The sequence below is a fragment of the Trichoplusia ni genome, chromosome 2, assembly GCF_003590095.1.
Source record: "Trichoplusia ni isolate ovarian cell line Hi5 chromosome 2, tn1, whole genome shotgun sequence".
NCBI classification, from domain to species: Eukaryota; Metazoa; Arthropoda; class Insecta; order Lepidoptera; family Noctuidae; genus Trichoplusia; species Trichoplusia ni.
The window spans coordinates 16753550-16825638 of NC_039479.1; the positions used below are offsets into that span (position 1 = coordinate 16753550).

The window sequence follows — 72089 nt, forward strand, 5'->3', positions numbered from 1 at the left end:
CTAGACATGATGTATTGAGATCTTTCGGAAACACGATATGTATGTACATTGTATAAGTATAAGTAAACTAATTTAGTGAAGAAGAAATTATTGATCATTTACTCACAAAATAATCATCCACAGTTCATCGATCTTGGGTCTTTTGAAATACCTACTATACCTTTAAGATATGTTGAAGTAAAGTGAAATTGTACGAGTAAACATCTGTTTTCTCGTTCAATGAAACGCGTATAAAAGTAGCTAAAAACTTGAATATCGGATGATTTATAAAAAAAGAGTAGAGATATGAAACAATGCGAGGGAGCGTGTTGACAGTGGGACGCGATTGCGGACGCGCCTGTTCACGCAGAAGCCACCCGGTGCCGCGCAAATACCAATCCGGCCTATTCATGGATTCTATTCGATTTTATTCGCGCTAGTGATGTTTTGTTGTGCTCTTAAATTGTATCGATATTTATTAGCTACATTGATGTCACGATATTAGTTATCATGGGGCTTTAAAATATCGATGAATTTATTCGACTTACGTTCTATTTTCAGTTGCGCTCATCAATGAAGCTTCGATCGTTTTGAATTAAGAGGGTTGTACTCAGCGATTTTTAGTTAAGAAAATAATGTAGAGCTAAAATAACCTAAAAAATGTTTATTATAAAAATATTTGTATTGTTATAAACTAGTCGATATGTAGTTTAAAAATAAATCGTCCCTATCGGCGACCGCGAGGCACGCGTGATATCACATCGCGGTGCGTTTCGCATATAGAGCGAGATATTTTTTTCACAAAGCCCTATCAAATCGACACCTCTACGTGGAGTTTTCGCCTATTTCTAACGCTGCATGAATTTTAAAAAGAATATAATACTCTACAGATGACATTTTGTACTGTATTGAGATCTAAGTATCCAATAATATCATACATATGTTAGGAAACTCAAATAGCTATGCTACATTTTTAAAGCTTGTAAAACAGTGTGACTATCTGACTACTCTTAAGATATAGGAGAGCTATGGAGATACAATTCAAGAATAATGAAACTAAGGATACTGTATCAATGTGTAACAGTTTTGGCTTATTAAACGTTCTTTTTAAATAATGTAGGTAAAACTCTATCACCTCTCCTTTTTATGAATTTCTACAGCATCTGCATTGACAGAAAAACATCATATATTATTTTACTTAACCTTACTCGAAGGTGCGTAGGATATAAAACTTATACTTTAAAATAAAACGTAATAATTAACTTCCGCTGGAAAGTAAATCAACGAATTTAACTACATGGAACGTAATATTTAACACAGATATCTTTATATTAGGTAAAGGAGTCGTGAAAATCCACTGGCTTTATCTTCTCCCTTTAATTGTTGGCAGGAGTACTATCTGGAGGTTTACTGGTGCCGATTGCACGCAATAAAATGTAATAGCCCTTTTGTTGCGGGCTGTTCACATTGTGCCTTCGTCGTTTGTGAACACGCTTTGTAGATTAAGAAAGCATACATTTTGGTTATAGTCGTCGGTGCTCTTTCGTCGCGCTTTTGTCTTTGAGGTCGTTACTTGCGTTGTTGTTGCTGCTGAAAATTACGCTTCAATTTCCGTGTTTTTATGACTGTTTTTGATGTTTTTTTTTGTGTGAATAGGAGGACATAATTTAGTTCGACTTAATACAATTAAAGCCAAGTAGAACCTCGTTTTTTCTGTTCCTATTGATAGAAGCATATCTTGAGATCGAAGGAGATCTACTAATCAATAGGTAGTTTGAGAGGACTTTTCTACAGCAAATAGTAGTTACAGAGATTAGTACATTTAACGACACAATTTTCTCAGCTTTGAGCTTTTATGTAAGACTAATTTTATCCTACAATCTAACAATCACAGTCCATTTTGACCCACAAATATGTTTATTTCCTAAAATCAGAAAAAAGTGCGACAATCGTGGTATCGTAAACACGTACGCGTATTTTGAATAATTTAGTTCGGTGTAAATTTTCACGCGTTCCCTCTTCAGATATCGCTCGGAGCCCTAGTTTGATATGTGATTGAAACGTGACTCACCGACGGAAAGGGTAACAAATATCATGGTGTAGAATATTAGGAATATATATGGCACTGTGATACTTGGAATACCAGTAATAAAGAAAGACTTTCATGGTATTTGGTTTAGTTGAAAAACATTTTGCACGAATTGGCTTTGTAAAGAATTAACTGTTGTTATGTGACTCAAACGTATTACTATTCAAACAGCAACATCAAATATTTAAGGGAATATATGCAGGTATAAATAATATCTATATCTATACTAATATATAAAGCTGAAGAGTTTGTTTGGTTGTTTGAACGCGCTAATCTCAGAACCTACTGGTCCAAATTGAAAAATTCTTTGTGTTGAATAGACCATTCCGCTGCGACTAATAGGTGCGAAGATACAATGGAAAATATGAAAAAAAAACAGGGCAGGTATAAATCATACCTCATATCTTCTACCCACGGGGACGAAGTCGTGGGCAAAAGCTAGTAATAATATATATATAGGTAGCTTAAAAACTGAGATGACTGAGATCAGCAAATAGGCTGACAAGCTAAAATGGGACGCCGCTGCCGTGGTCGGCCTAGGAATTGGTGTAAGTAACCTTAACACCTATCGCGTAGACTGGCGCAGAATAGGGAATCGTGGAAGGACTCACTGCTCGGGGGACGCCTTCCTCAAAGCCATTTGACCGACAGTAGACTCACGAGGAATTCACACATTTTTTTATTGAATGCTTAACCTCACAGCATACACACAGAGTTCCATTTCTAAACAACTTTAAAGCGAAACTTTTCAATGATCCATAAAAACGTGGTTATTTTATTCATAACAGCCTATTGAGCCAATAGATACCGACAGCACAAGAAAATCGGACGTAGAAAATACCGAGGCATTCCATAGACAGGTCTCGACGCTGCCTTTTGAAACAGCCTGGTGTCTTGGCTTCAGTATGCATTGTCCGGAATCTCACTGAAAACTGAGTTAAATAAAGTGAGCAACTATCACGGTTTTTAGATTATTTTTTTAAGGGACTTAGCGTAACGTTTCAGTTCCTACAGTAATTATTTTATTCAGATTCTATATATTTTGAAAAAAAAAAAACAAACGGTGCTACACCTTATTAAAAGAGATCATTGCTTATTTCATAGCATGACAGATGTACATTTGTTAGAACATATAGAAACAGATCTTCGCAACTTCTATAATTAATTAAAAGTCAAAGGCATCAAGTTTGCTTCAAGTCTTTTAAGATCATATCCAAACGTTCAACATTATTTTTAGCCTGCAGTGTTAAGAAGCGCAATATTTGAATTGTATATAATTAACTACGCCGTTTAACTGTAACTTGTAAAGTTTCACGGCACGTCACTCGCAAGTAGTGTTGCCTACCGCGATTATTCATGATTGCCATAATTATAAGTCGGCCTGCAACACTTAAATATGTTTGAACAACAACGAAATTATATTTACAGTTGCAATTTTTTGTAAAATTATTTGATGTTGTGAGTTTTCCTTAGTTTAGTGTACGAAAATAAATACTACTTACAGTTTTTAAGTAACGTTTAATCATAAAACATTACAAAATTGTTTTTAAATTAAAACAAGCGCCCGGTTTTTAACTTGTAACATGACAAACCGCCGAAAACACTAATAACACATTTAGCGGTTAATATTAATATTTAATAGGATAATTAATTATCGACCCAGTTATAACGACGCTTGTGAAATTATTTTCCAATACCCGATAAATTTTGCAAACAATTTATTACAACACATCGTTAATTAACGATACCTAGAATTATATCTATACATATAATAAAATCGTAGAAAAGTGAAACGTGGTGACATTTTGATATTATTATTTTTTATTCCGAAGCCTCAAATATGTATTATTAAAACCATTTTTGTCTACAATACCTTACTCGAATCAGAGGTTTGATGTATTGGACTAAACATCACTTAACATTAAGTGTATGTTCCATGTCAATCGGGTCATAAAATAAAAAGCTATGCCAATTAAGACAAATACGCAGAGAATTTGTTCAAAGGTATATCCAAAAAATAATGCCAAAAGTAACTGTTTTACATGAACGAAGTCGCTGGCATAGCTAGTATAATTATATGTATAGCCTGTGGCTGAATCAAAATGTGTCCGTCCATTAGTCTCGAACAAAGAAGCCTATTAAATCAATTACCTACCGTATATTTCTATAGCACAGGCAATTTGCATGAGCATTGTTCAATAACGTTAATATCGTTTTGAACCTGTAATAAAATCGCATTAAATTTAGCAATGACGATTTATCTTTGATTTTAACATTTTAAGGATTCAAGGAATTCATTTGTGTTAGGCGAAAAGGAATCGGTAATGAATTTTTGAGGCTAAATTTTTTACCACAAAACCTTATTTTATGTAGGTATGTAAAAGTTGATGAATATTATTATTACTATTTTATTTTATTTGGTTAATCTTTTGTAAATGCAATTGCAATGTAAATAAAGCATTCATGTATTTTAATAATCTATTCCGGCATGTAACCTTGATACAGCTTTGCTGAAGGATCTTTAAGAATAGGAAAGTCAAAACTTAAATGTCTATTAGTAAAATGTTTATAAGTGAGACAGTCGTTCAGACAAACACTTAGACCGTTATACATGTATACGTGCATACCAAGGGAAACTCTACAAACAATAAACTTCATGGGAAACACGCACCAACGTTCTAAAATAAACAGATCGATTCTATTCTTTCATGTTCAATGAAGTTATCGTATTTGCAGCCAGTCCTGGGTTCCGTGGCTTTGTCGTCCTGTCACCGTGAAAATTACTCATTAGGAAAACCCACAGGAAAACGTCAGTTTGGAGGGGAACCCGCTCCATATCTCCCGTTAATTGTGAATTTGTAACACATTTTTCGATTCAGTAAACTCTGTTTTTGGTAAATTGAAATTATTTTGACAGCAATTTGGGTATACTTTCGTGGTAAGAATGGGTACAGGATGAATCAATTCTAGATGGATGATACGGTATTTGTTAAATTGTTTACGGTCAGAATTGAATTTGTTCCTCGAATTTTTTTTATTGCTCTGTGATTTGTTAAAATTGTTTTTTTTTTATGCTTGTTGGTGTTAAAATACGAAATAAAGAGATTTACACTCATTTTTAAACAGACAGATAATTGAACCAAACGAATCCCTTTCTAAACAACGCTCGTGTTTAAAGAAATTCAATAAAACCACGTTTTTATTCAGTACGGTTAAGGCTCGATTTTCATTAACATAAAGGGTACAATGTAGACATATTTATTTGACAATGGGGTGACCGAAGTGCACCCTAAAAGAGTGGAACGCTTTATGCTACGTGAAAAAAAACTTTATCAAAATTTAATAGCATTCCCCACTAGTCGGCAGAACGCCAATGACTTTGATATTTTCGACGGCATTAATTAAAAAATTATAAAGCTTCCCGGGCACCCCGCAGCCATTGTTCGCCCCACAAAGCATTTATATCGTGGAAAAAGATAAATATGCGAGACGCAGGTAATTGCGTACGCTTTTATTGAGCTGTTGTTTGATTTCAGAGGGTTTTTATTGTGTACAACATTTATTGCTCGTATGTATTGAATTAACAATCCAACTCTTTAATGAATGAGGTTTATTGGAATTTCGCAATGTTATTTAAATACGATAGCTATTATTGGAGCGTGGAGATTTACTGTACGAAAGCGTTTGCTTCATTTAATTGGGATCGGAAAATAGCACGTAATAAGTTTAAACTAGAATCCTGTGGAATAAAAAGTTAGTGCTTGTTAAAAAGTATTCCTATGAGTTGTAAAATTACAGGTAAGAAAAATTATAAATTTTGCAACCAAATTTCTAAGAGGATGCCATAAATTCAAAACGCGTACCTATTTCTAAGTAAATCTCGAAGGTAAATATTTTTCCTCATCACAATAAAACAGCTGGTTGGTTTGGCGATGATTTTCCGCAACAATGTTTCCCATAGGAAGTCTCAGGTAATTATGATTGAGCACAAAATGGGTAAAAATAAGGCGGAGTATTGTTTCAGACATAATTAGGGTTTGTGGTCCCTGCGGGTGGCGGGTACTGCAAGTCATAGGAGCGAGAAAAGGTTTTTTTTTTGCAGCATTTTTTTTCTTTTTACTATAGTATTTTAAGAGCGTGCTAAATAATTTAGGTGTTTACCTTTAAAAGTAATTGTTTCAAATTTTTATGTTCTTTATTTAGTTCTATTTATACAAGTAGTATAAGTACTTATTATATATTTTTTTTGTTTTGTGTTTGTGTCAGTTTTGATTAAATTTTATTTTCGTTTGATTTGTTTCTAGTCGATCTTTTTAGTAATCATTTTAGTCAGGGTCTGATTTTATTTTACCACCATATGTAACAAAAATACCTCTGTTTTTTTGTAAACCCGTGTGTACCCGTGTTTTTACAAAATAAATTATCTTTTATCATTTTTATTTTATAAACCTAAACTGTAATAAAAACTAATAGGGGCTTGAAAATAGTGCTTTCAGTATATAACTAAACCTAAATGAAGATTGACACACTTGAACTGACTTACTTACCAAATCCTGACACGAAGTCCTGAATCCTAACAATAAACTCATGACATACAAACTCATCGAAGTCCAAACTAATTCATACGAACACGTATATTAATACACGCATTAATTTCACTCAAGAAAGTCGTATTAGATTAACATATCCAGCTTCACGTTTGAGCGTAACGGCAAGGAGCGACGATTATGAATATTAATATGTCGGCGACACTCCGAGTTAGCGGTTTAACGCTAATTCGCATAGACAAACCTCTCGGCAGACAGTCTATACTCTATGGTATGTACTGGTAACTTATATTCTATATATGAAGAAGTTTGAGACTTTGGCTTCTTTTAAAAGAAGAAAAACATAATACTGGCTGTTTATAATCGGTTAATAATCCAATTTATTTAGTCAATAGTAGCACAACAGAAGCACAGTATTAAAAAAAGGGGTATTCTGAATAAAAATCACATTTGCTATTTCTAAATGAGTGTAGAACTGTCTACACTTTGCCAATTCAAGTCAATAGAGATCCGTCGGCTTCGATCCTCATCGCTGCTAAGATAAAGCCATAATTAAGGGCCTTCGCGATCGATTAAGTTAAGCCGAGTTTAAATAGACGTTAACTTCAAGAGAAAGGTTTACTCCGGCGTGAAATGGCATTAGGTTTTCGCGCGTTTTATGCTCAGTCGAGACGAGTCGCTAAGAAAGGGGGATTTAATGGAAGATTGACTTAATTAGGTACCCTCGTAAATTAGCGGAAGTATTTTTGATTGATACGACTTAAATGGATTTGTAAGTTCACAGTAGATTAGACCGGTTACCTACTAAAGTTTAAAGCCTTTAGGAAGTTTTTGTTCACAGTTTAGATACGGTTACTTAGTCTTTAGGAATCGGTAATCCTTGATTAATTTACAATATTTTGCGGTAACTTCTAGGAATATACAACGGATACAACCACATCTTTAAATAATATCATTGACATGTGGAGGAGAGATTTTTTTAAGATGGGGTGCTAGAACATTTCGTCATTTCACAAATGTGTGTATAACTTAAATAAATGGCAGCCCCAATTATTTTTAGTTAAGAACCTATCCATCTAATTAGGCTTAACAAAGCCTAACAATATTGTACACCGTAGCAACAGCACCTAATTATGCGGTCAATATTACCCTTATACACGATTTAAGTAAAAGCATTAGTAAAATTAACACAATAATATATGTAGGTACCAAGCTGACCTGTAAACCAACCTCTTTACAACCAAAAAACTTTAATACACCTATTAAAAATGAGTAATAACTGGAACATAAATATGACGCAGACATTCATAATAGAAATTATTGTAAAATATAATGCTAGCCTTACAAAACGCAATAGTTAGCACGTCCTTAAGCGTTTCATGTTGAACAGCAGTTAGAAATTACATTTGTAATTAAATCAGGCATTCTTTGAAAGTTACGTATTAATAATTTAGTAAAGGCTTTGACAGGGCTATTCCGTCTCGAGTGCGCTACCCTTCTGTTTATGCTAAGGTGGGTGGATAGGGCTGTGCGAGTGCTTATCGATAAAGTAGATGATAATAGAGCGACTTACTGCTCAGTTTCATATTCTGATTGTTACTATTTGTCTCCAATGTTCTTGTAAATATTTTTAATCAATTTAATTAGTTATTCACGTTTATTCTTCGGACTCTGACTTAATGACTGGTTCTCAGCGAATGTAGAAAGGAAGAAGGAAGGAAGGAAGTAGATCGTCAAATACTTTAATACCGAATGTAATCCAATCTTGATAAGATAATAAGATAAGATTGCACTAAGATACCCATCATACACCAATTCATCTGAAAAAAATCTTTTCATTTTAAGATTTCTGTTTAGATATTCGATACAAACTTTTCAAGATGATCATTACTAGAATGTTCCTATAACCTGCATTACCTGGAACCTTTAAGCATCATTAGCCTGTCTGCCTTATGAAACGTATAAATAATTCAGCGACTCTGCCCATCACTAAAATTGGTCTTGCGTGACGTATATTTCCTTACGGCATTATGAATTGCCGTCAGCGTAAATGTTGTTTCAAATGTCAGTTTGACCTTATGCTAAGCGGTAGCCGCCCCTGAATTATTTGACAAGTGCCTGTTTGATCTTTAGAAGGCCTTTAATATGATTGCTGTCAATTTATCGTGTGAATTTTTGATACGTTCCTGTTTTCGAAATTAGCTTGAGTATTACTTGAACTGTTTTCGGACGGTCGATAGGGTGCTAAGCAAGATGAGTCCAACTCTAAGTACTTATTTTTAAGAATTGACTTCTAGTTTAATTGTTAAGGTTACCACTATTTGTAAACCTGATTGACGGCGTGGATTGTTTAACGAAGGCTTTCTATAATTATGAAATTAATTGTATATTACGAGTATATTATCAAAAACCCATTGTTATTTCAGAACTCAATTTAAAAGTAAATTTCACATAACATTTTAATCTAACATCCATTAAAGAAAGCTTCAACTTTATTAATAATGTTTTTCATAGCCTATCCCAGTGCATTTCCATTTTTATGCAGATAAGTTATTCCAACGAACGGAATCATTACACCAGGTGTTCTTAATGTACTCGTTACTTTTACATTCTTTGTATAAAATTATGGGTTTTTAAATGATGTCATGAAATTGTCATTATGGGTTATACGAGTTTATGTGGCTAAGAATAATAAGTACCAAAAAGAACGACTGGTGGCCTCCTTAGTAATATTGACATTTGTCAAATGTTAATGACTTTTTTTTATTATTTGTATCAAGTGCGATTTATTTTCTTTTTTAACCTAGATAGAGTATAACATGCTTCTAGTGCTAAGTCCTATACTACAACACCGTCAGTTCTTCGTGGCTGAGTACTGGTTCAATAAAAATATAAATTTCTTAAGTCTTTGATCGATACGCTTTGCAGATCTCAACAACAGTGAATTCAAATGAAAATTGATCTGTATTTAATCATCAAAATTCAAAAAAAATAAAACAGCAAATATGAAAAATCACTCACAGTAAAATAATCTCCAGTAACAAAGCAATAAAAACAAATGCGTGTCGAAACTAGAACATAATTAAATTACGTGTCAACTACACTGCATTATTACCAGTACTTGTTAGACATCACGTGAGTAAGGCATGTAACTCAAGCTAAAATTCTTAGGGAACTCGTTAAGAGCCGTATTCGTCGTCCGATACGGACGGGTCGGAAACGGCGCCACTATCGCGACCGACGCGACAGTTTCTATTCAAATTAGGTGCCATTCGACCGCACAACGAATGAAGTGACATTATTTCACCCGCTCTTGTTTTGTTTTCATTGCCGGTTATGAATGATCGGTAATGCTAGCTTTTCGTTGTTATGTTTCAATGTACAACGTCTTTGACTATTTAGTCTGTATTTTGCATTTTGCAGTACTGATGTGGGATGTCTAAGCAGTGTCGTCTACGTCACTGTTTCCGGTCGTCGCTGTTGAAAGTGCGTGCTGATCAAAGTTAGTTGTATGCGTTGTAGCATTTTGTACTCTCTGCGTGATTCTAAAAGTTAAATATCAGAACGTCAGTTAGTTTGTTTTAATACTCGGTTCAATTTGATTTAATTCTTTTTCAATCACTTTCATGAAATTCAAACATTCTTAAGTGCAAGTCATTCGTCCTATTGTATGTACAATTATTTTTTAGTATCGAAGTGGAGGAAGAGAGCGGGTTGTGTAAGACTCTTATTAAGTTATCCTTAACCGCCGTGCAGCGTATCCTTGCTAAGGAATTACAATTTAGTGTACAACCTGCTTTCCTTTTAAAACAAATTCATTTACGCCAAACTTCGTAAATATAATAGTAAAAAAAGAGTTTTGTTTTAACGTCCAAAAATCGTTTTCTTTGCATTTGTTTTTATACAAAGGTCACATAAATTACAATAACATTGATAATTTCTCTCTTATTGATAGCTAAATTATCTGTCTCTTATCAACGTATGTTACACAACTTTACCTGTGTGATACAGTTTATTCGTAGAGTTAACAAAATATTTTGTTTTCAGTTAATCATACACTGTTCTGTTATCAGATTCATGCCTCCGAGCGGTTAGCATTAAAACCAATAAGTGCAAATACATGAGTACAGTAATATTTGGTAAATAACAGGTATCAAAACCAAATTACTTAGTAGTCCAAGAATAACAACAAAAGTATTATCACAATATTTTCATGAGGCCATTTCGAAGTGATAAAGAATTTCGGCATATCTTGCAACCCTTCGATAGCTCAGTTGGTAGAGCGGTGGACTGTAGAGTAAGTACAATTGATATCCATAGGTCGCTGGTTCAAATCCGGCTCGAAGGACGTATTTTTGTTAGCACATTATCTAAAAAGATTTGTATGCATCTAAGTTACTGCGTTATTTGCAATGTCACACATCCCTTTAACTGTTAACTAGAATAACTAGTGTTAAGCATGCATTGCATTCGGACTGTAAAACAATTTACTTCGACTGTCAGTTTCCGTTCAGTTTTTTTACCAACATAGAAAAGGAACAGGTTCCTAATTAGTTGACTTGATTCAACTGCTCAGAAGGTGAGAGTTTAAAAAGTTAACTGTTATTCTTATTGTTCTAAAATAAATCCCTTAAACAAAAATAAGGCAAGTTAGTAAAATTTAGACAATTAGTAACATAACAACAGCAACTTTGTCTCTATTAGAACCAGGCCACCTATGATAGGGGCAATATATTCTTCTAGAGTCCCGCTCTTTTCCCGCTGATCTATAGAACGTAAGAAGGATTTCTTTGACAGAATAAATCTGTAGAAATTGAGATTTTACAACAAAATAAAAAGACTCCTTCGAGCCGGATTTGAACCAGCGACCTATGGATATCAATGGTTTTTAACTCTACAGTCCACCGCTCTACCAACTGAGCTATCGAAGGCTTGACGATGTGTTTAAAATAACTAAATACAAAGCAACGGATTAAGTAATAGCGTATAGCGTGTCGTGAAAGGTGCTCTACATTGGAGGGGGTTTCATATGCAACACTCATTTAGACTGGTCAAATACCACGCATGGTCTTTAGCAGGCAGCTAGTTAAGAGCTTGACTTGTGTTTTTATTCAAATAACCTAAAAAGCTTATATTTCCTTAAAACATATCTTGTAAAATAAAGATAAACTATAGTGGAAGAGGCTTTTAAACTCGTTAGTAAAGCGTTTTATTACATTACAAACTAGTACTAAATCGACTTCTGTGCTGAAATGAAACTGGGTAGAAAATATAATGGTCCCTATAGATGGCAAAAGATATCGCTTAGTCGGATATACCTCTATTAGATTAACTCTTTCGAGACAAGCTGGAAGACCATAACCCTAGGCAAAGGGAGATGGAGTAGATAGAAAAACCTTTATCTAGAATTTTAGAAAGAAGCGTTTGTAATAAAGACGCGTAATAATTCTATTAAAAAAAAAGGGTCAAAAGTATCCTTCGAGCCGGATTTGAACCAGCGACCTATGGATAACAGCTATTCTACCTCTACAGTCCACCGCTCTACCAACTGAGCTATCGAAGGCTTGACATTTTTTTTATAACAAGCGCATACAACTTATTGTATTAAGTAAGAGTATTTAACGTGACGTGAAATGTGCTCTACTATGGAGGGGGTTTCGTACAGATACATACTTTTAGGTTGGTCAAATAACACGCATGGTCTTAAGTAGGCAGCTAGTTGCGAGAGTCATTTGATTTTTTCTCCTAAACAAACAATAAAATAAATATGTTATGTCAAAAGCACAAATGGAGATGATAGCATTAGCTTAACTCTTTCAACAACAGCTGGAAAACCATAATCTTGGGGCAAGGGAAGATGAAGATAGTTGGAAAGGTATTTGCTATGCATTGGAGAAAAAACGTTTAAGTACACAAAAAACAAAACCCTAGCGAAAAAGTATTAAAAAATTTCCTTCGAGCCGGATTTGAACCAGCGACCTATGGATGACAGCTATTCTACCTCTACAGTCCACCGCTCTACCAACTGAGCTATCGAAGGCTTGATATTTTTTTTTATAACAAGCGTATACAATTTAATGTATTACGAAAGAGTATTAACCGTTACGTGAAAGGTGCTCTACTATGGAGGGGGTTCGTACAAAACACTCATTGGTACTGGCCGAATGACACGTACGAACAATGAGTAAAAGATAGATAAGTAATAAATAGGTAGATAAAGCAATACAATAGTTACCAACAGAATATATTGTTCAAATATGTACTTAGATCAAGACAATAACGTCTCAATCTTTTTTCAAAGGCTAAAAGAAGGAACGCTGCTACTGAGGCGCCTTTGTCTTAGCTCATTAAGGGTGTCTTGCGAGTCCGACTCATCCGTGGCTTATTATTATACAATAATATCCTTTCCACATCCACATAGTACGGTTATCGGATCCCTGGCTGGAGGCTTGTAAAGTCTCCTCAATAAGTCCGTCGAAGCAGTCAAAGCCTTTAAAAAGCCATCAGATCCCAAACTAGGTACAGCCGTTACTATGGTAACCATACAATTAGTAAACATACATTGTACGATACATTTCGATAAATATAATAGATATACAAAGGTAAGAAAACACTCAAGCTCAACGCGCAAATGTTTGTCCAATGTAGCAACTGAACCCACTGCGACATAGATTAAGACTCTCTTTAACTATTTAATTAAACGAAAACAATTCAAGATTGACTCGGTTCTCTAAGATGTTTGCTTAAAGTTAAGAGTGAGAAACGACATCCACCCATAGTAACCATGATAATTTACTTTAAAGACGTATAAAAAGTTCAAGTCTTTTATTTTGACTTTATTATTAAACGGAAGGACGACAATTGTTCAAAATGTTAAAGAGATAGGTGTAACAAGAAAACCAATGATTTGATAGCTACTGCAGTCAACAGTTTTGCTAACGTGACTTTAAGCTAGTTGTATATTTTCCTAAACAAGAATCAATTGTGACTGGTCAAAAAGGTTTACTCATATTAAAAAGATTCCTTCGAGCCGGATTTGAACCAGCGACCTATGGATGTCAGCTCTTATACCTCTACAGTCCACCGCTCTACCAACTGAGCTATCGAAGGCTTGACGATGTATTTAAAATAACTAAATGCAAAGTGATGTATTAAGTAATAGCATTTGACGTAAAAGGTGCTCTACTTTGCAGGTAGTTTCGTAGGCGTCAGGCATTGAAACTAACAAAATGTCACGTACAATCATGCAGTGCTATACAAATACATGTACATTAGCCAAGATATCCGTTTTAAAAGAATATTTTTATAAGAAGATCGACAAAATGGGCTACATAAATCAAAGTGCGTTAAAGTAATTGCAACTCATAGGTAAGAGTTTATGCGTTCCACGGTCAGTGCGAATTGCTATGCATTGCCGCGCACCGACTAAGTGCGGGAGACGTAGTACGGCGGTGCAGGTTTAGTTGGTAAGAGTCTGACACTACCCAATTCCTTCCTGAGGAGGTGGGTGTCTTAGGTGTCTATGAGGATACCCCCGCCCAACGAAACAAAAACAGTAACAGGTTATGAAGCCAATAGCGCAAACGATCAAAACAGTGACTTTGACGTTACTTCAATCAAAATAATAACTAAATAGTAAAAAAAGTTCTACGAAAAAAAAAGATTCCTTCGAGCCGGATTTGAACCAGCGACCTATGGATGACAGCCGTTATACCTCTACAGTCCACCGCTCTACCAACTGAGCTATCGAAGGCTCGAAGTTTTGTTTATAACAAGTGTGTACAAAGCAACGCATTAAGTAATACATTAAAAATGACGTGAAAGGAGCTTTACTTTGGAGGGGGTCTCGTATACAACTTCTACTATTTTAAAAAGCCATACTTAAAACATAGAACATAGAAAACTGCAAGGAAGTGCCTTTAGATGGCGTAGAATTGGAACTACCTCGGCAATGCACACTTACGCATTTGATGTCCCATTTTTATTTACTCTTTGCTCTCTGACAATACGTGAAAAGTTAAAAAGTATGCTTGTTAGTCCATTTATAATGTATTTGTTTTGAAACATATTTCGTATAAGTATGCTAAGCTCGATTGTCACCTGATAATAACCAGAGTGCCTCTTCCGCTAGTCAATTATCTTCCGTGCGCAAAGACACAAGAGAACCTGAATTCGCTCTGTTCGAAAAGTGAATGCAGTCTAAGCAATAAATTGACTCTTTGTGATTACAAAGAGTCAATTTATTATCAATCAGTCAATTTATTAAGAGTCAATTTAATCAGACGATATTTGTATCAGGACTCGCAATTAATTAATAATTACATTTAGTCACTGACTTTAAAATTAAGGAAAGCTTGTGAATAGTTTGAAAAGGTTAATTAATACAACACCATGTAATCGGTCCCCGAAATCATTGAGTAAAAAATGATTCGGACTTGATTATTCTCAACAATAAAATTAAAGTATTACAAAAAAGGTATAGTAACGATAAAAGCATAAAAAGATTCCTTCGAGCCGGATTTGAACCAGCGACCTATGGATATCCATTGTCTTCACTCTACAGTCCACCGCTCTACCAACTGAGCTATCGAAGGCTTGATATCGTACATAAAATTCTCATGTGCAATGTATTACATTATGTAATAATGTTATCGGACGGTGAAAGGTCCGTACGTATAAGTATTCGAATGAAACAAATTGAGTCAAAATATCTATATGAAATATAATAAGAAAAGTTTTTATTTAAGTTCACATAACAACTTACCTTTGAAGGTAAAACTAACAACGTGGTATATTGCTCACCCTTTGGCGTTTCGTAAACCTGGATTGGAGCGGACAAATACCCCAGAATACCATAGTCCGGTTATAAAGTCAAAATTTAAAGTCAGGGTAATTTTATTGATTTGTTGATGGTATTCTTAGCGCCTTGCTGGTTTCTATTTTACAATTCTGCTATTACATCTCAGAGATGTAATTGCAGAATTGTACTACACTACTATACAATGTACTAGACAATTTCTTTGGTTCTCATATTATTATAAAACAAATTAATCGTATAATAATTTGGTTAACAAAACCTGCTTCGCTTAAAAAATGCGTATGCGAAAGTATGTGTGTTTGTAAGTCTGTAGGAATGTTTTATTCTCACCGTCAAACCGATGGATCGAGCTCTCGATGAAACTTGGTAGTCTGGTGATTATCCCACTTCGTTAAATGACAATAGTGTTTTTTACAGCTATACCCGACATGTAGTCGGGCGAGGCCTAGAACAATAGCTACTTTAATTATAATAACATCAGAAACTGCAAGACTACATTTCACCATTTTTTATTCATAGGTATATGATTGGTGCATTGACGACGATCTGTTGAATAATGTCACGAGTCATTTCAATCTATCTGATCAAAATATTCCGATGCTGCGATTAGCTAAACTTTGATATAAGAAGCATTACCATCAATATACTACATACGAATACTATTCAGAAAAACAAAGACTCTAAAGGGACGGTAACTAATACTTTTTCAAATAGGAGAGTAAGTAAATTTATTTAGAAGGGGGTTAAAAATAAAACGCATCATAAAAAACCTCCTTCGAGCCGGATTTGAACCAGCGACCTATGGATGACAGCTATTATACCTCTACAGTCCACCGCTCTACCAACTGAGCTATCGAAGGTTTGCAGTATTAAATAAAATAGAAGTACAAATCTGTACAAAATAGAGTACAGAACAAAAAAATAAAAAGATTCCTTCGAGCCGGATTTGAACCAGCGACCTATGGATATCCATTGTCTTTACTCTACAGTCCACCGCTCTACCAACTGAGCTATCGAAGGCTTGAGAATCAGTGCAAAATATGCAAGTATAAAGTAACATGTTATGTCATTACTGGAGGTGAAAGGTGCTCTATTTCGCCTTGTGTACGCAATCTGGCGAAAGTGTACGCACGCAGGCGACCTTGCCGCGCTACGTCACCGAGACAACGTGGTGGCCAATACTAGTTATTCTGTTAGAGAAAGATCATTTGTACTAATTCAATATGTAGAAAGGATATCTTACAAATAATTCTTATTTTTATTATATGTGTAATGTTCTCTCTTAGACAACTGTTATAATTATTAGTGAGTTGTATAGAAGAGATCAGTCTGATTTTTGTCGAGTGTTTTTTGACCATCCATATCAGAAACTAATTTTTTTCCAGTCATCTTTCATTGGGAGAAGTGTTCAAAAAACAATTTGAAACTCCAAACTTTATACTAAATTATAATGTTCTGTTCCCATACAATTCTAATATTATTCTTCGACGCTACATGAACAATCAGCTGTTTAAAGACGTGAGACACGTCGCCTCTCGAGATTCGGTCAAAGTTCGCGAGTTAATTCTTGCTAAATGAATTATTCCCGCCGAGGTGGCGCCCCCTATTGACGGAGCAAACTCGCTAAATAGTTTCGTTCCCGCTGCTATTATTGTTGAGAAACTGTCGCATAAGTTGGATGTTGAGTGTGTCTGCTGACACAATAGTTTCCCCAGTTGGTTAAATTACCCCTAAAGAGGAATCTTTGTTGGCATATTTTGTTCGGAGTTTGCGTGTAGAAGTTTGCTTTTTGGTTCCATTTAAATACAATATTGTTTATTGTATTATTAATATGTTAATCGCTTATGCACGATCGTTTTTTTGATAATTAGTTCATTATATCAGTAAAATTTAATGTTACACAAATTTATACTAAAAGATGAATTTTAAAACTAGAGTTGTTGAGACAAATAGATGCGAAATGACATTCCCTATGTAGTTTATTAATTTGCATAGCATATTATTGTTGACACACAGTTAAACGTGTATTAATAAGTTTACACCTAAATCAATAAACTTGTTAGCAAACTCTTTGATTAATACATTGTTCTTTTGATGTCGTTATAACGACGGATATATTGAAAACAATGAAAACTGAAATGTAAATAAACTTCCATGGCTCAGCTCTCCGTCCGTGTGGATATTGAAATACCCATTCCTAGGCACAAACAAGTCTGAAAGCCGAAGTAAGAAATAGCTTCTATCCGTTCTTGAAATTCGATCCCCATACAACACTTTATAAAAATCAATTGAGTAGTTTTTTCTGAAATAGACGTTGTACATTGATAACCACTATTGTTTGTTCTGCGATTTCGTTACTGTACTTTTATAATACACAGTTATGAATAGCTTCATAGTCTACTAGTTTAAATGAGGAATAGTTGCACGTAATCCAGTACATCAGTGCATTTATATGAAGGAGAATCATATCAAATCCTCACATCTCGTAGCATTTGTAAAGCGGCTTTGCTCTGGGATCCGGCGACGTTTCTATAACCTGAATACTCAATTAATATGCTAATAATATGGAGGATTTGACAAGGGAGCGGTGCAAGGTGCAGTAAAACCGAACTCCTGTTGAAATAACCGTCTTATCCGCAGACAGTTGATATAGACTAGTGTTTGTTTTAGTTACGCCATTTTAAACTTTCTTCGATTGAGATGTGGTATTTTATCAATTTATTAATATTAAAGCAGATTTTTTTTAATGAATACTGTAAATGTATTAAAATACCAGTCACCATATATGTTCGGTATTATTTGCCGACTAACAATAAATTAGCATGGTGTGCTAGTTTATTGTTAGTCGGCGGTTTAAGGGTCTTAGGAATCCAGGTTTCCTTACGAGATTAGAGGACGACTTAGAGGACAGTAAAAAATTATATAGGTACAGCAAAATAACATATATAGGCCGATGAAGAGGAGTAAAACTTCGAAAAATTCACATTGGTACCGCTTTTTTGGGTCACTTGCCTATAACTTTAATTTTAATGTATTTTACGCATTATGCATAAAGCCGTGGAAGAATGAGATAAATAGACTATTGAAGTCTCTTACCCGGTGCCGGTTGTAGTCGATTGACATGACATTCATATTTTCGTTGACTAAGAATTGGTGTAGTGGAATACATTTTTCTTATTTATTTCGTTAAGGGTTTGAAGACAGGCAATTGTTTGCCTTGGGACACAACGACCTTAAATGTTTCGTGCTTTTCGTTGATTTCATGTGGATCCTTGCTCACAGGAGTTGCAATCACGAGCATGTGTGAAGTTCGTGCCAGCAAAAAAACCTAAGTATTGGAATTGAGAAAGAAAAAAAAAAGAATAAAATAAAGTTCTAAAAATGTTATGATAGCACCGTGTTTTTGTTTAGGTAATAACAATCACCTTAATTAATTCATTTTAAGATTGACATTTTACTTAATATGATTTTGTTGTTAAAATAATGTCAGGCATTATGTCTTACGCGCTCAGTGTTCCTGTGTTCGTAATGTTGGCATCATAATCGTGTTACATGGCGAGGTGACGCCGACGAGACGGTCGGTGTGGCTTTACTGGGATCTAGGGTTGTCACGTATGAAATCTTTAAACAAGCTGGTTAGATATACCACGATAAGTTTCCCCGGAATTGAAGGTATTTGTCAAAGCATCACGTTTTGCCCTAGATAAGATAGGAGGATCGCGTTAAGATTTTATTGAAGAAAATCTCCTTCAAAATCATATTGTATTTTAGAGATTGTGCAGTACCAAACTTGAACGACGTTTTTCATCATAATTAGGATTTATTACCTATTCTAACTTGAATCAAAACATTTCACAAAAATCGTAAATTATATCTACCAAACATTTTAGAGGTTGCCTAATGTCATAAATATCATTTTATAGAGAATGGTTTGTGTGACAGCCCTATTTTAAACCCACCCTGACATTCACTTAATTACATAGATTACAAGTTGACATTTTCGTGGGCCGCGATTTAAACCTGACTGATATGGATTATCCATATCCATTGCTATGGGTTAATCTGCTGTGTTCATTGTTTAGCTTTTTTATCGTTATAAAACAGAACGATACATTTATTTAAACTCGTTGTACGTTGTATTTTGTTGAAAAACAACCTTTTTTAATATACCTTGGTTAAGTAACTCAAATATAATAAATGCGAAATTGTATATTTATTTGCTTTTGGGACATTTATAGGCTGATATTAGGTGTAAGACTGTTTTTGCACTCTGATAACCTTCTTAATTTTTATATTCGTCTCTTTTAGTAGGTATTAGAGCGATATTTTTCCCGGTGCGTGTTTTGATAATGTTCTAAAAGAACAAACCCATTCATAAATGAGTGATTATGCCGTCATACCTTGAAAGCTACCGGCCTGTCAAGTCCAATATTAATCAAAGTCGAAACAGACTAGTACGCATATGAATATGTGGGTGCTTTTTAATTATAAATGAGCGTAATGATCATTTTTCATTCTTAATTGCCGTTTTCGTACATTTTACCTAATCACCATTATCCGACTAAACATAACAGTGGGGTTTTCAGTGAGTTTAAATTAATTCATACAACATTGTTTACATATAAAAAGGTTTGAATATATTACGTAGATACGCTCGAATGTTGATAGTTTGCAAACAGCAATAAAAAGTGTTTGTTCGGGGTTAGCCGCGTTGATTTTCTGTACATGAATATTCCGAGCTGTTTGGCATTCACGCCGCAGAGGCGGTATCTAAACACCGGGAGTGCAATAAAACTAAGCACACGACAATCCGACGAGTAATAAAACTCGGCGGAGTCGTACGAACTTGTGCGGTGATTGGCTGAAGAGATGGTGACGTCACTTCGCTTTCATATCACGAGCCTAAACCCCGCTTAGTGTGGAGATGCCGACGTTGTGTCGCGACGCTTCACCGCGACGTTTCAATATTAGTGTTGTGGGGATGTTATCGATAGTCTACGTGTTTTTTATTGCTTCAAATTGAACTTCATTATCGTGTCACTAGTCCTTATGCGCTAACGAATAAATAAAAATTACGCTTTACTGAGGTGATATAGAACCAATAATTTAGGTAATACGATTGATTTACATGTACGTGTCTGTATATCCTGAAGATGATTACAGGCAATTCAACTAGTCTACCATAACTTTAACCATATAAGTTTGACGACAACACCGGTTTATGTTCACAAGTAGCTCGTTAATAATAAACACATATCTGCTTTAACAGTAAAAAAATAGGTATCTATCTTTTTGCTACGTAATACGATGGATATATCGATAGTAATTTAATCGATACTCTTGCACATCACTACGCTACCTGTACCGTGTTTGTAAAACAGAGTCCCTTCAGAACAACGCCACCTGACACCATTATACTATTATAATATTTTGCTACTTTGCCTTCTGATGTCTTCTTGACGACGCAGTGAATACAAAATTCATGTACAGAACCCCTCTGTGATACAAACGCGATTTGATTTTGTTTCGAATCAAATTTATTGGTGATTGTATTTGTATTTGATATTGGTACTCTTTAGAATTACATCGTAAAGTTTATTTTATTGCGACAGGTCTTTATATCTGACTTTGTTTGAGTTTGGCAAAGAATTTCTGGTTGGCTTAAGAATAGTTAGGGTTGTAAGAAAAAGAAACTCCATGGAAATGGTTCACCCTTGAATATTTTTTGCATAGAAGAAAATAATAATACCATTTATAAAATGATAAATGATTTATATTTGAATCACTAAGAAAACAGTAATAATTAAATAAATCATCGAAGCTGGCTAACAAAAGGGCAATATATAACGCGTGATTAAAATATAAGATTACTTTTCATTAGGAAAAATCCTGGCAATATTGTAAATAAACACAAAAGACTAGTTTTCAGATGTTGATCACAGCTCCAGGTCTAGGCATGTTTTTAGGCATTTAATTCCATAGCGGAACTTAAAAAAATATCTGGCCACACAAAAGTTTGGCGCATGTTTCTACGTTTGGCACGCATTTATTTTTTATTGTGAGGGTTCGAAACCAGCAGCTGGATTTTGGTTTAAAATTGCATTTTTATATTTGGAACGCGACCCGCGACCGTCATGGCGGGTGACAAATACGCGTTACGCCGCCATGAATGACAATTGAAGAGATGTTTTTATAAAGACGCGTCGATTTTTATTTTTATGCGAAAGAAATTGTGCTCATAAAAATGGTGTTGAAATGATGAGTGTCATTTTTCACTGTCGACGGGATGTCTCTTTATGGGGCTATTGTGTCTACATGATAAAAACCTTGTTTTTAAACGTACCTGACGTCAATAGGGGGAAATACTTTATGGCTAGCATTATACTGAGTTTGTTTTGGTGCTACTGCGTGTATATTTTCTTAGATGAGTTCAAAGACACTCGAAATAAACGAAATGTAAGAAGTGCAAAAAAAAATTCTGAAAAAATATGGATCTTTATATTATGTATTATAAGTTAGGAAAAAAGGGTAGTAAGTAAATATCTATTTTTTTCTAAGTTGTAAATACAAAATTTATCCAACCATTTAATCAGCCCTTTGTTAGTATTTTTTTTGAGGGCTTCGCAGCTCTAAAGTAAAAAGAAACCCCTTCTAAGAAATTGCGTAAGAGTAAATTAAAAAGCTCAAATAATTTTCGTTTCAATACAACCCCTAATTATTGTATTCCTCAATACATCCCTATTATTGCTAGATCAGTAGCAAACGACCTAAATCCTTCAAAATCTAAAATACCCATATATCAAGTTATTTGTTCTAAACAGATCTAATTACCTTTGTAAACACGAGTAACTCGTAGGTAACTGTGTAAAGGTAAGCCGGTGGCGTATGAAGCGTGTTCCAGTGAGCCGGCCGTAGCGCGCAGTTATGCCAGGAATGTGCGCACATGGTGCTGCATTACGCTGTGCACAGGAGGACACACAAGTGTTTGGAGGATTTATAATGTTTGGGTTATAGAAAGAAATAGTATGAAACTGAGACAAAAATTAACGCTAATTCGTTTCTGAGGAGTAAAAAACGATGCCCGTTTTTGTTTTCTTGCCAAACTAGCATTTTTTATTTCTTTTTAAAAAGAGCGACCTCCTTTCTGTAGAGTTTAATGTTTATATCTCAGGAGATTTCACTCAAATTCCAGTCATCCAGAATCAGGACAAGCATTCTCAGACCAAACCCAATGACAATAAAATAAACTATAAAAGAATAATTCTTTTTTCCAATTCATCTTTCTTCTTACTGAGATTGAAATTTATAACTAATCAAAACTTTCTAAACAGATTTTTATTCAATTTAAGATAACTAACAAAGTCATGAACTACCTTAAAAACATATCAATTTGTACCTCAACATAATATTTAATCGCGTTCTATATCTTGTGACGCAAACAATTGTGTCGCCGACGATACCTCGTGCATATCTAAGCCCCAGCGGATACATTTGATTAACCTGACTAGACAGGCTTCATTGATTTACAGTTTGGCATCTACTTTAATCCTAAGCTAATATCCAGTTGCTAACTACGAACGTGAAGCTAATTATTCCTATTAACCTGTGGTATGTTGCATTCCCTCTTGACTGAGTGAGTTTTGACGTGGTTATACCTATAAACAATGAAAAAGTTTAGATATATATATATATATATATCCTGGGACAGCTCACACACGGTTATCTGATCCCAAGCTAAGCAGAGCTTGTGTTATGGTAACCAGACAACTGATAAACTTACTTATATATTTCTGAATACATACATATAATAGATAAATTACACCCAGACACCAGAACAAATGATCATGCTCATCACACAACATTTGTCCTGGGCGGGAATCGAACCCACGACCTCCGGTATAGCAGTCAGGGTCACTAACCACTAGACCAACAGGCCCGTCAGATGTGGAAAGGTTGTGACGTCTTTCAAAACAGATGCAGAGTGTTTGAGGTTATGATGGCAGATCGGCTAAGCGCGAAATATCGCGGGATCAATCCCCGCGTAGAACAAATATTTGTGTGATCCAAGAAAGCCTGTCCTGATTCTGGATGTGTTCGTGCATGTGACATGAATATTTGTGAAAGTTCCAAGGATTAAATGAATCAATGCGGGAGTCGGAATATATTAAGACTTAATTTAATAATTTAACTACTAGAAAATTGTTAATTTACACAGAATTTAAAATTAAACAGATCGATTAGAATATTAATTAAGTTATAACATTCGTGTTGCTCAGAAAGTGGTTTACGTTTAAGATGACAGTAATGTAATGCTTCGACAGTTTAAAAAAAATGCAACGAATAGAGATAAGTAATTTTTATTATCAACAAAATATTTGTCGATTAACAAAGTATTTATTGCTGTGATCTGACCTGCTTTATCTGAACTTTACTTTGATAGTTATATTAAATTAAATAGTTTAATTAGATATAAAATATATATGATTTTATGATAGTCAACTTAATACTGGTTTGAACATGGTTAAAACTGCAGTATACAGAAAACTGCTTAAATATTGAATACTCCAATGTTCACTTAAGAAGTCTGAGAATTAATAAATATTTCATATGATAGTATATATCATCATGCATAAGAATTTCAGATCACCCTTTAAATATTAAAAAAAGAAAAACTCTGGCAATTCATTCTGTATTTAAAATACGTTTATAGATAAAATGATTGACATTTAAAGCAATAAATAATAATCTTCAGCCAGTTTATGAAGTACGAGGTGTAATGTAGTATGAAGTATGAATTATTTACGTTAGTTCAGTAATTGCCGACATTTACGCTTATATTTCGTTTAATGGAATGAAATCACGGTAAAAACGATCAGCCGATGCCGGACATTAATCGCCCGTTAGCGACGCATTATTCACGGACACGCGTTGCACCGAATCCACCACCCTGTATCACCCCTACAAAATACACGGACACATTCACCTTATCTTCTTAACCACACAATGTGAATTCAACTTTATAACCATAGTCATAAAGTCTTAATTAGCATAAACGTGTTTTGAACTTAAACTGTTTTATTGCAAATAAGATCGTTTAACTAATCCAAGCCAATATATTCTCTATTTCCCAATGAATAAAATTAATTCCTTTTTAAGTTCGTATATACGACCGTTCAAAACTGTTCGTAAACGTGTTACAGTAGACTATTGTGTTCTTGCAACGGTTACGCCATTTTGAACCTTATCGTGTGTGCTTTAAGGCGGAATTTGATTGTCGATGGTCCATATATATTTATTTATGCGAATGGAATATGGCATAGCATTTATTACGCCAATATCAACAGCCACAGTTGCATTCGACGATTAATTATTTGTAAACAATATCGGAGGTCGTGCATGCTCATAAATGCCTTGCTTTTGATGTAGATGCTTGATTCAATATTGATATTAGTCAATGATAGTGTATTATGGAGGCACATAATCGTATTAATGACGTACAACTGATCATATATTAATTGCCGTAATTAGGGCGGACAACAGACATAGACAAATGTGTATCGATGTATTATTGGGCTGTAACTTGGATAAGGAATAGAATTTCCTATAGATAGTGACAAAGAAGTTATTATTATTTCATAAAAATGAGATTTTACTAAAATATTCCCTAGAAATTTTTCAAACAAAGCGTCGCAACAATTTTCTAATAAATTTTAAATTTTTAACAAATTAAAAATGCATTAGATTATTCCATTCATTTGATCATTTAATCCGGACATTTAAAACAATCTTTATTTGAATTTTGCAATAGAGAATGAGAATTTCAAATAAATAACAAACATTTCAAAATCGAATTGCACGAAAATAAACGAGTTCCAAATTTCAACTAAAACTAAAGGGAATTATTCTAATTTTTTAAAATAAGAAGATAAAAAAGCAACAAGATACTCAAAAATAAAAATAAAGAACACAAATAGAATATAAATAGTGTAGTAGTTGGAAAGTTTGAAGTGCGTAAAGCGATCGACGCGTGTGATCGAGCAGAAGGCTTCTGCTTGGGCGAGCGTGAAGATACCGCGATAGTTCGCTCCACTACCTCACAATGGCCGACACAAGCTAATGTGCTTTACGCGGGGTATATAACCGATGCAGATTATTAGCTTACAGTTTAATGCCATAACACCAGTGTTTAGACGAGATTAGTCTAAATAACTTAATTATATAGTTTAAGAGACAAATAGCCTAAAAATATGGAATTTTTAACAATACAAATTGTAAGTCAAAGTTATGTAGTGTACGGCCTATCTTGTTACATTCTTTGAAATAGGAATTAGGTAAAAACTAGTTGTGCTTTAACATTTCAAATCTAGACTAAACAGAAACAAAATTATAAAAATAAACCCAACCATAAAATTGTTCAAAAGAAGAAATCTTTCGTTAAAAACTGAAATAAGTACACCAATTATCTCAAAGAGCTAACGAATTAAGCTGAATAAAAACAAAAAAATACGTTGTAAATCAGCTGCAAAATTGGCATAATGCTACTTACAACAAAATAATATACAAATGAAACTTCTTGCAATTCAGGATTAAACTATTCCTGGCCGAAAAGGATTTAAAAAAAACAGTATATTCGAAATTCCAGCTGCGAAGTTTTCGACAGCACATCTGTCGCACAAACAAAACGAAGTATCTAACGGCTCTCGAATTTAATACGCTCAAAATGAATATTTATAAAGGCGTCAACTGTTAATCCGGTATTGTTACGTTTTCGCGCCTCGTGACTGATGACGTCAAGATAATACGGGGCTCTTATGGTGCGTGTACACCGCCTACTGTTAATTTTGTTTACTAAGATTTAATTTAATATTTTGGTTAAGAACAAACACGTTATAGATGCGGTACCTTAAGTAAGTTTTACGTTTTGTTTCAGCATTATCTGAATGGGAAAACACGTTTATTTTTTTCTATAAGTATATACAATATAAAGATATTTCATGATTTATGAGCGATTATTTCGGATTTCTAATTAATAAATAAGAATAGCTTAAATATAAACAAAACATCCGAAAAGGAAGATCGTATCCATTTGAACCATTTCTAATTTTAACTTTACGCTTAAGACGACTCTTTCATTTTATACATACGTAGGCACCAACGTACACCAACGAAGAAAGCGCACTGTTCATCTAAGGAATTAACGAACAAAGGCTTAAGTTAGCTCCGACGCTTTGCTATTGTTTGAACAATTCGTAAAAGATCGCGGCTTAGCTGCCGACGGGCCGTCGCTTACAGATCAAATCTGCTCTTAAGGGCTTGTCTCCTCCTAATATTGTTTGCATACCTTGTAGACACTTATAAAAGCTAATACAAATAAAAATAAATAAACGTTTTAAGTTGCTATTAATAATATCTGTTTATTGAACCGTAACACATAATTATTAAAGAGTAAAAAAAAACGATTTATATTTTGGTTTCTTCAACGATTTCTTTTATTTGGAACCAGTTCTCTCGTTCTGGATCAATTTAAAGTATTTTCAACTAAACTCCATTATTTAAAAAGAAGACGGCGTTAATTACTAAAACATGTTTATGTGTGATTACGTAAATTAAAGCAACTCGTAAAAAAATGACAAATAATTTTAAGCATATGCTTATTTTCTGGTATTAAACCTTTAATCACATTGTAATAAAACAACACTGTCTTAAATAAATATATTAAAACAAGCAAACAGTACTCAAAACATACAAACAGTCCTTAATTATCCAAGTAGCTATTACAATGGGTGCAACAAAACAGATTACGTTTGGTTCGTAAATCAAGGCAACACTTGCAGTTAAGGAGATACGGCCCATTCAGCTCTCCGCGTCTTAATTAACTTAGGTGGACGTCGTAAATATTATGCAAGTTGTGCCTACGTGCTTACTGAATACAGCTGGTATTATAATATGTTATAATCTATTGTTGTTTAGCTGAAAGTCGAGAAAGACCTCGTGGTTATGCTGCAACTGCGCAAGTTGAGCGATCGCAGGTTAAGCTACGCTTGATACGGTCGGTCCGTGATAAAGAGTTACTCTGTGTTTCGGAAGCACGATAAATTGTGGGTCCCGTTATTATTAACTCATGTTTGACAGTCGTTACGGGTATTCCGAAGTTTGAAGCTAGAAAGTTAAACAATTAATCTAAGGGATATCGTGCTGCCCAGGTAGATATAGGCAGTTCGCGCATCGTTTGAAAAACGATCGTACATGAAAGTTTATAGCAGCGTTTGAGAAAAAACCTAAAAAAATAGATTTGAGATCTACTAAATACCTTAGCTATTTCAGGTTTGTGGGAGAAAAGAAAAAATATTTTTCTATTGTTCATTAATCTACCCTTTTGAACGCAAATGGTAAAATGGTCACTACTCTACTTTGCAAACAGTCTGCGTTACCCGGATCCTTATTCCAAAGCCGTAAGGTCCATTTTCGGAAATCATTTCGTCTATGCTGTATGACGTATGTTCTTCCGGATGAAATTCGGTGTAAATATTGACCAATATTGGATTACGCAACTTTATTAAATCGGAAGGATATGTTCAATAAATAAATACATTTATTTTAACTTCTGTTTACAAATATTTGTAGTTCTACAAATATTCGGAATGTAATTACGCTGAACATTCGTATTTATAAAGTTTAGTGTAAATATAATAACAATTTTGGCAAAATGATACATCCTGTTTGTTTTGTGAAGTTGTAAATAGTTCAATATTTATATTGTTTGTTTATAATTATTTTGCATTTATTTGCAAGTTGATTATAATTGCATAATACGAGGTGTCTTTTTTTTAAATTGACTAGGTATTATTATTTGGAGATTGAGATGTCGAGAGCACTTTAATTTTAGTTGAGTCGTTAGAATCAACTTAATATGGAAATTAGGCAAAAATATTGAAATGAAATGAAATCATTTATTCTGCAAATAGGATATTTCATCACTTTTACATGTCTTTTTATAAGAACGCTGGAGCCGACATTTCCTATCTGACTACCCTGAGAAGAAATGTCGAAACAAACTCATGGGGTCGTAGTCTCTTTTAAAGTCCAGACAGTTTTAAAATATGAGTAAAGTGTATAAACTAATGCAGAGTATTTCAATGGAATGGATAATAATATACCTGCATAAGGTTTATACTTACAAATATAAATATATGTTGGAAAAGATAAAAAAAAAACCGCAAATAAGTTGCATATTGGATTAAATAATAATTAATATTAGTAAAAATAAATTCATGCAAAAGCACAAAAAATGTCAAAACTGTAAAAGATTATATGCAAAAGCACAAAACATGTCAACAATTATAAACACAAATAATTATAGCTGTATAAGCGAGCAGTTCAATCCCAAGCGTTTTTATCATTTACATAATCGGATATTTTGTAATATCCTTTTCCGGATAGTTTTAATTTAATAAAAGTTTTAAATCTCCTAGTCGGTAGCTTACGAACATGAATGGGAAGCTTGTTGTAGAAACGTATACATTGACCCATGAACGAGTTGCTTACTCTATGGAGACGAGTAGCATGTACGGCTAAATTATGTTTGTTCCTTGTATTAACTGAGTGAACATCGGACAATTTCACAAAGTTTGATTCGTTTTTATGAACAAACATTAAGTTCTCAAATATATACTGTGAAGTTACAGTCAGAATGTTTATCTCTTTGAATTTCTCTCGGAGAGAAACATTGTGAAAGATTACTAATAAATATCTATAAACTGAGAAATGTTCAAAAACTCGTAATGAGTAGAGAAATAAGAACGAGACGAATGTCTCACTCACTAGATTAACGACAAATGTCTTGCAATTAAATGGTTAACGATACTTTTTCTTAAAAAAACAAATGAAATCATACTAATCGATTAGTTATTGACCTTAAAAACTATGAGGTGAGTGTAGATATGATCTGAGTTCTTCTTAAACAAGAGATCTTTCTAAAAAGGTTGACAGACGTCATGCCCTTAACTTTTACTGGCAATTTAGTTAATGCGCTACTTCATACATTACGTTTCAACTTCTCTACTTTTACAGAAGTTACAACTATCAAGTCTTGTTTCCAAACCATCTATTCTCGACCACGTCTATAGTTACAACAAATAACGTGTCTCATACATCCCGGGAGCATGTGCGCGCTGTCTTAAGACTCTCGACTCTTGACTCAAGACCGGGATCCCGAAACTGCGGTTGACAGAGATCGATGTGGTGACCACGGACTTCTGTCACCGGGACTGGGGCAACTGGGACAACACTAAGTGAGTGATTGCGGGACCCGAGTGGGAGCTCAGATGTAACTGTGTTTATTTACATGCAGTGTTTAGGTGTTTGGTTAAGGATTATATATCTACGACATATTTTGAGAATGTTTGAGTTTATAATTTTTGACAGCTCTATCTTTTTTTAATGAAGTTATTATAAAATATCTACTAACACTAATTTTGTTCTTATACAAATGTCCAAAGATAAATGAAAAAGGTTTTGAAAGAGGTTTACCCTGTATTGTTTAACTTGAATTCAAATTTCAGAACTGACCTTAACACTATACATTATTTAAATTCAAATGTTTTATCAGAAACCACTAAATACCAAATGTATTTTCAGAAGCCCTGTCGTGTTTATTTTAAATATCTGCAGTGTCAATCAACAGATCGGTGAGCCGGTCGTCGCGTCGGTTAGGTGACGGCAGACGGTGCGCGGGGACCAAGTGGCGTAAATAATTGATAAATTGCCGCCGCACTCCCCGAAGTGACCCGGCCCAAACTTGGAATTTACGGCCATTTAATTGTAGCTTAATTCCCAAACTAGTCTCAACTCATGATATATAGACTCAGAGTAAACCGTGATTTAGTTACGATCTGTTTCTCTTCAACAAACGAACCCCAATTATTTCCACGAATAAATAAAATTCATTTAATTAAGACCTCCTTTTTGCTCAATTATTTCACGATATTAAGTAGTAACACTGAAAATAGTTCGAATTTAATTAAATACTATTGGATATAATTGAATATTACTTTTTGGAATGTTGTACAAAATTAATTTTGTGTTCGCAGAATTCACGCAGAATCATACAGCATCAGTATTATTGTGTAATTAATATGCAATTTGGAATGTGAAATATACCAAGCAGGAATTTATTTATAAGTGGAAAATTTCATGGTTGCAGAGCCAGCCCCTGGAATTATTATACTTTCGCAGTAACGTAAGAGAATTCGTATTAACAGAGCTTTTTGCTTAATTTACCTACGCGAAATCCGTTTAAATTTCGTTGAAAAATTGATTAAATGCAAAAGTATCCAAAATAATTTTTGCTTAAGTACTTACGTATCGAATGTAAAATGTTTTATAGCATACTATTAACAGATTTATTCAAAATTTCGCAATAACTACGATTAAAGCAAAAAACGGTACTGAAAAATAAAAAGACACCGTTAATTAAATACTGTTTTAAAATCTGTTGTTAATTACGTTTGTCATTCGTAGTTTAATTACCTAAAAAACAGATATAAGTCATGTGCGAGGTAGCCCGGGGCGCGAGTAATATGGACGTATTAATCGCCGGCCGCTGCCCGCCCCGGGCGTACTGCGACATGCGTTCTGCAATAAAAATGTAATACTTCACTGTATTTTACGTACTCAATTTTTTTATTTACTTCCCCTTTAATTGCTTGCTTTTTTGTTTGTTGATTGTTGACTGCAAAGGACGTGTTTTGGGGTAATTTTAACAAAGATAAATCACTTTTTACGGTGTTTATTTTGATATTTTTTGTCAAAAAATTCGAAGATATTCATTGTCGCTTTGAGAAAGTTTCTAACATGCATGAAGAATTGCAACGAATTGCCATGCACCGACACCAAAACGTGGATATCGTAGCACGGTTTAGGTTTAGTCAGTAATAGTCTGCACTATACCCTTCCTCTCCCGAGAGAGCGCTTGTTCTTGAGGACTCCCGCACCTAAAAAATATGAATGTTTTGTCAAGAAAATATTGCAAATAACTAAATGTCTTGATCATAGTTAACAACATTTATTCGTCAAAGTTCACTAATCAAAAGAAATACAACGAAGTAACGTTACATATATGAGGTTCCTACTATCTCATTCTTCACTAGTCCACTTAGAAATGTAGCTCTATTCACAAGAGCTTCAAAATCATACAGTAAAATACACAGCCATTTACAGAGTATTTCAAGAGAACAACAACTAATCATATTAGCCGAATTAATGAAACCCCGGGCGGGTGCCGAATGAAACTGTATGGCAAAACTTGGCTTGCTCTCCGCAGATACTAATAGTGCCTAATAAGTAAGGGAATCCGTGTATTCATATACGAGACGGCTTTGTGAAATGCTTTTCCTCTTATTAAATTCCGTAATACTGGAGTGTTTGAAGCTTATTTATGTGGAAAAGGAGGATATTGAATTGTTGAAATTTTCTAGACATTTTTCAACAATCTATCATTGCACAGTAAGCTGCGGGTTCGTCCCTGCTTAGGACAAGCATTTGGTTTGGTCTACGAATGCTGGTTCTGTGTCTGGGTGTCATGCGCAGGTGACTAGAATGTTTGAAAAGCCTCCCGCGATACGATCCTTACATTCCTTACTGTGGGAATCGTTTTTTTTTCTCAGAATGCTTGAGATAGATTAGAAAAAGTTCAAAGTTACTTCGATACCCACTCATAATCCTTCTCTATTAATACATACATAGAAATGCAAAGGCTCCGCTAAGAAGTGCTATAGCTGGTATAATTTCATTTGACTTACTATGATAGGGCAATAATCAAAGTGTCTAAACTATCGCATCGTAACGTCAATAGCCAACATAACAGCACTATCGCAGCAATTATCAATTTCGAGATCTCGAAAATGCGTGCGCGTTTACTGCGGTCTCCCATACGACTAATCGGTGTATTATTAACGCTATGACCGCAGAAATCATGATGGCCGCCGTGCCTACACTCTACAGTCGCATTTTCCATGGGGTTACGTTGTAAATTGAACATGACAGCCTGTGGTTTAATAACTGCAACCATCAGATGCACAGACGGACGAACGTTGATTAAATTATGAGCTTTGAACGAAGCACCTGTTTGATTTGTGATATCGAACCTTTTTAATGGGTAAAAGAGATGATTTTTTTATTTTTGTGTATGAAATTGTTTTGTTTTTGATACTTTGATGATATTGATTGATATGAAACTTTTGTAGAGATGTGATTGAGTACAGTATTCTGTTGCTGTTCTTGCAAGCTGATTACGCTTAAAAGAAAAAGACAGAAATAAGTAAAAATTGAGTGTTAATTGCAACATTATTCAATATCTATTCATTCACCGTATGTAAGTTTGGTAACTAACACGTATGCTGACATTTCAATTACATATTACTGATATATTTACATAATTTTATTTTCAACCTACAGATTTCCTCTAATTTATCATATTTAAAACTTTAAACGTCGTTCATATTTTAAATGTTAAATGCAAGAGCGAACAATGACAGCTGTGCGTGTACACTCGAGCGCAAAATACGACGGGACGCAGAGCGCCTGCCCGGCGTATGACAGTGTATATTGTAAATAGAAATTATACGACACTTTTGGAAATATTATTTGTTATATCTGAATAAAATGAATCCCTTAAAATATATCTTTTAAAATCTTTGGACATAGACAATGATACATCCCAACATGAACTCATAACTTTGTGAATTTTGTATTCACCTTTAATTATTTGATACACTTGTCTATAATCTGTTTTGAATAAGTATGTATTCGTGTAGTGTATTTAAAAGTTGGTGAATCTAATAAATGAATAAATAAACTTTGAATGTACAGGATTTACATTCTGTTACGACAAAAAAACAGAAGCTCAACATTTTTTTTTCAGCCGTTACTTTCCCACTGCAGGGCAAAGGCCACCCTTAGATTCTTCCACTCTGTCCGGTCTCTTGCTTTTGCCATCCACTGTTTGTGGTACGCATCCAGTTCGTCGCGCCATCTCATTCGAGGCCGTCCTCGTCGCCGTTTTATGTTTGATGGAACCCAGAGGGTACAGACTTTGGCCCAGGAGTTATCGGGCAAATACCCAAAGTATTATCTTTATAACAAGCGAATGTATTTGTGTATACCCAATCAAATTCTTGCCTTTTCGTATGGTAAATATTCTCATAATTACATGTTAAATATGCGTACCATGAAAGTAGTATAAATTCAATTTCCATAAAGTTTTACAGTTGTACCGTCAGCAAACTAGCTTATCATTAGTTTCCACCTCAATACTGAAATGAAGTCGGTCCCTTTGTGTTTGTCTAGTTAAATTAAGTTGAAAATTTATTCCGTATTAGTTTTGTTAGCCCCTCTGTGTCAACGTGAAATTTATAATTTTCGGCGCAGAATTAATATAGTGAGGCTTTAATTAGTTTTTGATGATAACTGTTTGCCCGAAGCTATTACTCTACAGTTCAAATAATGGAGTTCTATGTAAAATTATATACAGTTGTATGGTTACAATCGATTGATTTATTTGTTAATATAATTGTTTTACTAAAAAATAACCGATTAGATGTTAGTCGGATTTGCGATAATGATGTTCCCTACAATTCGGCTAAAGAGAAACCAAACCGGTTGGATGACAAAAAAAAATGAGAGGGAAATTTATTTGTTTCTGTATTTCATGAAGAGACGGCGAGATTTGACATGACAGTAGCAGACTAAGTTTCCACGCAATTAGCGGTGAGTGAGCCGAGCGGGTGCAAGTGATGTTGCTAGATGCGGCAGTGAATTAATATTCGCGTCGGTCGCATCGGTCGGGCCGGCCGCGTCGGTCGCGCGGACGAGAGTGACGTCACGAGCAGCGGACGCGGTTCACGCATGCCTTGCTCGCAGACCGACCGTTCACCAACACTCATTAGGGTACACCCAGCGATTTGCAAAATGTATAAACTTTAATGAAATTTTCACGGTTTTATACATCTACCTATACATATACCCTGACGTCATGATGTGATTAAATAGGAACGCCATATTAGGCCCGCATTGTTTGAGTTATTCGAAATTGGCGTGCTTAATTAGTTACTGATAATTTGAGACTAATTTACATTAGGTTGTGCGGTTATAAATAGGCTGTTATTGAAACACGAATTGGTGTACAAAATATTAATAGCCATGGGTATGCAAATAGCATATTGATACAATTTATTATTAAATGCTCATGAACCGGCAGCTGATGCAGATACTGTGTCTGTTCAATAGTTAGTTTAGACAACCACTTCTTTGAAGTGGGTAGTACGATATTATCAGACTCTTACTGTCAAATCCTGAAACGTCGATTAGCCATTGCATGGCAATGCCACTCAATTTTTAAAAACCTTGAAATAAGAATTTGTGTATCAATTAAAAACTTTGACCGTGTGGGGATCCCATATTCTTTATCGCGCACAGTGGTTCTATCCCTTAGCTATTTAAATTATTAAGTACCACAGTACACAGGTGTTTATACAAAACATTTACACTCTACAAAACGCAATTTAATGAAGTAGATTAATTCGAGTTCACCTTCAGTTTAAAATATCTTCCACAATGTCCTCCCTCATCAATTGTCAGAATGACCGCATAAATTAAAGTCCCCCACCGGCCGAGATTAATGTTAGTAGTAATCGAGTGACCACACTCCACCCTACTCTACTTAAGAATTTAATGTAACCCTTACTTTTAAGTCTTTAGTTTTAATAAATGTTTGAGTAGATAAGATAAGTTTAAGTGGTGGCTGAAGTTTAACATGAATTTCATTTCGGTTTTAGTTCAGTTTATTTATCATAACTAGACATGATTCGTAACCATCATCTGTTTGGAGAAATCTGTAGATTAAAATTGTGAAATCTTGCGTAAAGGTAAATTTAATAATGAAAATTGATTCTAGTATCAGTGCCTGAATTTTGTTCTTTAGCGTCCACAAATATCTACATTCCACTTACTAATGTCAGAAGTACCATGAAGCCAAGGCTTAATATTAACTCATTAACTTGCTGAATGAGGTTATAATCTTGTTTTAGGGTTCCATACCCACAGAGTACAAAAATCTCGTATCTGTCCGTAAGTCTCGCACCAAACAGAGATTAAAGAAATTTAAAATCGTGTTCATGGTGACAATTTTTAATGCAAATTTATTTTTCCTTACCCGAGTCGTAAGGAAACCTCGCTATTGCGAACCCGGCTCGCACTGTACTCGTTCCTAAGTATAGAAACTATCGACTACCTGCTATAAATATAAATACAGCTATTTTCTAAAACGTATGTACACATACGTTTAAATTCTAGTTAAATCCACGTCTCGTTATGTTTACAGAGGTCCAGTATAAATGAGACGGCGTGTAGGTGACCGCCAATTAGACCAGGGCCCGGTATATCTTGCACGCCACGTGTTAGTAACGAGATCGTCTTCTGCCTTCCAGCGTCCGACCACTTTACCCTACGACTGTACTAAATGTATTTAACTTATGTTTCATTACTACATTTAAGTTGTGTATTTAGATTTACTAAATTTTTAGAGAGAACATTTTGGATAACTTATGAGTAAAAAGTTTAATAGGAGCGTATATTTGTTAATTTATTTCTTAAAGAAACTTCTTTTTAAATGTCTGGTAATCTTTATAGAAATATATTTATAGCCCTCCATAAAAGAAAGTACCAATTTTCTCCTTCACAAATACTCAATTAAATACAGACTTGCCGAGCCACCTTATCAGTCATCAAACCATTTCACAGCCAGAACACCCGAACAATGACATCTAATGTAATTTAATTTCCTCAAGCTCTATTTTATCGCTGGATTATTTGATCAAAGGGCTAATCGAGTCCACATACCTACAGTTTAGCCAAAGATAAACTTGCGACATGCGGGCGGCTGTGCGTGTTTAACTAATGACCGAGTCGTGGGGGTCTATCGGGAGTCAGGCGAGAGAGGGGGTGGGGGAGACGCCGGGCTCTGCGGGAGGGGGCGCAGGGTGCAGGTCCAGCGATATCATTAGCCACAGATGCCGCTGCCCGGTGCCCGGTATAAATACATTAAGTGCGCCGTCAAACTGTTAAAGCCCGCTTCAAACATAGTTTCGAACACAGATTACCCGGCTTCAACCGGTTTGACACTTTTTTGTTTACTCTACTCTACATTCATATCACTATCAAATTTATTACTCACACACTTCATAATTCTGTACGCTGGCTTTAAACGCCGACAGTTTAACCGAGCGCCGCACTAGTCGCATCAAAATCAATAGACAATGAAAAACAACGGCCACTGCATGGAATATGGCGTCATAAAATTCTATAAACCCAATAAAATTCGTGCTCGGCGTTGGAACGTCCACATAAAATCTCAAAGTACATAAACATATCATAAGAGGGGATGTAGACCGAGTTATCCTCACAAAGAGAGTTTTTCTAAGGGATAAGCGGTGGTTTCCCCAGATGGTTATTTTATACAGTGAAGTCGAGTTAACGGCCTGGGCTTTTAGCATTCGTAGCAATCTCGTAGCCGTGCTACGCGGCCGTAGTCTGCACGGTAAGCCCATGGTATCAACCTGTAAATGGCATGGCTGGTTTGTATTTGGCACGATAACATTATTCTCCATAATAAAACGAAAAAAAAATCAACGCAATGTAAAAGGGGTACACGAAATAAATGTTAAATAGTCTATAAATATAAAACATCATAAAGAGTTGCTAGTACTTTTTATTTACTGCCGCGATCCCTCCTCGTTTATAGCGATATAAATCGGCGACTAGATATGATTTATCAGCTCATCACTCCTGGTTAGGTGTGAGTAATGTTGCCGCCGTTATTGCAACATTATAAACGTCACGATGTATCTCTATATATTGCACGAATGTTTTCTGTACTTTGAGACAACAAGTCCAAATGAATCGGACAGCGGGTTACTTAAAACACATTACCATACTCCGGGGAAACTCACCCTTTATACAGACATCGGGGCGTTGAAATTGAAATGGATCGGATTCGAGAGTCCATCCATCACGGTCTTTGCCCCACATCTAATGGTTTTTTAATAATTCCACTTCGGACTTCTGTGTGTCGTCCCTCATTAGAAAGAGGAGTGTGATCGAGTGCCGATTGTTCGGAATATGACAGCCAATTGACAGTTCTCGGCGATAATCGAATAATGAAAGCGAGATGGTGCAGACAAAAGGTGTCATTGAGGTGTGAAATGTAAAACGAGGAGGACTGGTGGAATATTAAACAATGAGAATCATTCTTTTGTTTCACTTTGACAACAGTAACATTTTTAACAATAAAATTATTCCACTTATAAAATTGAACGAGGAGAAATTTTCTAAACATTCTTAGCCAAAGATACCACTGAACATTTTATCAAAAAATTGTTCCAACATAAAAGAGGACCAAACATTAAGTAGACAGTAACATTACTCAACAATTTAATTTACAATTTCGTCCTCCCTTTGTTTATCTATATCATAAATATATTATTCCGATGTCATGAGCGGAAAGTAAGACAATAAAGGTACGAAGACAGGAATGCGAAAGGGGCGAGCAAACAAAACGACCGCGTTCTCTGACCGCTATAAACAACGGGAAACTATGTGTGCGGTCACCTTTATATTTCATGCAAATCGACCGCCGCCGACTCTCTGGAAAGTAATCGTATTGCGTGATAAACGATATTTGTTGCTTACTTTGCGGTCCTTAAGGAAAATTGTTTCGATACAACTGTATTTACATATGAAGATCCGTACTAAGCTGGCTTTTTGTTTTTTTTAATGACTTCCGCGGTATGGAATTGATTTTTTACTTCGCGCGGGTTTTCACAAGTCAAATTCTTCTAATCACCTAGATTCAGAACAGGCATTCGTAGATTTAAAGTTTTTAATATGAGTACCAAGCATTTTTATTTACTTATAACATACACCACATGCTCATAAAATTTAGTCACTACGAAGACATACATACATGTGTAATCGCATAAAAAGTAGCGATCAAAACGATCAATACGAGTATAATGAAATTTCACTTACGCATAATTTAATGGTCGGCATAAAGAGCAGTATCTAAAACGCATCTCCGAACACGATCTATTCCAACCATAAAAGTTACAAATAACCGCGAAATGACGCGTCATTAAATAATATCGTCGAGATAAGTGCAGATTAATGTGATTTTTTATATCGTTCGATCGACATGGCGCTTTTCAAACGACCCTTTCACGCATTAAAACCGCGAGAGCGACCGATGTATGCGATTTCAAATTACGATATCCCCTTATCGGGTAGAAGAAATAAAAGCCGAACATGATACAAAATGATACATAAATATTCCAGCATGTCATTAAAATACTAAAAAGTTGTTGTATTTTAATTTGTACAGCATTCGATTGCACGTATCTAAAATTATTTCCCCATATTTTATGGGACACTCATATATCAAAGCTATGAAAAAGTTTGCCCCACCTACATAATATTGGTAGGGCAAGCATCTGTGCAGAAATCACCCGGTCACTAGAATATTGTTTTCACTATATTAGAAACGTGATCGCAATTTTTAAGAGCGAAAAAATTCTATTTCAACTCGAGTCTGACGTTCGGCGTATTTGATTATACGTCGAGTGTGTATTCCCTTTTACAGTGTTATAAAGTGAACGATATTGGGGAATTTTACGATTCCATCTACATGCTATATTGAAATATTAACTTTTGGATTAAAACTATGCGACCCACCGACGCGCGACGATACGGCCTTAATGATTTTAATAAAATGTTACATTTATACCTGCAAAAAGCTGAACGTTATTTTACGTCAACCGGAATTTGAGTATACTAACAAATCGCTATTTTTATAATATTGTAGATTACAAATTCCATTTTTTATATGAATAAAACTAAAGCTTGTTTTTGTTTGTCTGGAATTTTCATTCATATAAAAATCAAGTATCCCTTAGAAAACCTCATAGTAAAATTATGATCAATATGCATCCCTTTATGAGTCTTTTAAGACTCACTTTTGCTACCATATAATCAAGCTATTTTCTACAAAACCACTAACCACTCAACTCATAAATATTAACATAGTGTGTAAGTATAATTAATCACTCAAGTGTCTCGGTATCTAAATGTATGCATGTCCAGACCGTCTCCAGTTTGATTTTCATTAGGGCAAATCACGCTCCGAGTTCGCATCAATTTATAGTTGTATTATGTGGCTGACTGTATTCGTAATATCACTGCAATGATTGAGTGGAGTACTCAGGCGAGCATCTTCTGAGATCTAGTTACGAGACTGGACTTGACTCAATACTAAGTGAAACGTAAATGAAATGGTATAGCTATGATGTACTGAACTTTAAGTGGTACTGAGACCTATGTATTTAAAATATGTCAAAGAAAAATTCGGCATTTTGCTTCTGTAGATGGAAATTAAAAGTCATGGGCGATTTTCAAAACGAAATTGGGTTATTGCATAAAAAGTATTATCTGCACCCGTAGACCAAATATCGCATGTAATTTATTTTTTGGAATATATACTTTATGTCTTTGGAGAAAGTTTTCACAAAGCAAAAAGGTATCACGATTTGTGTAATGCAGCTTTGTGGCGGACTGACAGATAGAAAGCGGACTCTTAGTAAGAGATTTTCCTTTTTAGTCTTCAGGTACAGAAATTAATTAACCTTAATGATGAACGTCTTTTCTAGTACTCTCGTCTGCGAGGCTAGGTTTTATAGCAATCACCAACAGGATACCTACGGTCTGATTTCAATTTATTGTAAGTTAGTCTACACGTGAAAGCAAACTAAGCCCCATGCCAATCAGTAAAGCCTGTCCAATGTCCGTCTCAATTTCTCAATATAAGTTCAAGCAATCCCGGAACATGATCCTAGTTACAAGGCCGCCTTCGATAGCTTGAAGCCTATTTGACGTACCTTCTTGGAAGTAGAGAGTCTATAGAAATCGACGTGTTGATATTACAGTTTAGTAACTACATCTCTATGGTATCGGACGCTTGAAAGACTTGTATGGATATTGTTGCCTATCGTGACTGAGGTTTGGTCGGTAATCAATACGAAGATTTAAAATAATTATTAGACGTCTTAGTTTTGTAGAAGTGATAGAAAATAGACCTAGAAAATCATAAGTATGTTGATATTCATATTGGAAACATGGGATTGGGTGTACACACTACTCCGAGAACTGTAATTCTGAAAAATATTTTAGACGACGTCAATGACACACGAGATCTCAATTTACTGTATCATCTTATTTTTCATTAACGTGATAATAGCACAAAATACGCATCCGATATTTGAAAATCGTTGAATTATAGAGTTTGAAACATTAAGAAATAAGAATAACATTTTTTGGTGGCTTCATTCAGTAATTAAACTTACAAATTAAATATTGTTTTCGCTTTTTTCCTCTAAATCTTCAGACCATCAAATCATATTGTTATCGGACGAATTTCATATCCAAGTGACTTGTAATAGGTTAAACACAGGTAAACGTCATTGCAGACTTAAATTATCGGGTATCGGAGAATTCCGTGCCTCGGGTTCGAAGGGTTTCAATTTTAAACCTTAATAAATGCAATATAGTACCCATATAAACATAGTTTTGTATTCAATACATCTGTTCATCAAGTACCGAAGACATTTGCTTATTGAAATTCAGTTTCAGGAAATTAATATTGAGATAACAACTGACAGTGTTCATTGTTTGCTTAGTTTTGACAACGTTTAATGAAGCAATGTATTACAGAATCAGTCGGGAATTCAGCTTTGAGTTCAACAGAATTGTGTGGAAATGTACGTAAGGTTTGACGGCGAAATATTAAAAGGTGACTAAGCCAAATAAGTGTTATCATGGTACAAGTCTTGTAGCCCAGTCTTTCAATGCTTGTTCCAAATATGAATGTTTTTTTCATATTAATTACCGGCGTATGCAGCTATAAAAATCCGCAGTTTAATTAATAATATGAGTCCTGTTAGTGATTAATACAATTAAAGAACTGTAGATAAACTATTTAATGAGTTTAGTTAAAAAATCGATGAATCAGTTTACTACGAGGTTTGTAGCTTTATTATATTATGAACATACCAAAAAACCTTCAGAGTTATTCACAAAGAAGCAACAAAAAACAATTAATAAAATTGATGCTCATTGCTCCCTTGTTTACAAGGAAATAAAACAGAAAACTCGCTGAACAACTTGAAACACGAAACGAGAATCTTAACCTCAATAAATAAATAAGTTGTAAATCAATTGGGCTGGCGTCAGAACTTTAGACAAATTTGGGGTTGATTATATTGTTAGCTAAACTGAAATCAATATTGAGCAAGGATTGTTTATATTATGTTGTTCGCTTGTTATAACTTGTTGTGTTTTAGTTGTGATAACAGACGAACTAATAATGGTTGGTAACGTGACCCGAGGTATTCAGTATGCTTCAACATTTTAGTTTTAGTTTCTGCATATTTAGTTTCGTAAGTTTTTAATTGATACTTCTACTCGTTAGTATTGCATGTTTTCGTTATTTCTGTTTATTTTGGCTTTGTTAAATATCTAGAAGAACACTAACGCGTAAGTAAAAACACGAATAGCATTCGTCCGTGTTTAGATTTTGAGTTAACAAACGCTTTTGTATAAGTTATAAACGCTAAAATATAAAATTATTTTTGACGGCGTTAGCTTATTTTAGCATTAATTCGATAACTGTTACATTAAATCCTATGTCTTTATAAAAATCCTGCGGTACCTAGTCTTGAATAATCACAAGCATCATAAACGCAACCTTTTCGCAGAAACCCTTACAAGCTCTACCCGAGTCAACCCCATTTTTGCTCATGATTACGATGAAAATCTTAGCATCTGAACAAAGGCTATGACAAACCCGTTTGTCTGAATGCAGTTACACGTAGTAAAGGAAGTCGTTTGCGGTTCCGTTCTAACCCCCCAGTATCGCAGGAAATTCCCGACTCGCAACTTTGAACTCGATGAAAGAAATACTTTTCGTCGAGTTGTTGGCGTTTTCTTTATTAGACTACTCTTTCGAGTTTTTGTTAGTCTGCAGCGAGTAAAGGGTTGGATTTGTGAAATTGTTTCATAACTTTATAACGTTTGTTTTGAGCTGTGAGGAGAAAAATATTTTTTTTCGTCTACAAACGGACTTCGTACTTAGTTGCGTTTTGTTGCGAGAGCTATACAAGTTTGGTCTTAAAATTTTGAGCTATAGCATTATATAGGCAGGGTTTTTCTATAAATTAATAAGTATTTATAAGTCTGAGCAGTAAATCAATAGCTCTATCTTTTTTTATCTTTTTATATAAATAACCACAACTCATTATTTGATTTCGTTGTCTGCGATGATGTATTCATTACATTTGCTTTTTGTTGCTTTTAATTACCTCATTTACACTTAAGAGTGTTACTTAGCCAATAGAGTACAATTTATGTGTAAAATTATGAAACAAAGTCGACTACATTTATCTGTTAAATCAAACACAATACGTAACATTGCATCATCACCAAAATTAATTAAATCACCAACAAATCCTTACCACCACAATACCATCAAGCAACAATAGAGCACAGTCTATTAAAACATCAACAAACAGAACAGTAGCCATACAATACGAATGTAAATACCAAATAAAGACCCCGTATCTGCAGACAAAGCGAATACAAGGCTTAGTTCGAAACTAAAGCGTGATTTAATTTTAAAGCCAAGTTCGCCCGGCATTTAGGAATAGCCTCTTAATAAATCTGCTACTTACCCGACGTCCGGAGTTCGATTCCCCGGGGGGAAGAATTAACTAGTTGGCCTTTCGAGTACTGACCAACGGAAGTTGAACTAACTTTGTAATTGGCGGGAATTTATTACTGATATCTTGAGAATACCCCCCTCATATTTAGCAAGCTTTGCTTTATTTTGATGGAGAATGTTCGAGAATGTTCTGGGTTTCGTATTAATTTATTTTTAATTAGAATGGATATTGCGGTGAACACTGAAGTTGCATTGGTGGTGGAAGTTTGTTATACATAAGTATATATTTATTTTACATAAGTATATTGTATATATTTGTCTTGTAGGTGTGTGTGTTTCGGATGTTCTAGTAAATTTATTGCTTGATCTTAGTTGGTCAATTCAAGATATTACATATATGGTATATGGTTGTAAGTCAATACTTATGAATTGATTCAATCGTCAGACGATTCTTTTGAATCCTAATTATTGAAATTCCAGTTGCGCACGTTCCATTTTTTTACGGTTCCGTACCAAAAGGGCAAAAACGGAACCCTCTTATTGATGCACCGCCGTCTAAACTCACTACGACTCATAAAAGCAAAGACAGAACAAACCCAACAATAATTTGAACATGCATCTTTCAAATATGATAAAAATAAACCACATCCTTTACAAAAACATCTAACATTAAATTAATATTCCAAAGATCAACGTACCTTTATCGAAATACCCGTAGCCAAAGTTCCGATAATTATAATTAGTTATTGAAAGCCGGTTACACAAGACAGTCGCGTCTGGTCCACAGGTCGTCAAAGGGGAACTAATCCCAACTATGATTAATTCAATTTGAAAGTGGATCGTGCAATACCGGAGTCGAATCTGTTACTTCAGCCGCCGTCTGATACACCGGAGGTACTTTGGACCTACGTTTCTGCATTGACAGGTTAAGAATTTGTGTAATGTTTTCGGTTGTTTTGAAACTTGGGTTCGGTTTTGAAATGTTGTTTGGGTGTGTTCAATATTCTTAAGGGATTTGAATTTTAGTTACAAATGTAGAAAGAGACTTGTAATATGCTGATGTTTGTTACATTTATCTGTCATTTCGGCCGTCGTCTGATATTACGGGTACTTATCTACCTAACTGTATTTACAGGTTAAGAATTTGGTGGAATGTTTTCGCATGTTTTGGTGTGAAGTTCTGAAACTTAGTTTGGAGATGTTGTTGAAGTCGTGGGGAATATTGTTTAGTATTTTTAGAGGTTGCCTAAAGGTTGTAATGAATAACGAGAATATCAAACCTTTTGTTAAGATTGATTGATGGCTGATTTTGAAAGAGTCTGAAAATTGAATGTACTCTTGAAATGAAAATGGTCCTTTTAGTTCTTTATTGAATCTTCGTTCTAATCAAACCTAATAACTCTAATATAGCTTTTACCTTTCTAATTACGTAACATAATACAATACAAACCTATAGAAATATTGAACTAACAATTTCAAAACAAATACATTAATTAGGTAACATCAGCACACTAAATATTAAACTACGTTGTGTACACAGCTGAGTTACGTTTTAACCAAGCTGGTCACAAGTGGGAACAGTGTTCAAGTTTTTGATAGTTTGTGTGGCTTCGGTATTTACTGGTTAAGTTTGGGTCAGTTTGGGCAACTTACACCGATCTCGAGGGAGCGAGGGGCCTGCGTTTGACAGACTACTTTTTCGTTTGTTTATTTAATGATTTAGTGGATTATTTTGTTTGACACTTGATAATTCTTTGAAAACGGCACTGAGCTTAAAATACTTTAGGTATTACATGCTCGCGTCGTTGTCAAATGGAATCGAAACATAAATAAATCCTTCGAAATCACATCTCAGAAACATTTTCAGGAACACAAAACATTTTCTAGTTTAAACTGTAAACACGGTGCATCAAGCACGTGTAGACTATCAGTCATTCCGTGCGCGTCGTGTGTCGTGGCGGCCTGATGTGGTCCGATGCGGTACGGAGCTATCCGGAGCTATACGGAGCGGTACGATACGGTACGGTACGGAGTGCCTGCTTGGTGTCTGGTGAAGCCGGCTGAGCTTGCACGCTGCATCTCAAATGAGTGGACTGTGCACCTTATTGTTTTTTGATATCACATTATATTGTAACAGTCTTTGGCAGTTCGACGTTCATAATTTGAAATTATGACTTGCCAGTTGACATCTTTAAAGTGATGTTAAGTTTTTTTATAGGTTCTTTATGGATCATGATTCAAGTAGTGATCATCGATAATCAAAATTTATTACTTTATCTCTAAAAACAAACTGCGTAGTAGTTCGTAGGCGTCTACGCAAACGCTACGCCGCACGCTCCATTTAATTCTAATTCTAATGTAAACGCGACATCAATTCACTATTTATTCAAAACGTCAGAACCAAGCAAACACGTCCAACAAACAATAGAGCGCTATTGCACATCGCAATAAACAGTTGAATTCTATATTATAATTCCCAATTGAAGGCGATTTAGTAAAACGCGCTTATTACAAATGTATCACAAATGACCAGTAATGTCCAAACAGCGATAGCGGAAGGACGTGACGTGGCGGGGATGTAATTGTCGGGGGCTGCGGGTACGCACGTCGGCGAGAGTAATGGCTGTTTGCTTAGGCCGTGTCCACCGGCGCTTCTAACAAACAATATGTTGACATGACGCACATTAGCCAAAATCGACGGACAGCTATGAATTTCAAGTTTTGCGTGTGTTGCGTATCAAACGGTTGTTTGGTAACGTGACTAAATACCCGAGTGTGTGGGAATGTTAATGCTGTATTTTGGTTTCTAATTCGAATGTATTGGGCCGGTTGACGGTAAACAGATTATAATGAAACAGACCGTAAATTGGAGGTAATTGTTTGTTCGTTGGTTGATATTAGAATTCTTGACGAAGGTTTTTAATGATTTAAACTTTATGAAACATAGTACTTACCTCTCACCTATAACCAATATTAGATTTAAATGTTAGTGTTTCAATAAAAAAATCTAAAATTTGCTAAATGTACAAGTACTTACTTTTAACTATTATAATTTTTACCATCAGCAATGTCCTTCTGGTCAATAATTCAGTGAATAAGACAATCCACATACATCAACCCTCGAATAAAATATGTTCAAACAAATCAATTGTTAACAAAAAAACCCACCCCTAGACGAACTGAACAAATATATTTTATTATTTATCTATTTGATATACAAAGGTTAATAAAATGAATTCAAAAATAAACATAGACACAGATAAACATCGCCTAACATAATATCTTTATTCGAATATAATTATTTCGTTGAATTTAATTGTCAAATAAAATATTATTTTAAATAAAAAGTATTTCAGCTTTCTGCCCTGTTTAAGCTTAGTCACGTAGCCGGTACAGTCGGTGACACGAGTGTTGAACGAGAAATATATATTTCATTGTAATATATTTTACTTGAATTCGAAGTTTGATAATTTAACAATGTTAAACCACTACAACTGCAAAAATCTCTATTAGTGTCATAGTGAAGACTAAAATGCAATATGTAATTTGCATAAATTCTAAAAAAAATGTCTCGATACCACTCATCCCTATTTCTAGCATTGTGAGATTATATTTGGCCTTTCCTTTATATACTATGAACTATGTTATATAATTAAACAAAATTGCGAACTTAAATGTACATTTTACATACATCACGCAAAATTCAAGGTAAGGCGACTCTGAACGGCAGTACAGTGGTCACTGAGTCAGCGAATGACCGGCAGTAACAAATTTAGTCGGTGGTCGCAAACGCATGTTGTTTTAGGCCGTATTCAAACAAGGTGCAGCGTGACCGTCGCTAATACCGTGAATACCATGTTTGAATACCGTGTTTGCGTTTGATATTTATAGCAGCTCTCGACGTGCTTACACGCCGGAATAATTAGCTCGTTATAAAACGTGCCCTAAGTTATCTTGTTTGTAACGCTTTTTGAGCGCGACTGTAAGGCGGTGAAAAATCTTCGCAGAATATGATGGTAATTAACGAGTGTTCCAAGTTGCGGATTAAAAATTAAATTATGAAAAGATATATCTTTCTGTAGTTAAGATGATATTTTATTCGTTTTATACTAGATAGTACCTAAGCGTGAATTGGGTTTGGAAGCCTTTTTTTTCTTAACAATGTAAGTTGAATATAATAATTTATTGTTGCGTGACTAGATATTTAAAGAGAATGTCAAGTGCGAGTCGAACTCTTAACACTCACATTTGTGACTATAAAAAGGCTTATGAAACACAAATTAGTTGGCTTACTAGTAAATTTGAGGGAGATACTCACCCAATAATTATTAACCGTAACAACACCGTTGCTTAACCTCAATTAGTATTTTTAGATCTTAATTTTTTATTAGAGCGGCAACAAAAAATAAAAATTATAATGGTATTGTTATTATATTTCTTGAGATAAAGCCTGTTGATAGATAGCTGTATAGGGTTTTGTTTTCACCCTTTAGGTATAAAACCCTATAAACGATAAACTACCTGTCCACATCTAACTAACAAAAAAGTTTAGAATATCTAGTCAACAAAAACAAACTCTACCTATCAATATTCGTTAGCGAGCTCAAATTAATACACACACTTTATATCGTCACAATGTTATTCGGTTACTGGAAATTCTATATAGGTGTACCCGTCGAAGTGGTATCGACGCGATGCCCGGCCGAGTCGATTAAACGTTATAAACGGATTAAACTGACCGCCGGCTAAGTGCCGGCCGACCTGCCACTAAACTGAACGGCTGATCTACTCAATGCATGTGCAAATACGATACTGACTTGGCTCTAGTATCTGGTACTACATGGTTTAATTCTGTGGTCATGTTTAGGAGGGATTTTTTGGTTTAGATTTGATAGATTTTGTTTTTTTTGTTGTAACAAAGAACGAAGTATTTAGTTAGTGGGTTTTGCGGTCAGAATTTATACGGATGCTGTAGGTAAATATCACTCTTTGTTAATATATCAAGAACACTCCGTGTATCCCAAACCAAGATAGGATGTTGATCAGGTGTTGTATGATCTTTGTCAGTTGTTAAATTACTTGGTACATTTCTCAGAATCTGTCTTACTATCAGGCACTGTGTAACCTCAGACATACTCATATATTTATAGACGTATAGAAAGTCTGTGTACGGCTACCTCGCACAACTAAGGTACGGCGAACTGAGAAGTCCGTCCAAATCCGAGCATTAAGTTAGAGTCAATACCGTAATCTGAGGGGCGAATATATTCGCAATTCGTCTCAGTAACCGGCAGATGTAATTAACTAAGGGTTTAATGACCCCTTCTAATTGGAGCCTAAGATTTGAAAGCCATTGTCTTACATATTCATAGAGGTACCTTCAGGGGCAGGTGGTTCTAATTTATTCAAAGGCAACGGACATGCAAATTGGTAGTAGAATATCGGTCATGTTTACGTCAGATTTGAGTGAAAATTATTGCGGATTGGCTGCCTCGAGTACCTCGGGTATCCTGTTACTGTTCGTGCCTTGAATTATTATAACTAAGAGCTCTGGGGCTTCTAAGAAATTGTTTGTGCATGTATTATTAAGATATAGAGTAACCGGCCTTGGATGTATATGTCAGTCAGTCGGTTTTGATGTTGTATTTGACAAGCAATGTTTTTCAGGCATTGGGATGGCGTATTGATCCAGAATATTGGTCTTAACTATCACAGATAATATCTTGAAGTTGATTTAAATGTCTTGTGCAATTTCGGCTTAAGTGCGTGTGGGGCTCGTGACAATGAGGGTTCCTTACAAATAGGCTAAAAAAACCCGTTGGATGAAAAATAATATTTAATTATTTTTTTTGTCACCCAACAAATTTTGACAGCAAGAACCTTGTAGCGGAAATAGAAACACACTATGTGTGAAAAGAATCAACTTACTGGCTATCGAGGTTCATGAAATACAAGCCTGATGACCACAGGACAGATAGGCGGTCAACCGTTAAAACATTGATCACTGTATTATCGGCTATCCCTCATTGCTATTTATCAGTGTCTATGTTTTCTTCACTTTCTATGGAGAATGAATAAGATATGCCCGCACAAGAGGCTGGTGTTGAATAGTTAATGTGACGTCATGAGTAACTTATGTGGATGTTCTTAAGATCTTTCTTCCCTATAGGGTAACCGTCATCACACGTAATTAGCGAATTTAATATTTATAACGTGTGAAATTTGTAAGAAAATTATGCCAAAGGAATTTTAAAACAAAGAAAAAGCAAAATATCTGCTACTCTCATATCAAATTCTATATATACAGATAATACAGATACTTATTCTTTGATTAAAAAAAAAAATCGAAATCTCAATAATTTAAAACAATAAAACGTCGATAAAAATGTACCGATTTTTGTCTCTACACAACACTTATTACAACTGTTTACCCATATATGATAGTTTCAGCGATTATCTATCTCACTATATATCACGCAATCGTCCGAACCATATTTCACCGTCAAGTCGCCAAATCTCTAATCCTGCCTTAAGGCACAGACACTAAACGGCAAAGATGCTAATTGCTCTCTGTTATCTTATGCTAAAGAAGATTTTGCCGAACAACAAACTACCCTTATCTTAAACAAGGAGCTTCGGGAAAGGGCAACATGCCGCCAGCCGCGTGGGGCAAGAGATCCCACTTACGCAATTAACTGGGGCAGAAGTAGGCTGGAGTTGGCGAAACTAGCGACGCGGTGTCCGTTCATATTTGCTGTCCATTGAGTAATAAATTAAAGTGTGTTAGTTATTGCGATAGTGAGAAAAGGATTATAAAATGTTATTTATTAGAAAACGTTTTTATTTTAAGAAAAGTGTTTTTTTGGTGGTGCTAACTTTAAATGCTAGAGTTATGTATAGCAGTATATTAAGACTAATTAGTTAAATTCTGGAGCTTTAATTTACTTAAACAATAATAATATTCATTGCAAAGAAGTTGGAAATATTAGTGTTCAAAACACTTTTTGTAAACTTAGTAACTAACAAATAATCTCGTCAAAGTCAATACTCGTGAAGTTCAAGATAACATTAAAATTCAACAAAACATTCCGCGTCAAATGTACCCTAAAAACTATATCCGAAATCCTTTAGCTTAGAATCACAACACAAAGTGAGCGCCCAAGAATCTCGAATATGTTGCGGTGTAATACAATGACATAGGTGCTTTATCCGCTAAACAGACGGTATGGCACGCTTTGTGTCAGACCAACCGGGTACCTTATACCGGGTACCGGGTAAACTCAGGTAGACAGGTGGAGGTAGACAGCTCTCTAGAAACTACTCGAGCACAGGAATGCAGTTGCGACGGACTGTAGGAACTCACCTGTTTGGGAGGTAGAAACTTAAGATGAATGACGTAGATGCATAAGTTATGTCGAGTAGAGACAATTGAAGGGGTATTTTTCAGCGCGATTGATGCAACTAGGAACAAAATTTCTAGTATATATTTCCGTACTTAGGTTTGAAGCTTGAATATGTTTCGCTGCAAAAAGAAAACTTGCGAAATAGAGACAAAGAAACAACTGAAACCTCTTTTTTTAAAAGCTTGAAAAAAAAAATTCAATATAAGTTATTTAAGGCAGAGCAAAGGAAGCGTTAGTCTTTCGTTGGTATTTCGGGTCGTGTCTGGATGAATCTGGCACAGGATCGTAGAAAATGGCACGAAAAAGAGGTGGTTTATGCCCAACAGTCTGAAGATGAAAATGAAACAAATTATAACACAAATAAATAAATATTTGATTCGCAGTCACCGCAAGCACTCATCGACACAAACAATTGTATCTCGACCACTTGAAACTTTTCCTTTGACGGTCGCGGCCCGTAGCTACGCCGAAACCAGCCGAAGCCCGCCGAAGCCGCCAAATCTAAACAATTGCGCTGCGAAGTTATAGTTTCTAACTTCCAGAACTTGTTCAGTTTTACTTGCGTGGTAAATGTATCGTAAACAGTTAAATGTTTTATAATTTAATTTGTAATTTCCTGTGTTTTTAATCGAATTATTTATTAATTCTATGACATGACTGGAAGAATTCATTCTACGCCAATGTACCACTGTTTTAATCTTCTAAATTCTTCCGTATTGAAGTACATTTCTCCTAATTTTGAATACATCAAACGACTAACCTACACAGACATAATTGTCTATAGAACACTGAAGTGCCTGTAACTTAATACTAATGGTACTAATAAAGATTTTAACTTAACCCTATCGCGACTAAAAGTAATACGATACGCGGCATTGAGTTTACAAGTAGGAATCAACTCTACACTCGAAGGGGTTGCAATTAATTCCTGATTGATTCACAAAGCTAGTTGGAATTTCACTAGCCCCCCCACCCCTGTAGCCCCCTCCCCACAAAACCCACCTGCCTCCACGTGAGGATCAGACAAAGATACGAAGTTAACGTCAGCTAAGGTTTGTTGTACAAAATTTATATGAAACTTTGCTTCCGAACTGTGAGGTGTGCGGTTTTGTTACGACGAATTTAGGATTTTTTTTATCTTATTTATATTATTGAGAATGATTTTTTTTCTTGTTATGGGTTTGAAACCTCGTCGTTTTGATTGTTAGGGTTAGATAAATTAAGCTTATCTTTAGGTTTCAAGAAAGGTTCTACTAATCCTATACCAAGGTAAACATTTCTAAAGGTCGATAGCTAATTGATAAACGAATCAAATTAAAAATGCGCTTCAATTTGCGAGTATATTACAAACAAAGCGAGCGAAAATTTCTCTTCATTCTTTAAAAACGTTCATCTAGAATTCGTCGTAGCGAGCCGGCAGCTGACTAAAGTGACGTGATAGCGGTACAACTGCTAAGATATTCCGAGACGCAGCAAGTTCGCGGCCGACGCTTCATTATGTACGAGCATCGCTTTTTGTTCCTCCATCCTTTTCTTAAGGTAACGTATGAGTAATTATTTGGTAATTATTAATGTGACAAGCGTAAAGAAAGTGATTAGCCGAAGACGTGATTTGGAAGTGATTATTAATTCTTAATCGTGTTTGTTGGAAATTAGAAGATAATGAGAAGTTCGTTTATTAAATTTCTGATTGGAATGAAACACTGTAATGGTAGTAAGTTGATCGAAAATAATCTATACATATAATAAAATTGTAGAAAACTGAAAACTGTACATTGAATATTTAAAAAAAAGAATAGTTGGAGGGTGGTCTACGAACGATTCCGATGCCGAAAATATGATTTTTAGAATTTTTGTCTGTTTGTCTGTTTGTCTGTATGTATGTCCGGAAAGATCTCGGAAAGTACTCGATAGATTTGATTCATATTTTCAGAGAATATCAACAAGAGGTCCGGTCAACATACTTTTTACTTATTATCTCACTTTTCGTTACAGGGGGTGAGCAGGAGCCTTTTATATCTATACACAAATATCAAATTATCTCATAAACTACTGAATATATTTCGTTCAAATTTTGCATGAACCTTATCGTACACATGATACAACAAATATACAAAAAACATAACGCTGCTATGCAGGGGGCACGAGCAGTAAAGTTTTAAATTTTTGGACTCACCCGTAACATCGTGTAATACAATTATGAAGTGTATTTTCATCCCATTGAGTAGTAGGCAGCACGGTCATCAATTTACTCAAAAAACATCACGCTATTTATCTTAAGACTTTTGGCAGAGCAATAATATATTTTTTCGAAAGTAAATCATTTTCACAAAATCAGTCATTTTATTCTCTTTCAAGTCTAACGTAGACCTAGCGCGACAATAATTAAAATAAAAGAAACATAAACTATGAATACTTTTATTATTATTCTTTTGATGCAAATGTTACTTCGTAATCGGTACATTCTTGAAACAAAGAAACATACATTATTTTTATTTTTATTGGTGTACTAAAATTACTCAAGTTCAAATGTGGAATGCCGTAATATGATTTTGTGTTTATTTACGATAGGTGTATATACCTATGTTTTTAGCTAGGTAATGTTGGCGATGCTACTTCAAGATAAAAGAATTCGTAGTGACACTCAACCCAAAGTTGCATGTAGTTCACATTGATCTCATCTATAATTATGCATAACAATAAATTACTGAACGACACAGTTAATTATATTACCTTGGTTCATCTGTAACAACTAGCAACAAAAATATAAACTTTCAAACAAAAAAGCCTTTCAAACAATGAAATAATGTTTTCTTAAATTTGCAACATTACATAGGCCAAAAGTATTTCGGATAGAAAAGCCCAGAAAACTTGCATAAAAACTTCATAATAGGTATGCAATGTGAAAGATCTATAAGACCAAAGCTATCAATTAATAAGAGCGTACGCTAGACGGTTTTTGACATTACGTATCTATTGATAGAACAATGTCTACTGATACCTGGGATTTTTCAAAATTTTAACGATTTGATTGGTCTACATCCGCCATTACAGAGACCGCACACGTGGCCCTTCCAAAAATTCCTGTAACAATTTATTGTAATCTCTACTATTATCCTATTACTATGACTCTATTTTAAATTTTCTTCTTTCGTACCCTTTTAAAAACAGGGGAAGGAACAAGACTGAATGAATTTCTGAGATCCCAAAGCTAAGCCGACGAGGATTAGGAACATATTTTTGGAAATTTCCCCAATAAGGCTGATAATAGCGTGTAGCTATCAGCACTTACATCCGTCACACTATGTCTGGAAAATTCATTTTGACTGTCGGTATCGACAGCGTAATCTCATAACCAACCTCATGTAGTCTTTATTTAAGTTCCATTTATGCAGTAAGGATGACGGTATTTTACTTCAATGATCGTCAGGTAGGTTAACGAATAAAATACGTATTTTTTCTTTGTAAATTGGTACAGTAAATAGAACTCATGCGCATGAAGTCACTTTTATGTTCATATTTTGCTTTGTCGTAACATCACAAATTAGACATATCCTATACTTTAGATTTTTGTCATTGTCAATTTTAAAAAAGGAGTGTCTGATATTTTTTTCACGCTATTTATTTATCAGCAATTTAAAGGCAAATCATGATCAAAACACCACGGGGGCAAGATAACACGTTTAAGAACTTTTTTATTTTGGACATATTCCAAATGTTTGTGAGGAAGATCAGTTTTAATATTAAGAGGACAATCAAACATAACGTGTTTCAGGAAACCGTTTATCTGGGCGCAATTTTGCAAAATCTTATATCTTATGACACTATGTAACATCCACAGTTACCGAGCCCGACTCTCACTTCACCAGCTCCGTCCACAAAAATAATTTGACATCTTATTTATATCGTCAGAAAACATCGTGTGTGAAAATAACAACTGTCTGGCTATCACTGTTTCTCAGAAACAGCCAGGTGACAGACAGACGAACGGACACCGGGGCCTCAGTAATATGGTTCTGGTTTACCTCTTTCGTTACAGTACAATAATACAATAATTTTATGATACTTCATAATCACTATCATAATCCGTCTAACAATTTCAGGTGTAGGCCGGCCAAAAAACAGACGTGCTCGAAAATCATAACCCACCCAATTAGAAAATGGAAACCCTCGAAAGTAAAACATTTTTAGAAGAAGTGCTAAGACTGAGTTATACCTTCTGTTATTTTTTCATACTTGCATCCCCCCATTTTTAAACGGCTCGATTTGTCAAACATGTCGATTCGTCAACACAAATTCACGTTTAAATTAAAATTGTACAATTCGTTCGGAAGCTATGATGTCACAGACAGACAGGCAGGCAGGCAGATATGTCAAAGTTACAAGCCCCTCTTTTTGGGATTAAATAAGAAAAAGTAATTAAAACAGCTGTGAAATATTTGACACCAGGATAGTATCGTAAACGATGAAATGTGTTTGATTCAAACATTTGATAGTCTTTGGGCCGCTCAAGATTCATTATAATTTAGAAAAAAAAAGCAAGCTTAAAATGTAAAAAAAGTGTTTCATTTTCAATATTGCATTACATTTTTGCGATGATCGTTATTATTAAACTTCATAGTTTTTCACATCTTGAAAATCACGCAGACGAAGTCGCGGGCAACAGCTAGTGACTTATAAAATTATTAATTATTTTGTAATTACAAATCAAACTTATAAACTATGATAAACCGTATTTTGTATTAGCTTACGTGCGTAAACTATTAAGGGCGCCTCCCGAAACATAAAAAAAACATTCAGGTCGTTTTAACTCTTTAGGAAAAGATTAGTGCCAAACACACTTATAGTAAAATTATATTGATCGTTATTAAATTAATGCAACCAATGTAAGCCAAGCTCAAAAAACTCCTTAACAAACTACACCTCGTCATACTAAGTCTCGTAGACTTTACCTTCAAAATTCGTTTACGGCTTCATAATCTAAGCTCATAACATCACAGCGGTTTAACCCTTACACCGGTTAACTTTGCGAGCGCCTTTTCGCCGGTCCACGAATATTTTATTAACGTAAACGCGTTAAATTAACTTCGTTACTTCGCGTTGGAGACGTGGCGTTTTTAACAACATTCAATTTTAATTAGGATGTGTATTTTGGTACATTTTTAAGCCCTGCATTTTGGGTTTTAATATGCTCGCCAGTTGAGTTATGGTGTTATTAATAGTCTAGTGTATATAGTTAAGACTGGGAATTGACTGTAACTACATTTTGCGATTGATTTTAAACTCGAGCAAAAGTTTATTGTGTTTACAAAAGAATCAATTACATAATAGTTTTTATGAACGTTAAACTTTAATATACTCACTATATACTCTTTGTCATGGTTATTTAACCGTTATTTAATAAGTATGTATGGAATAAAAAAAACAGAAACCTCTTTACCATATTTAGCCTAAAACGTTTTGTTTAAACAGTTAAAGTATTCAAGCGACCGCTAAACAGCAAAAAGCCGACATCCGCTTCGTCATTCGTAACACAGGTGCTTGAAAAACTCGAGTTTTGTGTAAATGAGCGAGGGTAGTACCACGCATATGGCGGGAGGAAGCGACGGGCATAAATCTGTGCGACGGTGGCGCCGCGGCCGGAACAGGAAGCGCCGGCGTCGTTTGCCGCATTGTGATATCGGCCGCCGGGCCGCGCGGACGTCTCTTTGTGAATGCCACTTTATGGAGACTATTCAGAGATACGCCGCCACCCTGGCGTGTCTCAAACGCTATTGTCATGCCACCTTTATGGTGATAGCCTGCTTCTATACAAGTGGGTACTATATTTTTATGTTGCTTGAGGAAGTGGAATAAGATGGTCCGATAGACCAAGTAAACTTCATATATTTTTACTACCTTTTAATGAGGTTTTCATCAAATATTTGTAAAATGACATAGTTTTATCACTTCTTGAAAAGTACTGAAAGTCGTCAAGAGCTTTTTGAGTTCTAGTTGTAATCATGTATCTCTAAACTAGACAACCTAAACTGCGATAACTTGACCAACGTGAACTGGCCCTTTAACCAATATTTAAACAACAGAGATACGAAGCGAGGTCCAACGCAGAACCATTAGATTCGGAACATCCGTCCACCGACCGCAGTTATCGTGCTCGGCTGAATTATAAAAAGAAAGCAAACGTATTGCTCTTCGAAACCTTTGTATGTTTGAAAAATGGGTGCAAGGTTATCTTTGTAACTGTGTAAGTCGAATTGTCTCTTTTTAACGGTACATTTCAAGTTGGAACATCTTTAAAGAAGGATTTTGTTATCATTGCAACATATTTCCTGCTTTCGAAAATATTTCTTACGAAAATTAATGAAACTGTTTCGTTCAAAATTCTCATGCGTCTGTAGTTGTTTTAACTGTTTTCAAAATATTATGGTCCATCACAATCAAGGAAAAAGCTCTAAACAATTCCATTCCAATTCCAAGCACATTCAAAACACAAAAAAGTATAAAATACAAAATTATCTGTAATACAAATCTATGTAGCAGCAGTAACAGTTAAACAACACGTTAACGACAAACGCTTATGCAAATTGAATCGTCCAGTGCTGGCCGTCGTCTGCGCCGCGGATTTCCTGATCGACCTCGATAACGCGGTATTTGTGGTCATCCGGCACGATTCTTTTATACACACGTGTTTGTACACCAACCAGATAATAAAACAGCTGATTGCACCTTGGCATTTAATAAACTCATCTATTTCTATACAGTTTAAGTCGATTCTTGTTTAGTATAACATTTTCTTTAGTAGCTTCAAGAATGAAATTTCACTTAGAGAATTCAGCAAAAATACGCTTTCAACAAAATCTAATGCAATTTTAATGTCGAAACACAAAACATAACCAAATACCGGCAAACTACCGAGACTTGCAAAAGATTCTCGCGAACTATTTCGCAGCGTGAGTTCTCTCAATATTTATGAAGCTAAGTTCTCAGCCGTCATCAATCACAAAGTTATAAATAAAACAATAAAAGGTAGAAACTTACCGCGAGGGTCGGCCACTTCACTCCCGAGCGCAATATTGGCCCGAGGAAAACCCACTTATTGGAATAATATGTAGATTACAATGATATTAGAAATATTGCGAGGGACCTGTCGATACTTTATTACGGCCGTTTCAATAACTCTTTCGGGTTTTATTAAGGGTCTTTGATGGATTCTGTTAACACACGTTTAACCTCCATAGATATGAGAATACGCCTCTACGCGTTCAAAATATTTACGAGAAATGTTTCAAGTTTAAAAAAATGCGAGAATAAACCAAAGTTTGTAATAGCTTCAAAGATGTTAGTACAAAATCTAATATCCTTTGTTAACTAAACAGGGTAGCAACAACAATAGTTTTCCAAATGGATTCCGAATAAGTTATTTATGATAAATCGTATAAATCATTTTCTCTAACGCGCCTCCAGTGTGCGCGATAAAAGTGAACGAATAAACTTCGGTATGATTCGTAAACGTGATACAATTGCGGCGGAGAACTTTGTTGGCGAACTTTTAGAAAGAGTAATGTGGCTGCGGAATAATACTGCTTTAGTGTAGCTAGATATTTATTAAGTGAAACGATATTGTGTTTTAATGTTGGTTTTATTTATTTTTTGTTTAGCCGTTACTGACCCAGTACAGGGCAAGCTTGATTTTACCCACCCTTTGATTTTACCACACTGTCTATTGATTACCCTATGTTTATTTTTGTAAGAGAATTAGTGACTTTTATTTGCGTTCAGAATGGCACAATAATTGATATTTTTACTGTTATTTTTTGATGGAAAGGTTAACATTTTGATTCGGTACAATTTTCACCAAAACTATCCAGACAACAATTCCTTTGTATCCAACAAACGAAATGTCTGGATAGTTTTGTTTTAATATGATATTTTGTAAGAGAAATGCATTTTATATTAAAAAACAACGTGCAGAACTCTACATCACATAACATTGACAGCTGACAAGCCGTTACACAAAACATCAATTTTCCACAACACAATAATTCAACAAAAACAAGTTCTAAGGCAAAAAATCCACATAATCTTTACCACACACAGTCATATGAAAGCGAACGTTTTTTACCTCATCTTCCTGCCTATATGCCAGTTGTAATGTGTTTAATATTTCATGATATCGCTGCCGGCTCTATCTGTATCTTGCGCGCAATAAATAACGAACAAAAAGCGACCGAGGGGCCGAATCAAACCTATCAATATAATATTAGGCTTATATTGTTGTCTACTTCAAGTGTCGAAATCAAGTTGATTTGGAAAAAACTGTGAGAGATCTATCTTGAATGATTAATGTATGGTTCTTGATCGGAAGTAATTATTTTTGATTTTTGCAGAACTTTTACCATTTATAATTTCATTCTGTTAATTTTAACTGTAACTTAACTATCTACGTAAAATAAAAGTCGTGAAAGTGAAGTTTATATTAAGTATTAGGTTGATAGTTAAATAACTAGACAATAAGTATTACTGGATAACAGTTTTAGCTCTTGAACAATGCAAGACAGGAACTCAAAAATAAAATCGAAAATTTGAACAGAGTTTACATACAATTGATTTTTAAACTGAGTCGGATGAATGATCTCCCTGTTAATGATAACTAGAAGTGTGACAAGTTCAGAGTCCCATGTCAAGATGAGTTAATAAATAAGTAGAGTAATTAAAACAATAATAATGTTTTACATGAAATCACACCCATTGTGAGACTATCTAGTACCTACTTGATAACACCAATGATTGTTATACTAAATATCAGTGCACATTTTGGTAAAACGCTACCACGCTACAATTTGCTAGTAAAACTACAAACTGTACTTACAAATAGCGTTGGTTTGAATTCAAAAGGGCTAAACGGTGAATTTATCGCGTGTTTCCGATTTAAATCGGCGAATTAACGACATTGCAGTGCGACACGAGCGACTATTTTGCGGATTTATTTGTGTCGCGTCGAAGCCGCGGCCTTTGCAAATTCTACTATATAATGTAGCTTAGTTACTTATAACATCTGCATCGTTTTTGGAGGTTTAACGAACTACTGTTTTAAGTACTACTTACTGCTACTTAGAGAGGAAAAACATTTTTGTTTGTTTCATTGCTCTACAAAATGATTTCTCTGCTTTCTGTGAAATGTGTATCTGCCCGTCCGACTATCACCAAGAGGATGTATCTCAAAACTAGTGTCTTGACGTCTGTATAAAAAGATAGCAAGATTGTTTACTTTTTTATTTACTATTTAAATAAATGGAGTAGATATAATATTTGACTCTACTTTCTTCTCTTTTCTACGATTTTTTAACATAACATTACGATACATAGATACTGAAAAGCGTATAAGACTTCATAATAAATAATTCTCAAGACGTTTAAGTTGAAACCTAGTTGTGTTGACGGAGTGAAGCCCGTGCGTTATCGCGTGCACACTTTAGTAGTTTTGAATAGGCCCCACAAGCCAACGAGCAGGAGATTTGTGCTGTATTAAGTTGTTAATTAAACTTCATACGGTTAAGACGTCAACTGTTTAGTAACTTCACTGAAGTATTAACTATAATTTATGTATAATTGAGAAAATGTTTTTTTAAATAAATGAAGATTTATATGTAACCAGTGAAGTTTAAGAATTCCTCTATAACTGTTTAGTCACTTATTGCTAATATGTGATATTCCTGTTGCATCTCAGTGCATTTTGTAGTGTCTTTCGAGTATAAGGCTAACTCGCGGTTATAACACCATTTAATTTAAAGTATGAAAATTTAAAATATGTTTCAAGTCGAGTCGTGTGGATTTAACTTTTTTTTTTAACTTTAATTGTTTGGGATCTTACTTCTATATTTTTAAACCTCGTCGCAAAAATACGGGTGTTATAAGTGTGACGTGTCTTTCTGTCTGTATGTGGTATCATAGCAGCCAAATGGGTCGAAAGATTTCAGTTTAGTTCATTTTGTATTAAAGATGATTCATGAGGGATAGTCTTAAACATGTTTGATAAAAAAAGAGGCTATGGGGGTGAAAGTTTTTACCATCGAGGGTTTTAAGGTATTTACAATGCAATACAAGAACAAGTGTAATACGTGTCTGTAATATCATATCATTCAAACAATCGTAATACCTGTTCGGAGCCCTTCGGCATAACTCTTATATCCCTAAAAACAAAAAGTATCAGCTGTGCCTGACATGCGCTCATCTCGATTTACGAGCACAAATCAAACATTTAGTCGGAGGCTGTAAATCAGAATAGAAGGGATTTATGGCGAGCTTCGCAAATTTGTGCTAAGCACGTGCCTTCCGAAAATACCGGCTAAAGATAAGCTGCGATAATGATAGCAATACAGGTTTTACCGATACTTGATACCAGTATTTATTAAGTAGACATATTTGCTTTGATAGATAAAGTAGATTGTTGAATTGAATGAAAAAGGAAGCAAAAAAATCTAAATGGATTATAGATTATCTTGCTTACACCTAAGTGTAATTTTAGAAATCGTACTAAATATATTTTGACGATTTTGAAACGTTTTTGTGGATTATACGGTGATTCGCCTTTAATAAACCTTGATGCAACTTGCACCTAAATTGCTGTTTTCCCCACACCCCCCTGATGAAAGTAAAGGTACAAATAATGGAACGAATACCATTGTGTAGCACAATGCATACATTCCTAAATGTTGCGACATATACCCAAGCCGTTGGCGTAACAATAAAAAACGAACATTCTTGCAACTAAATAAATATTAAACACGTCAATCATCCTCGATGCATGTAGTTACATTATGCTAATACAATTAGCTATTCAAACAAGCGAACATCTGAGCGTACCGGGCTGCCACTGTTTCAACTGCTTTTTCTACACAAAAGCGTGCAGTTAATGGTTTTTTAAATATCGCAGAGTGCGGTGCGGCTTCCACACGTCCGTGAACAATGCCACGGAAAGGGGGAAAATATAATTTATTTTGGAGTTAAATCTTTTGTGGAAATAATATGACATTTCTATTTGAAGTTGGCGTGTGATTTATCGGTTGCCTTGTTGCGGTCTCGCTTTGAACGGCCTCGTTCAATGGAGGTGCGTCCGCCACAATCGGTTTGCCTGTTTTCATTTAAAGATCGATGGATCGGTTTGCGGTTGACATTTTATACGTGAACTTAAATACGGAATTGTGTTTCATGCTTAATTGTAATTAAAGCGAGTTGTATTTACATTTTGTAACAGAATGTACGATACTTGAAACGAGTATTAAATTTCAGTTTAAAATTCGCGTCATATTCAATACAAAGGCAAACGGGAAAAACTCCATCGAATGTTACTGGTACGTTAATTCAAAAAGTTTTCATTACGCGACTCTCGCAGTAGAGTGGGCTGAGCGTGCGCGAACGACTCGCATAAAGCATCACGAGTGAGGGAAAGAATTTAAAGTATAGTAAAGCAAATAAAATTGTTCGCGACAGTAGCGGGATAAAGCCAGCGGCAACAATTGCTACATTCCAACGGCAACAGCCTCGCATCCAGCCTCGGAACCGTTCGCGACGGCTCTGTTCTGCACTTGCTGGCTGTTCTACAGTCGTCGCATGAGTACTGATGCAGAATCATGAAATACTAGTATGTCTTTTAATTTTGGACGAACATTTCTTTTAAAGAAATATTTGATAACATTAAACTGTAAATGAAACATTATTAATGGAAGACTATTAAAATTGACTCCTAAACTATCGTAACATTAATCCTATCGTTTTCTTCAAAGCGCGGGTACTTACTTTCTTTATATAAATTAATTATTAAAAATTGAATACTTGAAAATAGGACAGCAATTAACATTACTTATTCGTTCACTGTAGCACAACCAACAGAGTTGGCACCGCTTTGGACAACTAACTCCTAGTTTTTCTTTTGTTTTACGAGTTCAGTCGCCTCTAGAGCAATGTCAACAAAAAATTATGCTTTGTACGATTGTTATGAAGCTAATATATTACACTATTGTCCACAGAAAGGAATTTAATTCGTTAAATAAAAAGTCTCCTCTTTCGCTTTGACTGTACATTCAAGCGAACAACGCTGTTTCAAACAAACGCTTTGCGAACTTTGTTATGACAATAAAATAAAATATTAAAATTCGGTATACATTCCGTGACATAAGCATGGAATATGAAAACATTTTTTCTCAAAGCGACCCAAACAGTGCAAGCGGACAGCGGACGGACCGTCACGCAGCCGTGCCGAAAATTAAAGGATTCCGCCCGTCCAAAACAAATACGAGAATATTTTTATATTTTATTTTTGTTTAAAATAAAAAAGCGGCGGCAAATGGTGAGTAGGACCCGCAGGTGGGAATTTAAATAATCTGACAGGGATTAAAAGGAGAAATATCAGCTTTTGACCGTCGCCACGAGTTGCGGGATTATCCACATTATGTTATGTTGCATTTATATGTGTTCCACGGCTTTATAATTTAAATAAATGCCCAGTTGTGTTTAAATCCTGGAACGTTTTGATTGTTTAACATCGCTTTAAAACAGATTTATTATTAATACTCGGACGCTGCGGGCTTGGAACATGCTTAGTGTGTATGGAAATGCGGCATTGTTTATGAATCAAGAGAAATTTGCTATAGCAGGATTCTGTATTTAATATATCTATGACAGTGCTCCTAAAATGTACCTTTATTTGATTTCACAGATTAAATAGTTTTCATTTTGTTAAAAGGCATTGAACTTGGCCGGTAAGCATGCAGTATAAAAAATGATGTTAATGTAAGAAAAGTGACTGTGTAAAGAAAAAAAAAATGCTTCATGCAATACAAAACTAGTATTATCATATATTGTTGATACTGGACCCAATCTTAAACTCTACCAGCAGACCCCAGAAAACAAAACCGAATCAAACGAATGCATGCAATCAAAATTTTAATGAATACAACGTTTATTTATAAGCCTTAGATCCATAGTCCTTTAGCAAACCAATGCATAAATTGCCATTGACTAGAGAGGTTAGTTACGTGGCGCGTCGGGGATCTAGCTAAACGTCAAGTTGATTAATCACCGTTTCCCCTATGTTATTAACATAGTAACAGTCCGCGAATCGCTTTCTTAGCGATACTTAATGATACAGGATTTGTGGGATGATTGCGCGGTATACTCGTATCTACCACCTTTTTAAGTGTGGCTGTTGTACTTGTGGGAGCAGGACAGCGTATGACACTGCGTAGAGCGGCATCTCTTTCACACAACGACAAGTTTTAGTTTCAGAGGTAGTGGTTGGCTCCTCGGTACCTATTAACTCGGTACGCGGTTTAGCCACGGTTATCTTTTGGTAGCAGTAGCTGACTTGCCGGTTTTAGAATTACCTGAATGGTGCAGTTTGAGTTGAGATTATACGGGTGCTTGGATTTAACTATAGTTCTGTTTTACTAAATCGTGCTGAGAAAGAACGATTCTTATTAAGCTTTATGAAATCAAGTAGCTCAAATGAAAGTAAAGATATTTTACCATCGTTAAAACTGATCAGTATCAAATAACTCAAACCCAAACAATGACGTGTGATTAAAATAATTTAAAAATTAATAAGTTTTTATACCCTTACATTACAATAAAAAAAAATCTCATTAATAAACCATTTTATTCATTTTCTCAAAAATAAACCAGTGAAAGCAATAGCACATCACGAATAACCGAATTTGAAACCAAAAAGTTTCCCTAACACTCACAACGTTATAATTGTAGAGTTACATCATTCACTCGCATCACCCACTAAAAGGTCCTCGACGATGTAAAATATTTGCCCACCTATCCAGCGTCCCTAAGGTCTGTTGTTTCTATGAATAAAATAACAATTATAAGTGATCCCGTCCCTACTGCCGCGTGCTTAATTCCGTTTGAAACAATATTCATCTAGCGATTTGGTGTACGGACTTACGGCTAGTTTGGTGAAGCGAGCTTTTTGTTGTATTGGGCGGAAAATTGTTAGTATTTTGTATTTGAGATATGGAATTAGTTATATGCAACTTTTTACGTATTTTAATGTAAAAATACACCAATTTACCAATTTGACAAAAAAAAAACTGTACTTAAAACTAAAACCTAGTTTAGGTGTACCATGATACACATGAACCATATTAACTTGTGAATGATTATTATGTTACGAGTAATAAAGGTATTTTGTAAGTGCAGTGTCATAAAGTAAAACATATTATACCACTTGGCATATTCTATTCATACCATTACGAAGAACCAAAAAATATATGTTATCTAAAATGATGTCATCCTTAAACAGCAGTGTGACACATCGTCTGTAGGGACGTGTGAAGTTTGTTCTGTCCGTCATTCCACCCATTATTTCATGTGGAATTGCCACTCGTTGCCCAAATTTAGTTGCGATGACGCCCTCAACTATAAGACACGGCCGCTCGCTTGAGTTGCGATCTAAATTTGTTAATATTGACATGGTTGGAATTGAGAAAGCCCGACCAGGCTATTTCGCCTAATGGGAGGTCCCATTTTGTTAACAAGAAAATAATGAACCAACAATTTTCTATTTATTACTCAGTGATCACAAAAGTCAATCAAAGCTAAAGGGTAAAGATAATCAAACCAAAGAGGTTAATCATTACTTAGCTCAAGCTTCATCCTTATTAGGCGATTAGGTATTACGTTAATACGAAAACGACGTAAACTTAACTCTTTATTAATAATAAACTGAGATGACGTCCGATAAAACAATTACGTTACTTATGATGGCCATAATAGCGGTAAAAATAACCGCGTGACATAAAAAGATCTCGTAAAACGATGGTTGTAAAGTTGTTTTTACTTAAAGTTGTCTTTATGGGGATATAACCGTAAAGAGCGAAGTTTGTCGAACGATAGCCGATATCGGGAACGTGGAACGAACCCATCTGTGTTATCTGGTGGGGAGTTAACTGCCAATCAGGCGGTCGTGCCGGCGGGTACGCGCAAAAATGTTCCTGTGTCGACCGTACGGTTAGCAAAGTTCAATGTTTATGAAGTCTTTTGGAATATTGCAGGTTCAATAGGTATTGATTTTGGAAAAGGTGCTTAGGTGCTATAGAAGAGTGTGCAATGAAGTATTGTTAATGATTACTATGTTTGCGGTGACTGAAATTTTGTACAAGTCTTAAATCGAAACTTTAAGGTTGATTATGTTTTGATTTTTATTGTCTTTTTAATGATTTTAATTACTACTAGTTAATGGAACCATATGAAAGCTTCCAGTCCAAAGTTCTGTGGTAACAAACATTACAATAGGAAAATACAGATATACGACTTTAGAACCTCCTTTTTGGAGTCCGTTAAAAACTATAAATAATGGATTTACTTTACTCAAATAAGATATATGTTACATTGATTTAAGACCATCTAACTATAAGCACTCACCTCCTAAATACCTCATCAACAAATCCCATTACATGACCACACGATCATCAACCACGTGATATTCAATTCTCGTTCCCATCTCCGATAAGCAAGTACCATCAAAAGCCCGAATTCTTTTTTCTCGTCACCCCTCGCAAATGATCGAGTCGCTTATTATTTGGCGTGTGCGCAAACATTTAGCCCTTATCGCGGCTATTAAAGATACGGCTTCATTACATACCGAGGTTGCCGCCATTGTAGCGTATTTTCTTTTTTCTTTTATGAACTTCTATTTCCGTGTATTGTATGTTTTATGTTGCCCGTATAATTGTGGTAATTAGGTTTTGGCGTTTACTTGAATGCAGACCTGTGTAAGAATGTAGCTTGTGTTTTGGTTGATAACTAAAATTTAAAATGTTCTTGTTATTCGAAACAAAAGAGTGTCGATTCTTTTGAACATGTCCACATGTTCTCTTGATACCCACGAAGAAGTATGATTGCCTCAAAAAAAAATTGTTAAACTGTCGAAATTAAAAACCGATCAGTAGTCTGTGTAAAATTCCGTACAGCCAGTTGCATCTACCCGATGAGCTGTAAGTGATGACGTACACAAATAAATACGACCTGTATATGGAACATAACTTTTTATTCCATTTATTTATTGTTAAACGGGAGCTTTACGTCATTTTTACGTCCCCATACTACCATTTAGATAAAGGAGCTGACTCTCATTTCCTAAATGACAAGCAAGAGCGTCATAATGAAAATGTTTGTAACTTTTAAGTATGGGAAGGTAAAAATATACGGTGAGGGTTAATGTCGTGTAAACATTTATACTTTCGTATTTATTGCTTTTTACCCCATGGGAGTTGTATACGTACATTATAATTCAAGCAACTTAGTTCTGCAGTTATGTTGCATTACCAATGCATGAATTATTGAAATACAAAAACGTTAGACTGAATATTATACTCCAGAAAAGTAGGATAGATTATATCGAATCCTGCCGTTCAGAAATAAAACAATATTTTTAAAGGACTGAAATATTAAAATTTTAATCTGTCTCACTTCATGACCCACACTTGAAATATTATTGTGAAATTTCTTCACACGATTTTCGCTCACACGTATATCGATGAACTATTTTCACCATTAAAATATGTAGAGCATTTCGCTTTATAGGGACACGTCAAACATATAATATAGCATGTAAATATCGTGTGACGTCATGCGCGGGTCGCGGGAAATGAAGTGGAATCTTTCAGATAACGCACACAATTACACACGCGTGTATCCATGGGCATCACACGCACACATGCGCGTGTAGGGTTGAACGAACACAATGTAATGTAGGTGACATCGATAATTTGTTATAATGGGGTGTAAGTGCTGAATTGAATGAGTTCAGATCCGAGATATGGCTTGATAAGATATGACGGGTATGTTACTTGCTCACTTGTGTTGCTAATTGATTTAAAGTAGGTATATCTATATAACTTAGAAAATAAATCATACCCGACGTTATCAAACCAAAGGCTAAGAACAAACTACAAACAGTACTTAGAAGAATTTAAAACAAGTGAGAGAGAAAATAAACGCTTGTGGATCGAACCCGCGAAAGGCCACGCACAGTGGGTTGTCGATACTCTACGATGCGATATACCATGTTAATTAGGGGAAAATATTTGTTACGTTTTATTTGCATAACTATTGTTTAACCGTAAAAACCGTAATCAACAAAACTGGTGATAGTCAGCTGACTAAAAAGATACCAAAAATGAAAGATAAAGGGATCAGAGTTAAAAAAAAGCAGTACGATTATCAAAGGCTATTTATGATGGCGGCCATTTGATGCCACCCTTTTTGTTTACGTCCAGTTAAAATAATCTAATAATAGTTTTGTTAATAATAAGTACCTACTCGCGGCTACAAAATATGTACTCCGACTACATTAAAATTAATTAAACAAAATATTTATGAGACCAACAATTAACCGCATAATATTTATTTTAATATTTCACTAATTGGTTTAACCTCAATATTATATCCACATAAAATTGATATTTAATTCAAATGTAGATATTTCCAAAAATATTTATTTTAAAATACGTTGTTTGAGGTTTTTGTAAATTGGTTAATTACTCGGAAATCCCGTCAATTATCGTAATGGTTATAATACCGTGGACCTATAATATGATGATTAAATGTTAATAGTATTGAAAAGAGTTTGGTTTTAAACCACATCAATGTTTTAATGAATGTTTTAATGAATGTAATTAAAATGTGGCTTATTATGTACATAGCAAAACATATAATTAGAAGCTAATAAAAAAGTAATAGCTAGGTATTCATTATTACCATTAAATGCAATTAAGGAATGAAAACAGGTGTGGTATTATCGATTTTTTTACGGTTCCGTACCGAAAGCCTTAATAAAGCACTGTTGTCTGTCTGTTACTCACAAGAAAGTATCGTATGAACCGTCAAATTTCATCTCAGCCTATAGCTGCCCACTGCTAGACATAGGCCTCTCCATATGTTCTCCAGCGCGACCGCTTCATTGCCACTGTCACATTTAATTAATTGAAATTTTCACACACGATGATAAGACAACGCTACTATTTTCTTTTCCTTTTTTTCTTTAGCATGAACCTCCATCGTTCCGAGTCCGACATACACTTGAACGTGAAAATATTATATTGGTCCTAAAGATAAAATGCTTACTTTAAACCACATAAGTATGAAAAATCTGAGACTAGGTGTTGTTTCGCATGTGACTTGAATGTTTGTGAAACGTTCGCGAGAGAAGGATTAAAAGGCTTGGTGTGGGATTCGTTTAAAAAAAAATACAGTTATACCAACATTATTAAATCTATTTCTAACTCTACCGTCCATGATATAGTAATTAAACATGTATTTAAGACAAGCTTGATGTGGGTCCGGATACACATAGTAACGTTTACAAGTGACGTCTTCATAGTGGCTTTCAGGCGAGGGTTGTTGGGGATGTTTCAAAGGACTCGCTCAAAGGAAGTGAAAGATAACGCCCACTGGCTGTCGTGTGTTCTACACTCGTCATGGTACTTGAAATAAAGTGTAGTTTGGATGATCATATAATAGTATGTTGCATTATTTAATAGGGGATTTGACTAAACAAACGTAATGAGACCGTTAGGTAGATTGTTGAATAAAAGAAATCAACGAAATCGGTTTATCCAGTCTGAAGTCAAAAAAAAGAATCGTGGGTCATTTATTCAAATTAGGCTATGAAGTAGAACTTTTTGAATAGCTATAACTTACATCCACGCGCGAGAAAATATCTTACTACGTACATGTCCCATTAATTTTTCTCCACTAATCATGAAAGAGATTCCATCCATCACTCATTACAGGCTCCCATCGTCTGCGGTCCGTTCCCTTCACACAAGCCTGTAAAAGATAAGCTCCGTCTATGTATGGGCACTATCCATCATTTTGACACAACTTTTGTGAAAAGATATCGCTTGTGAGATTAGACGTTGGGCAGAATTCCTTTAGTCCGGTAGAAAACAATAATTATGATATTATTTAACATATTTGATTACAATACTCCAAAATAATGATGAGGTTTTTTTACTTCGTCCCAAAAAGGCAGCTAGTGAATAAAAATTCTATGAAGTATTAAACGTCTCAGAATTTATCATCAGTAAACAAAAAGTATCTTCACAAAAAGAAATAAAAATTTATCTCAAGCAAAACACCCCATAAAAGTGAATTGTCTCGAGAACTTTATAAACGCGATAACGACTAAAGTTGTTCGGAGCTTTGTTCCACCGCTTACATAAACATGGCCAGTTCACTAAGACCCGCGTCCGTACTCTCTACATTCAAACGTAAGGAAAGAAAAACAAAATTAGATGAAGTGCCTGGGGTCTCCTTAAGGTGGACGCCGCTCGCCTAGATACGACGCTGCGGAAAAAAGAGAATTTCAAGGAGTGTCCGTCTCAGGCTCCGCCCACAGTGAGACACGCCCACAAAATCTTCTCGAGGACCAGAGTGAGACATTTCTTCAGTTACAGTATAATATAAGTGAAGCTGTAAGTACACGACGCGTATACGCGAAGTGTCGCTGTGTGCAGCATTCAATATGAACACATATACAACTATTCACACAGACATGGGTAATCTTGGACTACACATAAAAATGTCTTAGTGTGTGTGCTACACACTGTTGAGTAATATATACTTAATAGCTAATGTATATAAGAGCTAATTTAGAGATAGCATGGGAGGGAGGTGAACGGGTTTCGCGATCAATACAGTGACAAATTTTTGCTGAAACGTGTTTCACAGGGTACATGAAGCCACACATGTTATGCTTTTAATTGCTGAGCTTTGAACAACATTGTAGGGACTTATAATACGAAACATGGAACACTTGCGATAAACTGTTTGAAAAAAACTTGGCAATAATGCTCTTTGTTTTTAGGAATGTAACTTGGTATGCTGTACAATATAAGGAGTCCATGTTGGACATAAGATCGGTATAGTTCGAAATATGTCTATATTGTTTTTATACAAAAGAGTTCAAACCATCTTGACTTATATTTTCAATCGTCTTAAAGTTACTAAACTACATCATTATAGCCAATATTAAATTAAAAATGTGCATGTTTCTATTTAATTGAAATTCTTCATGACACAATTTTTTTAATCAAAATCTCATCGATTTCGGTCACAATCCTTTAAATTTATCTTTGTAATAAAAAGCCGAATCTAAACAAGCGTCATTTAGAAATAACCCTTAAAATATAAAAAGCAGAGCAAACGTCACGGAATCCGGAAACGGATACTCGTTTAATTTTTAATTCGCTCGGCAGGCGACGCGGCGCTGTCGTCGCCGTCTTCCTGCCCGTCGCTTCCGGTTGCGAGCACTTCTTTTTTTTAAAGGTTGTATTTCCGGTTTGGCACAGAAGCCGATGTCATGCGGCATTGGACATGACTCGGATGAACCAGTTGTTTTTAGAATGGCTTTTAGAGATTAACAGATTTACAGAAAAAAAATACTTTTGATAAAGTTCCTCATTCATATAAATATTATTCAAATTATTATTTAAAAGAAAAACTGTCATTGAGACGATTATAAAAGTGATTTTAGGCTGTATTTTTTAAAATATCTGGTTAAAAAAACCGACACTCATTTGAGTAGAAAAAAAAGACACATGCGGGGTCATGTAGGTATACCAAATTTAAATTTAGGTGAGTAACATTTTTTGTTCATAAACAGCGGTGATAAACCGTTTCCACGGCACTGGCTTTTGTATACAGCCAGCATTATAAATGACTCCGGCCGCTTTGCGATTATTTTCCGCCGACGAACATTTTTTTTCATTTTTTTTCTCATCGGATAAAAATCCCTATCTGACGGATATTATCATTAATTATGAATCAGAAGGTTTCAGCAGTCAACGCTTTGACGTTTATAAATTGTACGAGACATCTCTGGCCCATCAGGAAGTTGATATTTAATTTATAATGAATAGATTTTTGTTAATAATTCATGTTTGGCAGAACCGTTTACAGTTTTATTTGTATTTTAAGCGGTTTGAAAATATCGGACTTGAAGTTTTTGAACACATAAAACAAAGCTAAGATACATTAATTTATTCAGTTTTACATCAATTGTACACACTTTTTTTAAAAACTCTTTTCTTTTATAAGATGGATTTCTCAGAGTATAACGCAATAACTGTATAATACAAAATACTTTGAAGAATTTCTTACTATCAACATAAAAAAATGTCTTGGTAAGTAAATACAAGAACAAAACACATCCTTCAATTGTCACAGTCATAAAACTACTTACAGACACAACAAATCATATTTGAAGACATATCTCTTAGCCCTCAAGCGATTGATCTCTTTTCGGGCACGTAAATCAAAGCGGCAAAGACAAGGGCCGGCTAATGTCCGCTAAGGGCAGTAAGGGCCGGCCGGAGGATAGATGGCCCCGTCCGCTGCGGCCGCGGGATGGATGGGTCGCCGCCCT

General features: G+C 35.0%; 9 non-coding genes across 9 annotated transcripts; 1 reads left to right on the forward strand and 8 right to left on the reverse strand.

The window, feature by feature from the left end:
* Window positions 1-10874: 10874 nt before the first annotated feature.
* Window positions 10875-10963, forward strand: Trnay-gua. Its single transcript is given in 2 exon segments — window positions 10875-10911; window positions 10928-10963. It is a non-coding gene; the product is annotated as a tRNA-Tyr (tRNA).
* A 493-nt stretch (window positions 10964-11456) lies between these two features.
* On the reverse strand, window positions 11457-11546 carry Trnay-gua. The gene is given in 2 exon segments: window positions 11457-11492; window positions 11510-11546. It is a non-coding gene; the product is annotated as a tRNA-Tyr (tRNA).
* Window positions 11547-12089: 543 nt separating this feature from the next.
* Window positions 12090-12178, reverse strand: Trnay-gua. Its single transcript is given in 2 exon segments — window positions 12090-12125; window positions 12142-12178. It is a non-coding gene; the product is annotated as a tRNA-Tyr (tRNA).
* Window positions 12179-12566: 388 nt separating this feature from the next.
* On the reverse strand, window positions 12567-12655 carry Trnay-gua. Its single transcript is given in 2 exon segments — window positions 12567-12602; window positions 12619-12655. It is a non-coding gene; the product is annotated as a tRNA-Tyr (tRNA).
* Window positions 12656-13636: 981 nt separating this feature from the next.
* Window positions 13637-13725, reverse strand: Trnay-gua. Its single transcript is given in 2 exon segments — window positions 13637-13672; window positions 13689-13725. It is a non-coding gene; the product is annotated as a tRNA-Tyr (tRNA).
* Window positions 13726-14279: 554 nt separating this feature from the next.
* On the reverse strand, window positions 14280-14368 carry Trnay-gua. The gene is given in 2 exon segments: window positions 14280-14315; window positions 14332-14368. It is a non-coding gene; the product is annotated as a tRNA-Tyr (tRNA).
* Window positions 14369-15120: 752 nt separating this feature from the next.
* Trnay-gua lies at window positions 15121-15209 on the reverse strand. Its single transcript is given in 2 exon segments — window positions 15121-15156; window positions 15173-15209. It is a non-coding gene; the product is annotated as a tRNA-Tyr (tRNA).
* Window positions 15210-16204: 995 nt separating this feature from the next.
* Window positions 16205-16293, reverse strand: Trnay-gua. Its single transcript is given in 2 exon segments — window positions 16205-16240; window positions 16257-16293. It is a non-coding gene; the product is annotated as a tRNA-Tyr (tRNA).
* Window positions 16294-16364: 71 nt separating this feature from the next.
* Trnay-gua lies at window positions 16365-16453 on the reverse strand. The gene is given in 2 exon segments: window positions 16365-16400; window positions 16417-16453. It is a non-coding gene; the product is annotated as a tRNA-Tyr (tRNA).
* Between the last annotated feature and the right edge of the window lie 55636 nt (window positions 16454-72089).